This window comes from Lepus europaeus, chromosome 15, assembly GCF_033115175.1.
Source record: "Lepus europaeus isolate LE1 chromosome 15, mLepTim1.pri, whole genome shotgun sequence".
Lineage (NCBI taxonomy): Eukaryota > Metazoa > Chordata > Mammalia > Lagomorpha > Leporidae > Lepus > Lepus europaeus.
The window spans coordinates 35242726-35314196 of NC_084841.1; the positions used below are offsets into that span (position 1 = coordinate 35242726).

At 43.7% G+C, this 71471-nt stretch overlaps 2 protein-coding genes across 9 annotated transcripts; both read left to right on the forward strand.

The window, feature by feature from the left end:
* Positions 1–17781: 17781 nt before the first annotated feature.
* Positions 17782–18018, forward strand: LOC133774269 (26S proteasome complex subunit SEM1-like). Its single transcript, XM_062211929.1, has one exon. The coding sequence runs from the start codon at positions 17782–17784 to the stop codon at positions 18016–18018; it is 237 nt and encodes a 78-aa protein (XP_062067913.1).
* A 3230-nt stretch (positions 18019–21248) lies between these two features.
* On the forward strand, positions 21249–57357 carry ZNF131 (zinc finger protein 131). 8 transcript variants are annotated; one of them, XM_062211751.1, is made up of 7 exons: positions 21249–21333; positions 22282–22420; positions 23406–23507; positions 32856–33000; positions 47204–47886; positions 54265–54395; positions 55504–57357. In XM_062211751.1, the coding sequence occupies exons 2-7, from the start codon at positions 22297–22299 to the stop codon at positions 56179–56181; spliced, it is 1863 nt and encodes a 620-aa protein (XP_062067735.1). In that variant the 5' UTR covers positions 21249–21333; positions 22282–22296; the 3' UTR covers positions 56182–57357. The 8 variants fall into 8 exon arrangements, with proteins under 8 accessions (XP_062067735.1, XP_062067734.1, XP_062067736.1 ...); XM_062211750.1 differs by lacking the exon at positions 21249–21333 and adding an exon at positions 21676–21779; XM_062211752.1 differs by lacking the exon at positions 21249–21333 and adding an exon at positions 21931–22040.
* The last annotated feature ends 14114 nt before the right edge of the window (positions 57358–71471 follow it).

A 71471-nucleotide genomic window follows, 5' to 3' on the forward strand; every position in this document is an offset into this window, starting at 1 on the left:
ATGAGGAGTGGGTTTGTGCACATGGATAGATGAATAATTGATAGGTAAGAATATTCAATGAGGGCTGACATGAAAGCTCTAACCACAAGGAAACCAAGTGTGTGCTTCCCTTCTCTTTAATCTCCCTCTACTGGGATTTCCTGGGAATTCGCATTTGTGTGGCCTGGTAATATAAGTCTGCAGTGGGCTTAATGTAAAGTAAGAAGTAGCCCAAATTAGATTCACAGCAGATTTTCTCCATTTTTTCCCTTTGTGTGTAATTTTCAAAAGAATCTGTGTCTTCAGGGGATACCAAAGCAAAAGTGTGGTGTAGCTGTAAGCCTATGGATTATCCCGACACCACCCAAATTTCCAATAATTATTAGCAATATTTTCAAGAAACACAAGATTATAACAATAAAAATAAAAACATGACAAAATAGTTAGATCATCCCCAAATTCCCAATTTTGCTTTGGATGAAAGATTTACAGGAATTATTTCATATTTATGATATGTAATATATATAAATATATTTATATAAAATAATAATATATGTGTATTAACAAATATAGTCATGTATGTATAGGCCATGATCCGACCCATGAGGAGAACATGCCATAAACCAAAGATTTTGATGACTCTATAATCCAGTTTCATGAAATTTAATAAAATAAGCAAAACCAATTTAGCTACCAAGAAAGTCTCTGTGTACTTTTCTCACATTGGTCCCTCTGAGGATGTGGGAGGCTGGGCCATCAACAACAGCACACTGGGAAGACGGCAATGTGGTCATTCAGAGCAAGCCGCTGGAGTCAGAAAACAGAACCGGCTTCCAATCCTTCTGCGCCATTTGCTTCTCCTTTCTCTCTCTCTCTTTTTTTTTTTTTTTTTCAAGATTTTATCTATTTATTTATTTGAGAGGGAGAGACAGAGAGAGAAAGGTCTTCCATCTGCTGGTTCACTCCCCAAAAGGCTGCAATGGCTGGAGCTGGGCCTATCTGAAACCAGGAGGCAGGAGCCTCCTCAGGGTCTCCCACGCAGCTGCAGGGGTCCACACACTTGGGCCATCTTCCACTGCTTTCCCAGGCCATAAGCAGAGAGCTGGATCAGAAGAGGAGCAGCCAGGACATGAACCAGAGCCCATCTGGGATGCCAGTACCGCAGGCTGAGGCTTAGCTGCTACACCCCAGCACTGGCCCTTTCTTATTCTTAATATCGCTTTATCAAACCTTAGTTTGCACCAAAATTTACTGAACCCATTCTTTCACAAGAAAAGCTGGAGGCAAAATCAGAATCTGAGGAAAGGACTGAAATACTTGAATTTATAAAATTTTAAATATTTCATTCCCCACACGTCAAACACCCACAAACCATGTTGAATAGGAAAAGGAGGTGGAAATATTTTTAAATTTTGAGCAATCTCTCCTTACCATAAATAGAAAGAGCTCATTCAAAGTGTCCTCCTACCCAAAGACCATAGAAACCCATCCACAGCCGATCAAGCTGGGTCTGTTCCTCAATAGACAAGGAAGATAGCACGCAGGAGGAGCTCTCTGGCCTGGGCGGGGGGTGGGGGGTGGGGGGGTGTTAGGAAGGATGTCTCCGCTGGCACCGTGGCTCACTAGGCTAATCCTCTGCCTGCAGCGCCGGGGCAGGGTTCTAGTCCTGGTTGGGGCGCCAGATTCTGTCCCAGTTGCTCCTCTTCCAGGCCAGCTCTCATTGTGGCCAATGAAGGCAGTGGAGGATGGCCCAAGTCCTTGGGCCCTGCACCCGCATGGGAGACCAGGAGAAGCACCTGGCTCCTGGCTTTGGATCGGTGCAGTGCCGGCTGTAGGCCATCTGGGGGGTGAACCAATGGAAGGAAGACCTTTCTCTCTGTCTCTCTCTCTCTCTCACTGTCTAACTCTGCCTGTAAAAAAAAAAAAAAAAAAAGGAAGGCCATCTTGACATCTTACAGGATTTAGATTGGTTTCTCAGGAGATTTCAAGGAAGTGGGCCTTTGATCTGGGCTGGATGCCTTCAGAAAGTGGCTACCGTGTAAAGATTGGGTATCTTTATATGAATGATCTGATAGAGGCAAGACTGGATAAAGGCTTAAACACTGATGGACATAGAAGCAACTGTCATTCCTATTAGGGAATGGGGCTGTTTTGTCATCACTGTGGCTTGGACAATTTATGTTTTTCCAGATTCTGATATGGTAATGAAGCTGTCCTGGTGTTGTCTTTCTTCCAGATATGGGGAGGCCACCAGTTTCAGGGGAAAGTCAGCGAATTCTATGGCTTGCTTCAGGGGAAAAGGACAGGAGGACGGCAGGAAGATCTTCCTGCTTCTGCTACTTTCTCAAATGCCAAGTTGCCAAACACTGGGGTAGTGTGACCTGAACCTCATCACTAGTAACCACAGAGGGTGAGGTTTTGAAGCCATGTGGTGTGAAAAACCCATCTGTATACAGGGAGGTGGCCAGCACCAGGTGTCAGAGTCCAGGGATATAGGAGGGAGCAGGAGTGGCACCAGCATATAACACTGGTTACATGCAGAGAAATTCTAATATTTTCCTCTTTACATTTCTCTTGTTTATAATTGGAATATGTCTTACAAGTGGTGCTGTTTACATCCTAGGAGATACCAAATCTTCCATATTGTGCAGAGTTGCTTTTTGTTCCATTGTTTGGTTGGTTGATCCTTGACAAGGCATGTACACCACCAAACCTGTCCTTGTCCATGACTATGGACTCAAGTGTTACCTGAAGAAGCAGAGAGCCCTGGAGAAGCAGAATGACTAAGAATCGGGGCTCTTTTTGAATACCAGCTACTTTTATGCCGCGCTCCTTAAAGGCTTTGTGAGCCTTGGTTTCAGGCTGGGAAAAGTGGCAATGACACACAGGCTTGAAACTATCAGAGCAGGTGAAACAGGGAGAAGAATGAGAGAAAAAAGTGAGAGGGGAAAGAATCCTTGGTAGGGAAGCAAAACTAAACAAAAACTGGAGAACTGAAAGGCAAACTCAACTACTATGGACATGTCACCTTTTGTCCACCAGAGAAGTAACCGCTGCCACCACTGAAGGCCTTCTAGATTCATTTGCAAAAGCCAAAAAAGACAGTTTGGCTGGAGGTCCCTGGAGGGAGATCCACTCGGTCCTCTGTGCATGACGCCTTCATTTTGCGTCCCTAGAAGCAGGAAAATGGCACTAAAGAAGACGCCTATCGCTCAGATCCTGCACCTCCGCACAGAGACCACGATCTCAGCTCACCCTTCTGCTGCTGGGCCGGAGAATACCTCCTGCCTGACTTGGGTGCCTAAAGACTTGGCTGGTTTCCAAGGCTCCGCTGGTTTCCGTGGTCAATAACCTCTGGACATTTTGCTGCCTCCTGGTGTTGGGAGAAAAGAGCTTGATGCCTCACTGGCCACCAGAGGGCAGCAGTAAGCAGGGCGCCAGAGTAACAGGGTCGTTCCCTGACGACCAAAACAAACTGGGTCCTGTGAAAATTTATCATCATTGTCGTCAATTCAGCTACGAGGAGGTGCTCTTGCTTTCCAAAAGCAAAACAAAAGCAAAAATTATTTTTCCATTTGATATGCAATATCTGCTGGGGAAGATTAGAGGGCAATTCTTTTTCTTTCAAGTTTTTTTTTTTTTTTTTGAAAGGATGAAAGAGAGAGAGAGAGAGAGAGAGAGAGAGAGAGAGAATCTTCCATACGCTGGTTCACTTCACTCCTCCGATGGCCCCAACTGCCTGGGATAGGGCCAGGCTGAAGCAAGGAGCCTGGAACTGCATTCAGGTCTCCAACGAGTGTGTAGGGGCCCAAGTACATTCCCAGGCGCATTGAGAGGGAGCTGGATCACGAGTAGCCAGGACTCAAACTGAAGCTCCAACATGGGATGCCAGCCCAAGGGCAAATCTTTCTAAGGTGAAGCAGAAAAAACCTCAAGAGCCAAGGATGACTTGAGTAGCTATGGCCACCACAAGTGGTACAAGTGAAGATTCCATTAAAGTGAGATACAATCCTGGAAAAGGAAGAAATGTAATGTTGATTCACTTATTTCTTTTAATATTATTTTTACATTATAAACATTCATTCACTAAGCAAATATCTACTGAGCACCAACCGAGCACTGTTCCAGATACTTTGAATAGATAAATAAATAAAACAAAAAAAAATCTTCATGGACCTTACATTTAATGAAAGCAGGTGCTTGGTGTGGAACATTTAGAAAATACAGAATTTTGTTACAAAGTAAAGCAGCCTATCGTTCTACCTTCTAAAGACAATGGTTGTCAACATTTTTGTCAAAAATTTTGATTCACTTTTTCCTATGCCTGTATTTACACATCTCTATAGTTTACAAATTTGGGAAATTGAGGCAGGTGTTTAACACATCAGTTAACACACAGCTTGCATTGCCTGCATCCCATATCAAAGCGCCAGGATTTGAGTTCTGGTTCCGCTTCCTATTCCAGCTTCCTGGGAGGTAGTGGTGATGGTTCAAGTACTTGGGTCCCCATCACCCATGTGGGAGACTTGGATTGAATTGCAGACTCCTGGCTGCAGCCTGGACTAGCCCTGGCTGTTTTGGGCATTTGGAGAGCGAACTAGCAGATAGAAGATATCTGTTGCTCAGTCTCTGTCTCTGTCTCTGTCTCTGTCTGTCTTCTACCTTTCAAATAAATTAAAAAAAAATTAGGGACTGATGTTGTGGTGTTGCGGTAAAGCCACCACCTGCAATGCCAGCATCCCATACGGATGCAGGTTCATGTCCTGCCTGCTCCACTTCCAATCCAGCTCCCTACTGATGGCCTGGGAGGGGAGCAGAAGATGCCCAAGTCCTTGGGCCCCTGCACTCACGTGGGAAACCTGGAAGGAGTTCTTGGCTCCTGCCTTCCGCCTGGCCCAGCCTTCACTGCTGGGGCCAATCTGGGGAGTGAAATCAGTAGATGAAAAATCTCTCTCTTTCTCTCCCCCTCTCTCTCTGTAACTCTGACTTTCAAATCAATTAATAAATCTTTTTTTAAGAATGAAAACTCATTTTAACTTGGTATTTATTTGTACCCTGCTTGTACATGTTGTAAAATTGTAAGGATTTAAAATTGTAAGGATTGTAAAATTGCTAAGTCTTCTTCATAAAAATTGTAAAGTGATTCTCCAGAAAGATTGTTAATCAATGGCTTGAAAGTTATTAAGGATTTAATATCAACAAGACTTTGTAATAAGTTGATTCAATGTATGTGTTTGAGAGACTGTAAAGAAAAAGAACATCTCCAGGCCGGTGCTGTAGCTCAGCGGGTTAAAGCCCCAGTCTACAGTGTTGACATTCCATGTGGGTGCCAGTTCGAGACCCGGCTGCTCTTCTTCCGATCCAGCTCTCTGCTGTGGCCTGGGAAAGCAGTGGAGGATGGCCTATGTCCTTGGGCCCCTCCACCCATGTGGGAGACCAGGAAGAAGCTCCTGGCTCCTGGCATCAGATCGGCTCAGCTCTGGATGTTGCAGTCCAGCAGAATGGAAGACCTCTCTCTCTCTCTCTCTCTCTCTCTCTGGCTTGACCTCTCTCTGTAACTCTATCTTTCAAATAAATAAAATAAATCTTTAAAAAAAAAAAAGAACAAGAATGTCTCTCCTATTTATAACTTGTTTTAATAATGGGTGTACGTCAACATCAGTAACTAAGAATGTGATTGACATAAGAAGAGTACACTTGATATACAGAATATGTGGTTTTGAGGTACCCAAGAAAACCAACAGCTTGGTGCTGAACACCGAAATCTGACCTAGAAATATAGGTCTGGGTTATATAGTAATCAGACCAAGGGTGAGACCCTGCAGTTAGTGTAAGCAGGATAAGAAGAAGACAGAGGCTGAGTTCCAGGAAATGCCATCTCAAAGACTTGACCTTGGACTTCCCGACTAGGGCAGCCTGGGCTAAGAAAGTTCTAGAATGTCCTATAATTTTTATTTACTCTAGCATATACTTGAGATGAATAGTAGTCTTTCAGTGTCAGTCCTTGGATTTCTTCCTAATAAAACAGATTATTGGCATCAGCAGTTAAGGTACAGATTTTCTGAGTTTACTTCCAACCCCAATACACACACACACACACACACTCTCTCTCTCTCTCTCTCTCTCTCTCTCTGCCCTCTATACACACATATATCTCTTGCATTTAGCTTAGGTTTTTCCATATAAGAAAGTTGGATCATGCTAGGAAAACAGGAAAGAAAACCATGCACAGGAAATAGTAACAACACTATGAAGTCTTAAAGTTTCAGTAGTGGTGGGTGTTTAGCTCAGCAGTTAGCATGCCACTTCTCAGATCGCATATCAGAGTGCTTGGTTCTAGTCCTGCTTCCAGCGCAGCTTCTGCTAATATGCACCTAGCAGGTAGCAGACAATGGCTCAAAAACTTGTCCCTGCCATCATATGGGAGGCCTGGATTGCGTCTCAGGCTTCTGGCTTTGCCCTGTTGCAACCCAAGCTGCTGAGGGCATTTGTGAGACCTCTCTTTGTCTTCTGCCTGTCTCTGTGTCTCTCTTTCAAAGATGAATAAATAAATAAATAAAGTATAGGATCTATCTTCAAGAAACCTAATAACTGAGTAGCAAACTCATTTTCTGATATCTTGACTTTCAAATGTCAAATGAATCATTCAAAAAAGCGTTTAGCTTGAAAATAAATGGCAACGAAAATTCAGAGCTGATTAAAACCAGTGCCAACACAAGAATTAGGGATGCGAGAGACGTGAGGAACATTTGACTCAAGATTTCTTGTAAATAATGGACTTCAAATACAGAGCCACAATGACAGGATTGGAAGATGGTAAGTCTTACTTTCAACATTTGTCTCTGTAGGGTGTTAAGAATTATTACATTCCTCCCTAAAATCCTGAAACAGCTTTTGAAAGGTGTAATTATAGTGTATCATATTTTGATTTTTGACAAAGTCAAAATTTGTTAAATGAAAATATTTAAAATAGGCCACATATTTTGACGATTGTTTTTGGAATTTCTTGATTTATAAGCATGCTAGGAACCTCCAAAAATGAAAGTAGTTTTGTTGACTTCCACAGACCACAGACAAGACACAGCCTTCAAGAAAGTTCCAATCTAAGGGACAGAGACACAGTGACAGGTCGCTTCAGTACTGTGCGCACCTGAAGCTTTTTAAGCCCTCTATGAGAAACTTTCAAGGCAAATCACTAATAACAATAACAATGAGTTAGCCAAAAACAGATTTTAAACTGCAGTGCTTAGAACTGACCAAAAAAATGATCGTGATTTATCACTCAGTTTACTCCTAGTTCTCAATTAACTCCATGTTCCATTCTGTTATTCCTGTCAATTTTCTCAACAAAAGTTCAAAATCTATTGAAACAGTTACCTTGCCTCATTTTTATATAATGAAGTTCATTTTTACTAAGTGAGATTATGAGTCATCTGCATTTAAGGGAAAGAGAAATTTAGTTGGAAATACATTCAAATTGGAGATATGCACTAAGACTACCTTGGGTCTCTTCTTGACCAGATACTACTCATAAAACACAGTTCTCAGTGTCTCTGTCTACACCACTATGCTACATTTTTTGGGCTGACATCAAATGCAGGACCCTGTTTTCCTAGCCCACAGAAAAACTTAAAAGATTTAGAACCCAGGGAATAGATAAGAAAGTGCTACCTTCATCAGTAAGAATAAAGCTCTGACTATGGAGTTTACACAAAAGGAGTGGTGAGAGAGGGAGCCACAGACTAAATTTATGTCCCTTAAAAAAATTTTATTTATTTTACTTGAAAGTCAGAGTTACACAGAGAGAGAAGGAGAAGCAGAGAGAGAGAGAAGTTTTCCATCCATTAGTTCACTCCCCAATTGGCCACAACGGCCGGAGCTGCGCCAATCCAAAGCCAAGAGCCAGAAGCTTCCTCCAGGTCTCCCACGCGGGTGCAGGGACCCAAACACTTAGGTCATCTTCCACTGCTTTCCCAGGCCATAGCAGAGAGCTGGATCAGAAGAGGAGCAGCCAGGACTCAAACCGACACCCACACAGGATGCCGGCACTGCAGGCAGTGGCTTTACCCACTATGCCACAGTGCCAGCCCCTCATGCGCTTTTTCTCTCTCTCCTTGGTTTTCACTCAGCCTTGAGAAAATCTGATTTTCAATATCAATCTCACTCAGGCATGAGCAGTGCTTCCTCTTTAACTCTGTCTTTCCAAAATGAGAACAAAATATTGATTATCAGCTTAGACAGTGAAAACATTGGTGATATCATCCCAGGGAGGAGCAGTAAGAATAGGTTGCGTCTTAACTAAGAGGAGGCCTTGGATATGGATTAAGAACCTAAACTGTTGAGGCCAGTGCTGTGGCATAGGGCATATGGGGGCCAGTTCAAGTCCCAGCTGCTCCAATTCCAACCTAGCCCTCTACTATGGCCTGGGAAGGCAGTGGAGGATGGCTCAAGTCCTTGGCCCCTGCACCTGCATGGGAGACCCAGAGGAATTCCTGGTTGGCCGTTGCAGCCATTTCGGGACTGAACCAGTGGGTGGAAGACCTCTCTCTCTCTCTGTCTCTTTGCCTCTGCCTCTCTGTAACTCTGCCTTTCAAATAAATTAATTAGGGAAAAAAAAAAAAAAAAAGAACCTAAGCTGTCACATCCTAAGAGTAAAGGAGAACTGAAAGTAGACGGAGGAAAGATGTCAGTCTTTGACTCACCTTTATTTTGGAAATTAGATGGCAAATGCTCCTAGTTGCCAGTCCAACGTAAAAATAAATCCTCTATAGAGGAAGATAAAAATCGTTCCAGGCTTCAAATTATTTCTACATATTTGTACACCTGTCTTGTCAAGAGGAACCGTCACAGGGTGGTCAATGTCAAGGACCACAAGGTTTGGTTCAAAGAGCCTAAGGGCCAGGGCATCAGCCTGAGGTTGTTGGTCAAGCCCTGCAGATTTCTGGCCAGATGAACCAACTCCACCCTCAACCAAGCTGGGTTGATAAGGTTGCTCATGCATCGTACCAGTCAGCCACTTCCGGCCCTGCTTCAGGTGACCCAGAAGATGAAGCTTCCTGACTGGAAACAACAAAGTAACTGCTTTTAGGGACCGTGACAGATGCTATGCAGATTCAGAGGGTGCCCAAACTGAATATGCATGTGCTGCATGTGAGCAGCCAGCCTGCAGCCACTTCCTCAAGGCCAGGCACCAAATCCTCGCCTTTGTCCAGTTGGGCCTGAACGCCTACAAAGGCTATGACACCATCTCTTTGGCTCTTGCAAGGGCCAATAGATACATTAACGCTTCTGCAAACCTCACACAGACACACCAAATCCCATGTCCACATAAATTGCCCAAAGTCCAAGTGCATCAGAGGCTGAAGGGATGTCGTGGATACAGAAACTAGCCCCGGATTCCCTAGGGAACAGCAATCATGGCTCAAGTAATTGAGTTATCACCTCCCACAAGGGAGACATGGATTTCATTGCTGGTTCCTGGCTTTGGACACTGCCAAGCCCCACAGATTGTGGACATTTAAAGAATGAATCAGTGAAGGGGAATTCTCTCTCTCTCTCTCTCTCTCTCTGTGTGTGTGTGTGTGTCCCTGTCTCTCAAATTAAAAAATTGTACAAGAAAATGAAAGGTAAGATTGAAAAACTTGGCATAAAAATGTGTGGAGTCGGGGGGTCAGCACTGTGGTGCAGTGGGTTAAGCCACCATCTGCAGGGTCAGCTTCTCATATGGGTTCCAGTTCGAACCCGGCTGCTCTGCTTCCCATTCAGCTCCCTACTAATGTGCCTGGGAATGCAGTGGAGGATGGCCCATGTGCTTGGGCCGCTGTACTCATATGGGAGACCAGGATGAAACTCTTGGCTCCTGACTTTGGCTTGGCCCAGCCCCGGCCATCATGGCCATTTGGGAAGTGAACTAGTTGTTGGAACATCTTTCTTTCTGTGTATCTCTCCTCTCTCTCTCTCTGTAATTTGAAGTTTCAAATAAAATAAGTAAATCCTTAAAAAATGTTTGGGTGTTATATTATTTGGTATATAGATAGTTATAAATACTGAATTCACTGAATTATGCTCTCTACCTAATAATATACCATTTTTCCTCACTTTACAACCCTTATCACAAATCTTACATTATGTGGCCGGTGCTGTGGCTCACTAGGCTAATCCTCCGCCTTGCGGCGCCGGCACACCGGGTTCTAGTCCCGGTCGGGGTGCCGGATTCTGTCCCGGTTGCCCCTCTTCCAGGCCAGCTCTCTGCTGTGGCCAGGGAGTGCAGTGGAGGATGGCCCAAGTGCTTGGGCCCTGCACCCCATGGGAGACCAGGAGAAGCACCTGGCTCCTGCCATCGGATCAGCGCGGTGCGCCGGCCACAGCGCACCAGCCGCGGCGGCCATTGGAGGGTGAACCAATGGCAAAAGGAAGACCTTTCTCTCTGTCTCTCTCTCTCACTGTCCACTCTGCCTGTCAAAAAGAATAAAATAAAAAATAATAATAATAATAAAACAAATCTTACATTATGTAATATTAATATCCCTGTGTCCAAGAAAGCTAGTATGTTTGTATATGTATATAATAGTCTACATATCAAGTACATATGGAAAAATGTTAAAAATTGCTGAATCATTAAAAATTTAGTATTCAAAAAAAATTTTAATGCTGATAGTGCATTTGAAGGCCTAAAAGAAAATCTTAGTGGAGAATTAAAAATGATAAGAAAGAATCAAAAAGAACTACAATATAGGAGCCAACTTAAAAATTCAGTGGATTAAAAAGATTAGATATAGTTGGAGAGGGAATTAGTGGACAAGAAAAAATATCAAAAGAAAATGTCTGCTAGAAAGGTAGAAGAAAAGTCCAAGAGATGGAAAATACAGGAGATATGGAGAATTCAGTAAGAAAGTCTAATAGGTCTAAAAAGAAGTCTTAACAGGAGATAGAAAATGGAGTAGAAGGAATATGAAAAATTTTGTGCAACTTTCTTATGACCTCCATGGTTTATTCTTTTCTTTTAAAGATTTAGCTATTTATTTGAAAGGCAGAATTACAGAGATAGAGGAGAAACATAGAAATCTTCAATCCACTGGTTTCCTCCCCAAATGACTACATCAGCTAGGCCTGGGCCAAGCTGAAGCCAAGAGCTTGGAACTCTATTTGGGTCTCTCATATGAATGCAGGGATCTAAGGACTTGGGTCACCTGCTGCTTTCCCAGGCACATTACCAGGAAAAGATCCAGCTTGATCAGAAGTGGAGCAGCCAAGACTTGAACAGGCACCCATATGAGATGATGCCACAGGGCCTTCCCCTCCATGGTTTCTGATTTTAAAAAAAGCCATTTGAATTGTTTTTTCTTTACAGTAACTTTTTATTTTTTTTAACTGCATTCAAAAATTTTTGTCTTAATTTTTCAGAAATTTAATTATGATTGATCTTAGCACTGATTTATTTTCATTTATCCTGTAGGTTTTCTCAGCATTTTGAATTACAGACTTATGACTTACCCAATTTGGTTTTCAACCATTATTTTTTTCTTTTTCTTTTTCTTTTTTTTTTTTTATTTGTTATTTGAAAGTCAGAGTTACACAGAGACCGGAGAGGGGGGGAGCGAGAGAGAGAGAGAGAGAGAGAGAGAGAGAGGTCTTCCATCCGATGATTCACTCCCCATTTGGCCACAACAGCCAGAGCTTCGCCGATCCGAAGCCAGGAACCAGGAGCTTCTTCCAGGTCTCCCATGCCGGTGCAGGAGCCCAAGGACTTGGACCATTTTCTACTGCTTTCCCAGGCTGTAGCAGAGAGCTGGATTGGAAGTGGAGCAGCCAGGTCTCGAACCAGTGCCCATATGTGATGCCAGCACTTCAGGCCAGAGCGTTAACCCGCTGCGCCACAGTGCCGGCCCGTCCACTGTCCTCAACCATCATTTCTACAAGTACTTTTCAGCTTTACTCTGTTTCTCCTCTACTTCAGACTCTCTGAGCACAAAAATATAAATCTTTTACCATAGTTCTACAGACCCGAGGGCTGAGTTCACTGTTTAGTTTGTTTTCTTTCTGTAAGGGTTTCAATAGTTTGGTGGTCCCCCAAAGGCACAAAATTTTACTTGAATACTTGACAGATTACTGTTAATGATTAATGGATCAAGGATTGAGACTATCTAATTGTAGTGTCTAGGTGGTAAGCCTAGCAGGAGGTCTCTAGATCATTGAGGCATGCCCTCAGAAAGTAATCCTCTTGAGAAGGTTGACTATAAAGGCTGAGTTTGTCCTGGAGCTTTCTCTCTCTCTCTCTCTCCCTCCCTTCCTCCTTCCACGCCCACTATGTGATCCTCCCTCTACACACATTGCACCACCTTCAACAGTTGTCATATTAATGGAACCATACAATGTTGAATTGTGAATATCCAAAACTGTAATAAATCTTCTTCCTTCATAGCTCTTCTCAGGCATTTCAGCTATAGTATCAAAAAGCTGACTAACATTTTCTATTTTCTCCAAATTAGGTTATTTTTATTCTTCTCTCTTTAAGCTGACTGATTCTTTCTTCTATATCCTCCATTCTTCTCTGAATTTTTTATTTCAGTTTTTAAACTTTTCATTTCTAAAGTTTCCATTTGGTTCTCTACTTTGCTAAGACTTTTTTTTTTAATTGTTTCAAGCATGTTCATAATTGCTCCTTGAAGCATTTTTATCAAGGGAATAATTTTTTTTGACAGGCAGAGTTAGACAGTGAGAGAGAGAGACAGAGAGAAAGGTCTTCCTTTTTTTTCCGTTGACTCACCTCCCAAATGGCCGCCACGGCCGGCGCACCGCACCAATCCGAAGCCAGGAGCCAGGTGCTTCTCCTGGTCTCCCATGGGGTGCAGGGCCCAAGGACTTGGGCCATCCTCCACTGCCTTCCCAGGCCACAGCAGAGAGCTGGACTGGAAGAGGAGCAACCAGGACAAAATCCTGCTCCCCGACTGGGACTAGAACCCAGAGTGCTGGCACTGCAGGCGGAGGACCAGCCCAGTGAGCCACGGCCCCGGCCAAGGGAATAATTTTTGTTTACTAATTCTGTATCTTTAGTATTACGGTGTTGACAATACTTATTGTCTTTGGCATTGAATTTAAGAGTATCTTGGTTCTTCTTTTGGTAGGATGAATGGTTTTTTAAACTTGAAACCTAGGTATTTTCACAGGTTATTAGACTCTGGGTATTATTTATTTATTTATTTTCTTAAAAAGATTTATTTATTTATTTGAAAGTCAGAGTTACACAGAGAGAGGAGGGGCAGAGAGAGAGAGAGAGAGAGAGAGGTCATCTGATGGTTCACTCCCCAGTTGGCCGCAACGGCTGGAGCTGCGCTGATCTGAAGCTAGGAACCAGGAGCTTCTTCCGAGTCTCCCACTTGGGTGCATGGACCCAAGGACTTGGGCACCTTCTACTGCTTTCCCAGGCCATAGCAGAGAGCTGGATCAGAAATGGAGCAGCCAGGTCTCGAACCAGTGTCCATATGGGATGCTCACTCTTCAGGCCAGGGCATTAACCCACTGCACCACAGCACCGGCCCCATGGGTATTATTTAAACATTTTGTTTTTATTGGCTCTTTTTTATGACACTGTTCCTGCAGAGCAAGGGGTGGGGTGCAACTTTATTACCATTAAATAGAGACACAAGTCCAGGTTTCCCACCTGGTCTCTTTTGACATCAGAAGAGGAAGTTACTTCTTATTATTACAGGGCAGAAGTAGGTGTGTTCTTGCTACTGACAAGATCCACCAACACTGAAGTAGATACAGTCTTACGACTGCTGGATAATGGTGAAAGCCATGCCTCTCTTGTCTGACATCACTCCAGGACGAGAAAGAAGGGAATCTTGTTACTGCTCTGGGCCAGTGAAAGTCTGGGCTCCTACCTGGCCTTCTCTGTCACCACTACATGGGATACGTGGAAGCTAGGGTGCCTCACTATAGCCTGGAGAGGGCTAGAAATTTAGGTCCCTCACGTAGCCTTTGCTGATGTGGAAGGAGATGAGGCCACATATTTTTTCTGCGATGTTGTCAATAATGAATTTTTTGTCTGAAATTTTTCTGTCGTACTAGGTAGTTCCTTTGCTGTTTTTTTTTTGTTGTTGTTGTTGTTGTTTTTTTTTTTTTTTTTTTTTACTAGAGAGAGAGCAAACATTTTTCAGAGTTTTTCTTGTGTGTACTCACTGGCGTTTCTTATTTGTTGTCTTCTTTGGCTCAAAGTTCAGATATGTGAGGCCAAAAGGAAACCCAAGGACCCTACCACTCTGCTGTCCTTCAGGCTTCAAGATCTCTAGTCAGTTTTTTCTCTTCATGTTTTTTGGAATCTTCTTTATATTTGTTTTTTTGAAATATAATGTCCAGGGATTTCGGTTGTTCTTGGTGTGAGAATTAGAGAAGATGCATTTACTATATCTTTCCACAAATGGAAGTCCTGCATTTATTTATTTATTTATTTATTTATTTACTTATCTTAGAGTTTATTTCTTTATTTGAAAGGCAGTGACAGGAAAAGAGAGAGAGAGAGAGAGGTCTTCCATCTACTGGTTCACTTTCCAAATGTCCACACTTTCCAAATGTCCATAACAGCCAGGTCTGGGCCAGGCTGAAGCTAGGAGCCAGGAGCTCCACACAAGTCTCCCATATGGGTTGCAGGAACTCAACTACTTAAGTTACATCCAGCCGGCGCTGTGGCTCAACAGGCTAATCCTCCACCTTGCGGCGCCGGCACACCGGGTTCTAGTCCCAGTTGGGGCGCCAGATTCGATCCCGGTGGCCCCTCTTCCAGGCCAGCTCTCTGCTGTGGCCTGGGAAGGCAGTGGAGGATGGCCCAAGTCCTTGGACCCTGCACCCGCATGGGAGACCAGGAGAAGCACCTGGCTCCTGGCTTCAGATCAGCGAGATGTGCCGGCCGCAGCAGCCATTGGAGGGTGAACCAACAGCAAAAAGGAAGACCTTCCTCTCTGTCTCTCTCTCTCACTATCCACTCTGCCTGTCAAAAAAAAAAAAAAAAAAAAAAGTTATCATCCTCTGCTTCCAAAGCACATTAGTAGAGAGCTGGATTGAAAGTGGAATAAATGCTTTGAACTTTGATTTGAACTGGTAGTTCCCGTATCAAATGTGAGTACCCCAAGTGACATCTTTGCCCACTGTGCCACATGGCTGATCCTATTTTTTTCTTCCAAAAATATTGTATTAAAATGTTATTCTTAATTTCTGAATTGTTGGCACAAGCAGGGAGTGCCTCACTCGTCGCACTCTAGTTCTAGCCTTGTTTGGAAGTCATCTTAGAGGCTGCCTTTCACAGAAGTTTTAAAAAAATGACTTCAGACAAAACTATGAGAATTTGCCACCAACATACGTACCCCAATGAAAACACTTTAAAAATCTTTTGCAAGCAGACGGAAAGTAACATGAGTTTGAAGTTCAAAGATGGAGATTGAGTGAAGAATAACACAAAGGGTAAAATATGAACAATCTGAATGAATGTTAAGTACATGAACAACAAAACAATATCCTGGGGCTGGCACTGTGGCGTAGTGAGTGAAGCCTCCACCTGCAGTGCCAGTATCCCACATGGGCACCAGTTCAAGTTCCGGCTGCTCCACTTCCAATCCAGCTCTCTGCTATGGCCTGGGAAGGCAGTGGAGGATGGCCCAAGTCCTTGGGCCCCTGCAGCCACATGGGAGACCCGGAAGAAGCTCCTGACTCCTGGTTTCGGATCGGCACAGCTCCGGCCCTTGAGGCCATTTGGAGAGTGAACCAGCTCTGCTTCTGATTCCAGCTTCCTGTTAATACGCTCGTTGGGAGGCAGTAGTGATGGCTCAAGTATTTGTGTTCCTGTGACCTACCTGTGCATTGAATTTCTGTTAAGGGTACTTGGGGAGTGAATCAATAGATGGGAGCTCTCTCTGTGACTTTCTGCCACTCACAAAAATAAATACTAAAAAGATGAGATCTTTGTTGCTCAATATATAGCTTATATAAAGGTATTTTTTAAACGTATTTATTTATTTGAAAGTTGGAGTTACACAGAGAGAGAAGGAGAGGCAGAGAGAGAGAGGTTTTCCATCCACTGGTTCACTCCCCAATTGGCTGCAATGGCCAGAGCTGTGCCGATCTGAAGTCAGGAGCCAGGAGCTTCCTCCAGGTCTCCCACATGGATGCAGGGGCCCAAGGATTTGGGCCATCTTCTACTGCTTTCCCAGGCCATAGCAGAGAGCTGGATTGGAAGTGGAGCAGCTGGGACTCTAACCAGCACCCATATGAGATGCCGGCACTGCAGGCAACGGCTTTACCTGCAACGCCACGGCGCTGGCCACTATATTCAGCTTTTTAAAAAGTCTAAAAGGTGGAATACAAAGCTTATACTGGAGCATAGCAGTGATGGCCCATATATTATCCCACTTGCTTTCACAGAATCATTTCAGATTATGAGACTGATGCGCTGCCTACTGTGCTATGGAGGCAGGCCTTCCACAGAATCATTTCAAAGCTGAGAAAATGGAAGCCTAATGAAGTTAAACCACTTGCCTAAAGCACCCAGCCATTAAGTTGAACCAAAATTTCAACTTAGACGCTTTCAAAACCATGTTGTTAATCATCATACTGTCCCATTAGTTTCCCTAAACACATCAAAGGATACCACTAAGGTATCCAGAAATATCAGTCAATTCCCATTGAGTTTGAAGAATCTATTTTAATGCCATAGAAAATCTATAAGCCTGCTTGTCATACTGACACATTCATACCAGAGAACTGTGTTTGAACACTAGCTTCATTTTGTGTCATCTGTCTTTTCAGGTAACTGACCACTGAATTCTTCTGGAAGAAGCTACAATGTTTGGTAGACTACTGTTATAGAAATTCCACGTCATCAATTGCTACCAGATACTGGTGATGCCACTGCATTTCCTGTTTGGGGGTTTGGGGATTTTTTTGTTGTTGTAGCTGTTCTTTCTTTAAAATGATTTATCGTATATTTGAAAGGCAGAATTATAGAGAGAGAGGGAGAGAGAGAAAGATAGAGAGGTCTTCCATCTGCTGGTTCACTCCCCAAATGGCCGCAATGGCTGGAGCTGGTCCAGACTGATGCCAGAAGCCAGGAGATTCTTCCAGGTCTCCCACACGGGTGCATGGGCCAAAGGATTTGAGCTATCCTCTGCTGCTTTCCCAGGCACATTAGCAGGGAGCTGGATCAGAAGCTGAACAGCCAGGAACTCAAAACAGAACTGTTGCCCATGTGGGATGCCTGCACCACAAGCGGTGGCTTAAATTTCTACAGCACAGCACCAGCCCCCAGAGGGAGATTTTGTCAAGAACTTAAGTCCTTAGTCTAAGAGCCTGGGAACAACTGAACGTTGTGAAGAACCACTTGAATGACCTAGAAAACAGATCCTCCCGCAGCAGAGTGCTGAGATGACAGCACTCCCAGTGGACATCTTGATCGCAGCATTGAGAGATCCTGAAAACCCAGGTAAGTAACACGCAGATTTCTGACTGATGTTAATTGTGAAGTAATAACATTGCCCACTTGAGGGGTAATGTGTTGCACAGCGTTGGACAACTAATCATTAACGTCTCCATCTCCAACACACACTTGGTCTTCCTCTCTGAAATCTAGCTTTTAGTAGACGACCTCGTCATCCATTTCACAGAGAAACTAGAGGTCTTCAGTTAGGAATTCCCTCAACTTCTTGAAAGTAACTCCCTTTTGGCCGCTGGTGCAGCTGTGTGGACTCCACTGGGGAAGAGCGAGGCCTCTGTGTTTCCTACTCATCTGGGAGCTGTTCAGTGGGGAAGGTAGCAATGTCCAAGAAAAAGCACCTGGTAAACTTGGGTCTCCTACAGGAGGACGATGACGAGTTCAAGGTGTTCCCTGCAATAGACCAGGCTGGTTTAGATGAAGATGAAGATGCACATGTCTGGGAGGATAACTGGGATGGTGATAACATGGAGCACGACTTCTCCAATCAGTTACGAGCTGAACTGGAGAAGCATGGTTATGAGAGAGACTCGGAACCTTCAGAAGAAATGCTGAAGTAACCTAAACTTGAATTGTTGACTAAATTCTAGCATGGAGAACTCAGGATGGAATACAAATGTGTTTATTTCATTATTTGCCTGGATTTTTTTTTTTGTTTTCATAGCACAAGAAAAATAAATAGTTTGCTCTTAAAAAAAAAAAAAAAGTAAATCCCTCTCTTGCATACTTAGCTGATTTTCTCCCCGTATTTATTTCCAAGTTTTTATTTATTTATTTGAGAGACAGAATTATAGACACAGGTAGAGAAAAGAGAAGTGGTAGGAGAAAGAGCACATCTTGTATCTTGCCTGAACACCTCTATGCATGGGGGGGGGGGGGGGGAATTGAGGCTACTTGGGAAGACTCCATGGGTATCAGGCTAGCTTGTTTATTTAAAGCAGTGTAAGTGGGCAACAGAAGTCCAAGTACAAAATGCATTTGAAAGCAGGAAGTTCATACTTACTGGCTTGTCATTTGGTACGACAGAAGCACACAGCCAGAAAACTATACTGCAGATGGAGAGAAGTCTTTCATCCACTGGTTCATTCCCCAAATGGTCACGATGGCCAGAACTGGGCTGATCTGAAGCCAGGAGCCAGGAGCTCCCACAGGCCAGCGCTAGAAGTGGATGCTTAACCTACTACCCCACAGCTCCAGCCCCTCTTCCTGTATTTTTTTTTAATCATCTTCTTCTGCTGGATCTTTCCTTGTCAACATTTAAATTTCCCAAGTGTCTCCTATCCAAAACAAACCAACAAAAAAACCCTTAAAATTGGCTTGACCCATCCCCATCTACAGGCATACCTTTCTCTTCCACCTTTTATTTATTTTAATAGCACTGTTCAGTGTTATCAGTCATTCAGGCACAGTAGTATAAGGGAAGATGAGGGCAAAATTGGGGTTGAAAAGTGAACCAATAATTGGAATCCGAAAGTTTGAAAGAAGCCACCACATACTTTTTTTGCAAACATGTTTTTACTGAGCCAATAAAGTACCAGTCATTTACCTACTACACCAAATGTACTGAAGTAGAAAAATGCAACAAGAGAAATAGTTACATCGTAAAGATCAGCACTTTACAAAAAAAGAGTTAAAACGCTTTCAGTGGAACAGCCTTGTGCTGCAGAAGATTAAGTTGCCACCTGTGATGCCAGCATCCCATATCAGAGTGTAGATTTGAGTCCTGGCTGCTCTGCTTGGCCCAAGTACTTGGGTTCCTGCCACCCACATGGGAGACCTGAATGGAGCTCCTAGTTGCTTGCTTCCATTAGGGGAGTGACCTAGCAGGTGGAAGATCTCTTTCTCTTTTCTCTCTCTGTCACTGTTTCAAATAAATCTTTAAATACACACACACACACACACAAATTTTTGGTTTCTACACATTAGCCCCTAAAACAGCATCTTGCAGTCTGTACCTAACTAGATTGTCTACATCAATTCCTACAATATTTATGGGGGCAAGAGAATAAGATGACACCAGACAGTACAGACCTCAGATATCCCAGGGAGGGGACAGGAAGAAAGTCAGTTCTTGGGACAAAGCAGTCAGCTTCATTCCCACAAGCAGGATCTTTGCAGTCATTGTGCTTCTGCACGTCTTCAACTTGGTTTCCCTCTATTGGATGTTGCATTGAGTAACCTCTCAGTTGGGTTCTACTTATAATTTGTTGTATTCAATCCAATCTTCTTATTGTACTAAATTTATCTCTCTAAAATGCACCTGAGAGGGGCCTGTATTGCGGTTGAGGGGGTTAAGCCACCACCTGCAGCACTAGCAACCCACACAGTGTAGGTTTTTCTGTCCTGGCTGCTCCACTTCCGATCCAGCTCCCTGCTAATGGGCCTGGGAAAGCTACAGAGGATGGCTCAAGTGCTTGGGCCCCTGCCACCCACGTGGGAGACCAGGAAGAAGCTACTAGCTCCTGGCTTCAGCCTGGCCCAGCCCTAGCGATTGTGGTCATTTGAGGAGTGAACCAGCAGATGGAAAAGCTCTCTCTCTCTCTCTACAAAATAAATAAATCTAAAAATAAATACATACATAAAACAAATAAATAGATAAGTGCACCTGGGAAAGCAGTGGAATATGGCCAGAGTCTTTGGTTCCCTGAGCCCTCAAAGGAGACCAGGATCGAGTTCCAGGCTGCTGGCTTCGGCCTGGCCTGGCCCTGGTCATTACAGCTATGTTGGCGAGTGAACAAGCAGATAGACGATCTCTGTCTCTCCTTCTATCTGTAACTCTGCCTTTCATATAAATAAATCTTTTTAAAGTTAATCGTGGGGCCAGCGCTATGGCACAACGGGTTAACACTATTAACAGCTATTTCCATGTCTCCCACGTGGGTGCAGGAGCCCAAGGACTTGGGCTGTCTTCTGCTGCTTTCCCAGGCACTTTAGCAGGGTGCTGGGTCCGAAGTGGAGTAGCCAGGGCTCCAACTAACCACTCAAATAGGATGCCAGCGCAGCAGGCAGACGCTTGACCTTTTATGCCACAGTGCCAGCCTGATGCTTAACACTCTTTGCAAGGCCCTTGTGGGTCTGTCCTAGCCACAGGCTTTGGGTTCCTGGAACGCCGCCATCCTGGTGCCTTGCTGTACCCTTGGCTAAGAACACTCAGGCTGCCTACAGGTAGCTCTCAAGGAGCCCCAGGTTATGTTCCTTCGCATAACAGTCAGCAGTCCGCAGAAGCAGCTTCTGCTCAACATGTCCATCTACCAGATGAACAACGTGGCAGTCACAGGCACCTGGTCCATCGCTAATTTCCCGGTCCCTTAACGAGTGCCTGCCTCAGTGTTGACCCTTAGTATGCGTGTGTTGAAGTAATGAGCACCTTCACTCTTGCACGTAGCTATTTCAGCTTTCTCCACTCCCTGTTTTGAGACTTTTAAGAGAAAAGACCTCCACTACCGCATTATTCTCAAAAAGCCTTTCTCCGGGTGAATGAATGAGCCAGCCACGCGCCGTCATTACGGGTCTCTTTAAGGCCGGAGGGGGCGGGGGTGCTGTATAGTACGGGGTTCAGGTTGTCAGTAACTCGGAGCAGTTCCAGGGACCGAGCCCAGCGAACACGTGCCGCAGGCCCCGCGCGACGAGGGCGGGCACTGGGGAGGAAGGTCCCCGGCGGCCCGAACGTGCTCGCGCCCGTGGCCGCCGCCGCCGCCGGCGCGTCCGAGCGAGCGCACGCACACCGGCTGCACCCGAGCTGCGGGAGCGCCCCGGCTCATGCGGGGACCATGGGGCGCGAGTCGCAGCTGCGGCGCGGGGCAAGGCGCGGGGCGAGCCATGCCTCGGCGGGGGCGAGCGCGGAAAGAGAGGAGAGAGGGCGGACCACGAGCTAGGTGAGGCGGGCCGACCGCGGGCTGGGAGGAAAGTGGGCGGGGTGGGGCGTGGCCGAGCGGCTCGGATTATAAACGCCCGGGCCGCGGCTGGCGAGTTTATCCTGAGCTCGCGGGCTGAGGCGTCGGCACCTGGAGTAAAGTGAGGGGCGGTGGGAGGCGGAAGGTGCAGGGCGGCGGGTTAAGCTCCCCGCTCCCCCGACAGCTGGGCCCTGCCGGCGCCCAACCCCAGTGCAACCCGATTTCCTTTGGGAACGCGCGGCCTGGCCCTCGGCGAGCGCCAAATCCCGCGTTGGCTCCGCCCCTCCACGGAGGGGCGCTCTGGGGGCGTGGCGCCTCCCTGCCTCGGCCCGCTCTCGGAAGGCGTCCGCGTCAGCCGGAGCCCGACGCGGTGACGCAGGACGTCGACGTCAGTGACGCGCAGGCCCGGGGCGCTCCTCCTTCCCTGTGTGAGTGCCGGCCCGGTTGGGGCGGGGGAGAAGAGGGAGGGCGGGGGAGGGAGAGGCGACCCGGGAGTCGTTGTGGGCCGCGGGCCGGACCGGGTCCCGGGGGCGGCGGGAACCCGGGCTGGGCGGAAGGGCTCGGCGGGCCGTTAGAGGGCCGCTGCGGCGGCCCGGTCCCCTCCCTTGCCGGACTTGCGCGCCCCGGCGTCCGGAGCCTCCGGCGCTGTGCCCACCCCGCTCCAGCTCGCGTCTCCCGACTCCAATTAGGTCAGGCTCGGAGTCCCGCGGCCGCGGCTCCGGCCCCCAACGCGCGGCGGCCACTCGGGCTCGCCTTTCTTTCTTCCCTCGCCTTCCTCTTCTCTTCCCTCACCCTCCCCCATCCCTTTCACGTTGCTGGGGTTTTGTGTGTTGTTTTTCATTTTTTTTTTTTTAATAAATTTTATGCTTTAGGGGTTTTGTTTCTCCGCCCGACCTCATGGGTGTACATTATCATGCTCCTCTTTTGTAGAGCATCCCGACGGCCATGGAGGCCGAAGAGACGATGGAATGCCTTCAGGAGTTCCCTGAACATCATAAAATGATCCTGGACCGATTGAATGAACAGCGAGAGCAGGACCGCTTTACTGACATCACCCTGATTGTGGACGGTGGGTAGGGCAGTGGGCACCGGCGCGAATCTGGGGCTTCGGTCTCTTCCCTTCCACCACCCGCCTTTTTTTTTTTAATCCACCGTCTGTGACTCCCTCCCAAAGTGTGGAGGGTGTGCGCTGGGACTGTAGGGCACTTGTCAGCGACAGCTCACGTAGGTCATGCTGCAGGAGGCCAGTCCTGCTTTCGCCACATTGTGGGGTTCATCGCATTTTAGCTACTCCTCGAGCCGGTGGAAGTGTTTTCTCCTCGCACACTTGAGTGTAAAATGATGGCGTTGGGGATTGGGAGGATGTCACAGCATGTCTGGCTAATATAGCTCCTGTGGGTGAGCCGCCTTGAGGAGTCCCCCCACTGGAGTCCCTTGGGAGAATGTGAGAGAGTCCTTTGCAGCACTCACATCGGCTTTGGGAGCCCCCAAAATAAAGTGGGTTCTTGCCAGAATTAGGAGTTGTCATTATAATGAGGGTAAGTCCTGCATGGTACCTTTTCTGTTTAGGGAAGGTAAGCTTTGTGAGGCAAGGTCTTGTTTATTACAGGTCTGTCACAAGTTAAACTAACAAATACTAGGCACATTAAAATATTTCCTACCACAGATACATCCAGCTTTGGCTTATTGTATGGTTTTTTCCTTCTTTCCAAATGATGTATGACGTTTTATGGTTTTTTTATTTTTGTATATAGCAGTATGGTATACTTCTTATTAGTTAATTGAAGATAGCGGAAAGTGTTAGACTGCTTACCTAAACTGGCCTTTGGAAGACTGACTTTATAAAGCTTTTGAAGTAAAGATTTGGTTTTGCATCTAATTAAGATTAAAATCTGCCAAGATACCTGCCAAGAATATTTTTACTTTAGTTCAATAATTTATGTAGGTACTATGAAGAAAGATCTATTTTGCTTGATGTAATCTTCTGGGTTATAGTTTTACATTTGATTTTTGAGTATATGTTTGATTTTCTTTTTTTTTTTTTTTTAATGTAGGACACCATTTTAAGGCTCACAAGGCTGTTTTGGCTGCTTGCAGTAAGTTCTTCTACAAATTCTTTCAGGAGTTTACTCAGGAACCTTTGGTGGAGATAGAAGGTAAATGCAATACTTAGTACACATAGCTGGCTCTTTAAGTTTTAAGGCAGTTAATTTGTGAGCATACAGTGGGAGACAGGCATCAGTAGTTCCTAGTAGGTGACTAGATAAATTATTCTTTTGCTACCTGAAAGAGTTCTTAGTTGTAGTAAAGTGCTTGGTAGGATGATCTGCTAGGAAAAAGTCTTAGATGGTAGATGTTGGTGTCTAAAAGGAATTCTTGTCATTGCTGAAACCAGTGGTCACTCTTTCTTGAAAACATGCACTAAAAGTGAGTTATAGTCTTTGTTTGGTGGGCTTGTGGTTCAGATTGGTGGGTGTGCTGCAGGTTACAGGAGAGGCCTCTGATGGCGCAGTAAGGCAGTGTGACTTGGACTGCTATAATATGGAAGAGGCAAAGGGAGATGAGCCTAAGTTGCATTCAGAGGAAATTCTAGTCAGGTTGCAGAATGAGGTGGAAGGGATCATCCACTAGGTATTACCTTGAAATGAAAGGTGATTTTTGTACTTGGCTCTTTTAACAATAGCTAGCCAAATGCAAGGCTTTGTGCTCTGTAGTTTATGTCTGTCATCTGAGGCTCATAGCAATCTTTTGGGAAGTTAAGTGGTGGTATTTTCCAATTTACACATCAAGGAACAGATTCCAAAAGGATACTTTGCCCAAGGTTGCTCAGCTAGTGAGGAATTCAGTTTGTGCTCTTCATTACCATGCCTTTGTGCTTTGCTACTAAATGCTTCTCCCACCACCACCATCAAATTCAAAGAGTAGGAAATAATTCTATTTGCCTGCATGAGTACAGAATTTTAGCTTCTTCCAGAGTTACTCAATTTTGGTTTGTATCTCTTTTCACTGTGTACATATTCTTTGTTATGAACACGTTGCCTAGAAACACTATTCCCTTGGAAAAATTTGGTGCCTAGGGAAGTAAAGAAAACAAAGAGTTAAGAATATCTTTATTTTGTTATATTTCATTGTAGCCTTCCAGCTGATATATCTGCAACTAGATTATCTCTTGGTGATCTGATGGACAAAGCACAGGCATAATAGAAATAAACAAAGCTTATTAAAGTGAGAGTCTAACTGCATAGATGGTATTGGTTTTTACTATAAGGCAAGACTCCATCAATTCATTCACCTGTGGCTTACTAGAATATCCCTTACCAGGTTACTTTACCTCAGTTGCATATTTATCTCCTCATCTTAAGAGTTAATAGGCTGATAATCATTAATTGGAATAACATTTAGAATGCCTCATTAATGGGAGCTTATCTCATTGAATACCTGCTATATGTTATGTGTTATGCCAGACTCCAGAAATGAATTGGTGAGGTACCTTTTAGAACCTATTTAATAGTGGGTTAAGAAAAGACTGCAGAAAGTGTCGTAGAGACGTCCTAAGGAATAGTATTACTGAGAAAGGAGAAGGAAAGGTTTAGTCTGCCTTGAAGAGAGAAAACATTTTGAAGAGAAATTTGCTTCTGAGTAGAATAAAAGTTAAGGGGAAAAAAAAAAGCTCATATTGGGATTTTCTCTTATGTCTCAATACTTCTGACCTGCTATGTCATAGTAAAGCACATACAAGCCCAAGGAAGTTAAATGGTAAAACACTTTTTGTCATTTGGCCACATTCAGGTTTAAAGAATTCATTTGATTCAGTGTCTTATGCCCTTCACTTTGGGATAACTGTCTAGAGAGATCCCTGGCTTCAGAGAAAGCTCTGGGTGTATAATTTAAAAACTTTAGTTCTAGTCCTGCATTACTGTTTGTTGGTTTTGTGACTTTGGACATCTTAGCATCTTCTTACTTTTTTTTTTGTCTGTAAAATATGTTGAGTTTTTGATTATATCATAGATGTTTTGAATATCGTGGGAGTGAGGGCTGTTAAAATCTTCTGGAGAATGATTTTTTAAAAAAATTTTTGATTTTGTGTGTTTTAGCAGACAATCAACCTCGTTAGGTTCAACTTGCCCAATGTGGGCTATGGGTCAGATTCTGATTTAGTATTCAGAATCTTTGTAATGCTGTTCAGGTCCCATGTGTACCACCTTAGGACATGGGAGTCATAGCAATTCTCAAAGCCTGTGTTACACTGTCATTGGTCAGTTCTGCCAGTATAGCTCTATGGTGAGCTCGAGATTACATACACAAATTTCCACAATTTCCTCTATATTCAGGCTCCCAGGACCTTCTCAGGGTTCTCTGCCTAGAAACCTGAGGTTTTAGTCTGTGATGTTGTACCTTTCTGCAGATGGACAAAGTAATGAGAGACAAAAAGTAGAAGGAAAAAAAAAAAACATGAATTCCCTTCATACTTTTCAGATCACAGTCTCCTAGTTCCCTTGTCAGATGGAAGTTTTAGGTGTTGGCCACCATCCACAGGCAGCCTCAGAAGTGAGGCTTGTCTTGAGGCAGAGCTAAAAGAAGAAAATTTAGTTATCTCCCTGCCACTCTGGGCCATTCCCCTACACTCACCATCTTCTTTCCTGGTTCTGTAGCCAAAAAGAGTTCCTCCTGGAGCTTTTTTCTGTCTCCACCCACTGCTCAGTTTTGGGATTTGGGCTCTGCTGAAGTCTAAACTGGGACATGTGGAAGAAAAAAAAAAAATAAAAACCAGGAAACTCACTGTTTGAGTTTTGATTTTTCTCTCCCTAGTCTGCTTTGTTTACTTTTCAGAATCCTTGTGTATTTGCTTTGTATATTCTCCCCAGGATTTTTAGCTCTAATTAGCAGACAAGATGGATGGAGTCTGTGGTTTTTTGTTTCATTTTGTTTTGTTTTTAAAGATTTTATTTATTTGAAGGTCAGAGTTACCGAGAAAGGGAGACACAGAGAGAAAAGGAGAAAGATCTTCCATCCACTGGTTCACTCCCCAGTGGCTGTAATGGCTGGGGCCTGGGCCAGCCTGAAGCCAGGAGCTCCATCCTGGTCTCCTATGTGGGTGCAAGAATTTTAAGCACATGGACTATCTTCCACTGCTTTCCTAGGTACATTAGCAGGGAGCTGGATCGGAAATAGAGCAGCTGGGTCTTGAACCAGTGCCCAAATGGGATACTGGCATCATAGACAATGACCTAACCCTCTGTGCCACAACACCAGCCTGAGGATGGAGCCTGCTTTCTCTAGCCTAGCCAGAACTGAAACCCCTGTTTGTAAAATATGAATAGTGACTTATAGATGTACAGTAAATTTGAGCAGTACTGCCCTAAGACAGTTACAGTGTGCAGTTAATGTTGAGGCAATAGGTGGAGCTGGGCCAGTCTGAAGCCAGGAGCCAGGAGCTTTCTTTGGTTCTCCTACTTGGGTGCAAAGGCCTAAGCACTTGGACCATCCTCCGCTGCTTTCTCAGGCCATAAGCAGAGAGCTGGATTGGAAGGCAACTGTCCAGTACACAAACTGGCACCCATATGGGATGCTGGCACTGTAGGCAGAAGCTTAGCCTGCTGTGCCACAGTGCTGGCCCCTTGTGTTATTTCTTAATATTCAGATTGCTTTGAAACATTTTAAAGATGAGCACTGAGCCTCAGAGGTTCTGACTTGCCCAAAAATCACACACTTGATTCAAGAGGTAAGATTAAAACTCTAAATTTCTGTCTCCTTGAATGGTATCCTTTGTACAAATATAGGGTGCTGATTTGAGTATTACATGGATACTCAATAATCCTATGTTGTTGCTCAGAAGCCTCACTTAGGTGTTTAAAGTGGATGATTTGTAGTTGTACATGTTGTATACAATTTGGACTTAGGCGTTGCTTGATCTAAAATGTATATAAAAATAATTTTGTCTTCCTGTTAATAGTTTTTTATTGCCTTGCATCAGTAGATTGAAAGGATAATGCATAGCATTAAGGTGCGCAAAGAAATAGAGTATCACTTTGGAATTTTTTTTTTTAAAGATTTATTTACTTATTTGAAAGAGTTAAAGAGAGATGAGGGATCTGCTGGTTCACTCCCCTAATGGCCACAATGGCAAGGGTTGCACCAGATCAACACCAGGTCGCAGGAGCTTCTGGGTCTCCCATGTGGGTGCAGGGGCCATCTTCCATTGCTTTCCCAGGCCCTTAGCAGAGAGCTGGATTGGAAGTGGAGCAGCCAGGACTCGAACTGGTACCTGTTATGGTGTTAAAGACAGCAGCTTTACCTGCTATGTCACAGTGCTGGCCCTGCAATTGAATTTTAAATAAGATTTACAGAAAAGTTAGAACCATAGAATCTTAATTTTGAAAGTAACTTAAGCATTCATTTCTTTCTGCTTTGTGTGCCTGCATTGTAGGAGACACTGTTAGGTACTGTGAAGTGAGTGTACAGTTCAAAATTTCCTTCAAGTAGCTTACAGCGAGAGATGTCTGAATTATAATTATCAACACAGGTATAGAGTTGAGCCCAGGGAAGTGTTAAAGAGAGTTTCATTTTTAAACCATGAAGAAGCAGAATCTGAACAGACTTGTAACTACTGTGGAGTTGAAGCAGTTCATGAAGGCCTTGCAAAGAAAAGCCCAGGATCAGATGCCATCACTCACTAGTGAATTCAGCTAAACATTTAAATAATTAACACCAATTTTTTTTTTTTTAATTTTGTTTGTTTATTTGAAAGAGTTACAAAGAGAGAGTCTCCTATCCACTGGTTCACTTCCCAAATGGCCGTTAACTGCTGGAGTCGGGCTGGTCTGAAGCTAGGAGCCAGGAGCTTCTTCCAGGTCTCCCATGCGGGTGCAGGGGCCCAAGGACTTGGGTCATCTTTTACTGCTTTCCAAGCCATAGCACAGAGCTGGGTCGAAAGTGGAGCAGCTGGGACTAGAATTAGTGCTCATCTGGAATGCCAGCACTGCAGGCAGCAACTTACCTGCTATGCACAACACTGGCCCCTAACACCAATTCTTGTCACATTCTTCTCAAAAAGTAGAAGAGAGAGGAACATTTCCAAATTGATTTGAGCCCAGCATTACCCTGACACTGAAGTAAGACATTAAAGATCTCCCCTCCCCTCCGCTCCCCTCCCCTCCCCTCTCCCTTTTCTCCTCTCCTCTCCTCTCCTCTCCTCTCCTCTCCTCTCTTCTCCTCTCCTCTCCTCTCCTCTCCCTCTCTCCCTCTCTCTCTCTCTCTCTCTCTCTCTCACACACACACACACATGCACAACTATAGGCCAGTATTCCTGAGAAATATAGATGCAAAAATCCTCAAGAAGGGGTGGGTATTTGGCGCAGTAGTTTTTTGTTTGTTTGTTTTTTAAGATTTACTTATTTATTTGAAAGAGTTACACAGAGAGAGAAGGAGAGGCACAGAGAGAGAGGTCGTCCATCCGCTGGTTCACTCCCCAGTTGGCTTCAGTGTCCAGAGCTGTGCTGATCAGAAGCCAGGAGCTTCCTCCGGGTCTTCTCATGCAAGTGTAGGGGTCCAAGCACTTGGTCCATCTTCTGCTTTCCCAGGCTATAGCAGAGAGCTGGATTGGAAGTGGAGCAGTGCCCATATGGGATGCTGGCACTGCAGGTGGCGGCTTTACCTGCTGTGCCACATTGCTGGCCCCGGCACAGTAGTTAAGATACCACTTGGGATGCTTCATTTTGTATTAGGATGCCTGTGTTCAGGTCCAGTTCAAGTTCTGATCCAGCTTCCTGCTAGTGGGAGGCAGCAGATGATGTCTCAAGTACTTGGTTCCCCGCCACTCACCTGGTAGACACAGATTGAGTTCTGGGCTCCTGGGTTTAGTCTAGCCCAGCCCTGGCTGTTGTGGGCATTTGGAGAATGAACCAGTAAATGGAAGATCTCTCTTCGTCTGTGTCTCTCTGCCTGTTAAATAAAATGAAAAAAAAAAAATTCCTCAACAAAATACTGTCAAATGGAATTCAACAGCATGTTTAAAAGATCGCACACGATCAAATGAGATTTATTTTTGGGATGCAAGAATAGTTGAACATATAAAAATCAATGTGATACACTACATTGGCAGAATAAAGGGTAAATATCACATGATCATCTTAACACATAAAGTAAAAAACCTTGGACAAAATGTATTATTTCATAGATATGACATCAGAAGTTCAGACAGCTAAAAAATAGACAAATGGTAATGTTATATCAAGGTAGAAAGCTTTTGCACAGCGAAGGAAAAAATTTACAATGAAAAGGCAACATACAGAGTAGGAGAAAATATCCATAGCAAATAATTAAGGAGTTAATCCTCAAAAAATGACTATAACTCATAGTCAAACAAAAAGAACCTAATTACACCATTGAAAAATAAGCTAAGAACTTGAGTAGACATTTCTCCATTCTACAAATGGCCAACAGGTATATGAAAAACTGCTAAACATAACTAGGCATGGGAAGTGCAAATCAGAACCACAATTAAATGGCACTTCACACCTGTCAGGATGACTATTACTGAGAAAATAGAAGACAAATATAGGTGAGAATGTAGAGAAATTGAAACCCTTGCACAGACTCTTGGTGTGAGTGCATGAGGCTATTACAGAAAGAGTATGGACAGTCCTTAAAATTTTGTAAGTAGAAATACCCTATGATCTAGCAGACATATTTCTGGGCATTTATCCCAAAGAACTGAAATCAGGTTCTCAAAGAAGTATTAGTCCTCCTGTGTGTGTTGCAGCTCAGTAGCCAAGATGTGGAAACAACCTAAATGTCCATCAACAGATGAAGGGAGAAGGAAAACATGATATATGAAGGGTCCTCAAAGTTCCTGGAGCACAATATGTTATGAAACAGCTATATATAGATCTCAGAATTAATTTCAAGTCTCCCATGTGGGTGCAGGGGCCCAACCACTTGGGCCATTTTCTGCTTTCCCAGGCCATAGCAGAGAGCTGGATTGGAAGAGGGTCATCCAGGACTCAAACTTGGGCCCACCTGGGATGCTGGCTCCACAGGCAGAGGCTTAGCCTGCTATGCCACAGCATTCAGAATTAATTCTTCTTTCCATACACTTTTTTGAGGTGTTCATTGTATGCAGGTCATGGAAAAATTGAAGTGAATGTTTTGGTACAAAAAAAATTTTTTTTGAGATTTATGTATATTTTTTTCCATAATCATTTTCATGAGCCTTTTTAAGATCTTGTATGCATCAATTTCAGAAGTTTTGAAAAAGATTTATTTTATTTATTTGAAAGGCAACATTACTGAGTGAGAGAGAGATCTACTTGTTTACTCTCTAAATGGCTGTGATAGTCAGGGCTAGGCCAGGCTGAAGCCAGGAGTTCCATCAGTATCTCATGTGGGTAGCAAGGATCCTAGTACTTGGACCACCTTCTGCTGCCTCTCCAGGCACATTAGCAGGGAGGTAGATTGGAAATGGAACAGTCTGGACATGAACCAACATTCCAGTGTGGGATCTGGTGGCACAGGCAGTGGCCTAACCCACTGTGCCACCTGGCTGGCCTTCAAAAAATGTTCTGCACCAAAATAAACTTATCTTTTAATTCCAATTTACACAAAACTTTTCTAAATACCCTTTTAGGATACTTCAGCCTTTAAAAGGTGGATAATTTTGCCATATGTGACAAATTGAAACTTGAGGGGCCTGGCATTGTGGCACAGCAGGTTAAAGCCACAACTTGCTGTGCTGACATCACATATACATGCCAGTTCTGGGCTCAGCTCTCCACTTCCAATCTGGCTCTCTGCTAATGCGCCTGGGAGGGCAGCAGAGGATGGCCCAAGTCTTTGGGCCCCATTCCCACATGGAAGACCTGGAAAAAGCTGCTGGCTTCTGGCTTTGGCCTGGCCAAGCCCCCGGTCATAGTGGCCATTTGGGGAGTGAACCAGTAGATGGGAGATCTCTTTATCTTTTTTTTTTTAAAGATTTATTTATGCCGGTGCCGCGGCTCAATAGGCTAATCCTCCGCCTGCGGTGCCAGCACCCTGAGTTCTAGTCCCGGTCAGGGCGCTGGATTCTGGTTGCCCCTCTTCCAGGCCAGCTCTCTGCTATGGCCCGGGAGTGCAGTGGAGGATGACCGAAGTCCTTGGGCCCTGCACCCGCATGGGAGAGCAGGAGAAGCACCTGGCTCCTGCCTTCGAATCAGCGCGATGCGCTGGCCGCAGCACAGCGGCCATTGGAGGGTGAACCAACGGCAAAAGGAAGACCTTTCTCTCTGTCTCTCTCTCACTGTCCACTCTGCCTGTCAAGAAAAAAGATTTATTTTACTTGAAAGTCACAGTTACACGTAGAGAGAGAGAAAGGTCTTTTATCCACTGGTTTAGTCCCCAGATGGCCACAATGGCCAGAGCTGTGCTGGTCCAGAGCCAGGAGCTTCTTCAAAGTCTCCCACGTGGGTGCAGGGGCCCAAGGACTTGGGCCATCTTATTGCTTTCCCAGGCCATAGCAGAGAGCTGAATCCGAAGTGGAGCAGCCAGATCTCAAACCAGCGCCGATATGGGATGCTGGCACTGCAGGCAGCGGCTTCGCCCACTACACCACAGCATCGGCCCCACTCTGCCTTTCAAATAAATAAATCCATTAACAAAAAAAAGGAAGAGGAACCTTGAGTACATTACACTAAGTGAAATAAGCCAGAAAGACCAATACTATATATTTCTACTTAGATATTTAAAAATTGATAGAATCATGGAGTGGAATAAAGATTAGCAGTGGCTAGGGGTAGGAAAAATGGGCAGTTAACAATTGATAGGCCCAATGTTTCAGTCAAGCAAGATGCGCACTCTAGCAATTTGTACACCAGTGTACCCAAAGTCAGCAGTAATATACTCCTAAAAATTTATTAAAAAGAATAGAGCTCAATTATTTTTTTTTTTACTACAATAAAATACATGTTTCATTGGAGATGTGGCATCAGAGTTGGGCCTTCAAAGATTGTAGTTGCTCAGCATTCAGGAAGGAGGGTAAGTACTATTAAAGCATGGAATTTGTTAGAGAATACAGAGTTTAAGGAATAATGTGTAGTTTGGAATTCATCTGGTTTAAAATTTAAAATGTTAAGTAGAAAAATAATATGAAGGACCTTGAAATAAAGACAAAGAGGCAGCACACTTTATTTACTAAGCTATGGAAAGCCTTGAAGATTTTAGAGCTGAGTTGACACAGCTGTAATCTCTCTGGCAAGAAATGTAGCATGTCCAACATGTACTATGAATAATAGATATTACAGTTCTTTAAGATTAGTTTCAGAAATTTTTGGGAAAGATCTTATAAAGTAGTATGCTAGGTGGTGTTGAAATTTGGTTACAATGTTATTATACAATTAATGAATTTTTCTGGGAAATAATTTGCGAAAATGACATGCACTAATCAAGTTCCTAGCATCGGACTTTTTTTCCTTGCTGAATGTTTTAGGCTTTGAATTAATGTGAATACATGCTAAAGTACATCTTCTTTACAGGTGTTAGTAAAATGGCCTTTCGTCATTTAATTGAGTTCACTTATACAGCAAAATTAATGATACAAGGAGAAGAGGAAGCCAATGATGTGTGGAAAGCAGCAGAGTTTCTACAAATGCTGGAAGCTATCAAAGCCCTTGAAGTCAGGTAATTATTTCTTTTAAGATTTATTCATTTGAAAGGCAGAGTGACAGAAGAGAAATGGAAGATCTTCCATCTGCTGGTTCACTTTCCAAATGCCCACAACAGCCAGGGCTGGGACCAGACCAAAGCCAGGGCTTGGAATTCCATCCAGTTCTTCCACATGTGTGACAGGGACCCAGGTACTTTGAGACATCTGCTGCCTTCTCAGACACATTAAAAAGAAATTGAAGTAGTAGCAGAGTTGCCAGGACATAAACCAGCACTCTGATATGGGATATGAGCATCACAGTTGGTGACTTTTAATAATGCTATGCCACAACATGCACCCCTATTCATTCCTTCCTCCCTCCCTCCTTCCCTTCATTTTTAAAGGTAGGCAGAGATTGTGTGTCATGCCATGAAGATCTGACATTTTGAAATTAAGACTAAGGATCTGTAAAATTTTTCTGGGTACTTGCTGTTATTTCACTTGCATTTGATTTCTTGTTCTTGTTTAAAAATGGCGAAGATTAAAGCAAGAAGCATTTTTGTTATCTAATATTCTTTAAGGTGATTACCTTGGTATCTCTGTAAACTGTTTTTGTTGAATTCAAGTTGCTAATTATTTGTACCAAACCTCGTTAGCCAAACCTTTTGTAGAATAAAGATTGACATGACATTGTTTAAAAATAAGTAAGGAAATTGGTGAAATGAAATAGATAGGTCGGGTGAGAGATAATCAGTCAACTTAGAAATATAAGTAAGATGCTAGGTGTGCTGTATCTAGCTTAGTTCTGAAGCACTTCTGCAGAAGAAACAAAAATTACTCTATTACAACATTTGTTGTGAGAACTGATCAATTGCTAAGGAGCCATTCTTGGTATTAAAAAATTTCTCCTAGGCCGGCGCCGTAGCTCAACAGGCTAATCCTCCGCCTAGCGGCGCCGGCACACCAGGTTCTAGTCCCGGTCTGGGCGCCGGATTCTGTCCCGGTTGCCCCTCTTCCAGGCCAGCTCTCTGCTATGGCCCAGGAGTGCAGTAGAGGATGGCCCAAGTGCTTGGGCCCTGCACCCGCATGGGAGAGCAGGAGAAGCACCTGGCTCCTGCCTTCAGATCAGCACGGTGCGCCGGCCACTGGAGGGTGAACCAACGGCAAAGGAAGACCTTTCTCTCTGTCTCTCTCTCTTTCACTATCCACTCTGCCTGTCAAAAATAAAAAAAAATAAAAAAAAAAATTTCTCCTAGGAAGTGTTTGGAAAACATTAAAGGATATAATGAACAAAGAGCTAAAAGTCCTCACATAGTGAATAGTGGCAGTTTAGTATAGTGACTAAGGACAATTTCTGCAAGCATTCTCTCTGGGTTTACATCTTAACTCTTTGCTGTATGCTCTTAATGAAGTTATTTAATCTCTTACCATTTCGGTGTCCTTATTTGTGAAGTGGGGATAATAGTGATACTTTGTAAATAGGATTATTTGTGAAGGATTAATAAATTAATGCATGGACAGTGCATAGCCTGGTGTATAACACATAGTACTCTGAACTATTGGCTTTTATCGACTCATACTGTTTTTTTGATGGTGACCCTCAATAGAGGTCGTTGGCATGACACTAAATTAGAGTTCGGTAAAATGACAAAATGAGCTAATGCAATTCATTGGCATGGTTTCATTGGAAGAGAAAAATGACAGTAAGAAATTGAACTGTAATCTATAAATACCATGTCTTTTAACTAATTTGATGACAGTTCAAGGTTAAACTTTTCTGACAAAGAGCTTGGTCATTCTCTTGAGGTATATGTTCTGTGACACATAGCAGGTGCTCAGTGAACATTTGTGAAGGGGTAGATGTATGTGTGCCAGCCAGAACCAGATCAGTGTTCCTGCAGGGTATGTTGAACACAGGGAGCGACTTAGAGGTGCATGTTGAGCATATACACCTGGGTAGGCCTTCTATTGTCAGAATGGAGGTAGACTAAAAGGGGGATACTTGTAAATGGGGTTAAATCTTGGTTGAGAATCTGCTGGAAAAGTTTTGTTTGGCTCTTGCTGCTCATGATAGTGAGTTGTATCTCACTATGGAGAAAATTCTTGGCCACAAAACTGTGGAACATACTCCATCACAGTGGCCTTGGTGGGATCTAGGAGGCATTTTAATTGAGTTCACATGTATAGTTATTTGGGTGATGGGAAGTAAGAACAACTAGGTATGGTTGGTTTTTTTGGCCTGTTTATAACCTTTTAGAATATGGATTGTTCTACTTAATTTGAGTGGCAAAGAAAGACAGAGCTCCTGTCTTCTAATTTCACTCCCCATATGCATATAATGGCTGAGGTCCAGCCAGAACCAAATCCAGGATCCAGAGAACTCAATCCAGGTCATCTATGTGGACAGCAAGAACCCATTACTTGAGCTGTCACCATGGCCCCCAGGGTGACATTAGCAGGAAGCTGGAGTTAGGAGCCAGAGCTGAGACTTGAACACTGGCACTCTGATGTGGGACGTGGGTATCTAACTACTAAGCAAAATGCCTACTCCCATTAGAGGTTTTTTGTTTTTTGTTTTTTTAATTGTTAAGAGTAGGATCCCTATGGTAATTAGAACCTTCACTGCTTTTCAGTATAAGTACAAGTAAATATAAGTACAGTAACATGTTGAATTGTTTTTTGAACCACGAAGGCATGCAGTATGCTCTAAAGGGTTTCTTTGAAAACAGAAAAGCAGCAGTATTACGTATTGGCTGTTTATAGTAATGCAATGCCTGGGCTTCTACAGGGAAAGGTTTATATTGACTTCTTTATACTGGTTTATGAGCTATTCTGCTTCATTGTGTGTCTTGTAATTTTGTTCAAAATTGAAATCATGTGTCAGAACTCCTGTTTAGAGACACCTCTTCTCACACTCCCGTTTGTTATTTGTTTAGCAACTTTCCTAGACTAATTCTGTAAAGTTTATATTCTTAATGTGTGGCCATTAAAGTCTCCGTTCTGTTACGTTACTGATGAGCTGATGATGTGACAGATATTTCATTAAATGTCTTGAGTCAATAAGTCTCCACACCCTTGTTGGGGAGGTCTCTGTGTTGAGGCACACGATTAGTGTTCCATCAAGCAGCTCTGACTTATCCTTTACGTTCTGCATGCATGGAGCCTCAAGGTCAGATAGAGGTGAGACCTTTGGACCTTCAAAGGAATTTCCTAGGCAGGCATACAACCTTGGGTAGGTGTATATCTTCCAGATTTTCTGGAATATGTCATTTTTCAAAGTCCCTCATGAACATTCCAGTTTTTTCCTTTAACCTTATTTGGTCAGTTTCTTAGTAGCCTAAACTGGTAATACCACTTTAGTAGCTACAATGATGAACTCTTGACTTTTTTTTTTTTTTTTTTTTTTTTTTAACAAAGCCTTGTGTTTGGGGCTATTTGAAGAATGAACTTTAAGGGCACATCTCCAAATATTTTTGTCTTGTTTTAGATGTATCTTTTAATGAGTATGTGTAAAACAGTGCCTGCCACATGATGATGTTAAAGTACATATACTCTAATCTTTACTTGAAATGACTTCTCCCTCCCTGATTGGATGTACATTGGCATAATATTACTCATCTTCTGGTCTTGGTTGAGAGCCAGCCACCCACTCTCTGAAGCCTTACATGACTGTTCCGAGCAGATTTTCTTCATTAAAGATACATTATTATTATTATTATTATTCTCACAATTTACTAATAGACTTCAGCCTCTCTGAGCCAGGAATTATCTGTTTTTCATCTTCAGGAGGCATTTGAGTGGGTTTGAAACTTGAACTTGGGTCTCTTGGGCTACCCAGTTGCTAAGTTTCTCTCCTTTCCTTCCCTTATAAGCCTCTAAAATCTCTTGCCTTGCCATTCAGTTCTGAAGACAAGCTGGTTTATTCCACTGTACAAATTATAAAAACTCATTCCTTTAGAAGGATTAGATTGGTTAAGAAATAGTTTACAATTTACCTTAACACTTGTATTTTAAAATAACAGAAAAAGAACCATACTTACTATAGGAAGCAGTTTTTCTCACTTTCATATCTTGCAAATTAAGTATGGCTCTTTAAATGAGTAGCCAAGCAGTAATCATAATTTAGGTTCAATTAAGTTGTTGTAGATAAGGTTATTTGTATTACTGGTACCGGAGAGGTTTAGCATGTCATTTAGATTGTCCTCTGGATGATTACAAGGTGAATTGATATTAAAGTGAAATGTTATGGAATGGAAATTGGAGCATTCCAAAGTGAGGCATTAATTTCTTATTAATTGAGCAAATATTTATCATCACAGGAGTAACTGCAAAAGCAGTAACTGAGGGCTTTATAGGACCATGGGAAAACATGATTTAACAGCGTAAACAATTTAGAAATAAAAATTAACTTTGTTGTCATTAAATTGATTGCTTAAAGCAGCTCTGTTGAGATTATTGTATAAATCTTGCAGGTACAGAAAGTATGTGAAGTGTTCTCACATTTGCAGTAGAAATTATTTTTGGAATATAGAGTAAATATAGAGTAAAACTAGCACCTTACTTTGCTTTGCTGGAATTGTACCATTGTTAATTTAAAACTGTATGAAAAGGTTCCTGTTACTTGTTAGGAAGCAACAGTAGCCATACAAATTTTGCCTCCCTAGCCTGTTGATGTATAATTTATATAAACTACCATTCATCCCTTTAAGGTGTAGCATTTGAATTTTGATCATAGATACAGTGTTGTAACGACCACTCCAGTCAACCTAAAGGAACATTCCTACCACTCTTGGAGTGGATCCTAATTGTCAGTCCCGTGCAACCACAGATCGAATATCCCTGTAGTTTCATCTTATTTGGAATATCATATACATGACTCCTACAGTATATAGTCTTTCATGTTTGCCCTTTTTTGCTTAGACTTTGTTTTACAGATGGTGGTGGTGTTGGTTCATTTATTTTCATTGCTGGATAGTAGTACACTGTGTGGATATCCCCACAGTTTGTTTTTCCATCTAATGGACTTAGGTTTTCCAATTTTTGACTACTGAATTAGTGCTGCTTTTGTTATAATGCTGATGTAAGGTGTGGCTGTGTTTTTAAGTTTGTATAGACTGAACTTAGATGTGTTAGGTATTCTAATGGCTATATAGTGGTATGTCATTGTGAGTTTATTTGCTTTTATTTGAAAGAGAGATCTTCCATTCGCTCTTTACTCCCAAATGCAATAGCTGGGGTGAGCCAGGCAGAAAGGAGGAACAGAAACTCAGTCCTGGTCTCCCACTTGGCTAGCATGCACCTGACTGCTACCTGCTGTCTGCCGGGGTACATATTAGCAGGAGCTAGACTGAAGAGCAGATCAGGGACTGGAACAGAGGCACACTATTATGGAGTGTAGATGTCCCAACTTGTGTCTTAATCTTTGCACCAAATCTGCCCTGTTATTGTGGTCCTAATAAGGTAGGACTGATGTGCACTAAGTTACTGATATTTATTTGAAGTATACAGCTTGAGGAACTCATGTTGTAGTGTAGCAGGTTAAGCCACTGCCTGCAATGCCAGCATCCCTTATGGGTGCCACTTTGAGTCCTGGCTGTTCCACATCCAATCTAGCTCCGCTGAAGTGCCTGCAAAAGCAGTTTAGGATGGCCCAAGTACTTGGGCCCTTGTACTTGGGAGACGGGGATGAAGCTCTTGGCTTTAGCCCCAGCAGATACTGCCGTGTGGGGAATGAACCAGTAGATGGAAGATCTCTCTGTAACTCTGCCTTTCAGATAAATAAATATCTTTATACACATACACACACACATACTTTGAGGTGTTTTAGAGAATTATTTTATTTATTTAAAAGAGTTACAGAGAGGTCTTCTATTCCGCTGGTTCACTCCCCAAATGACCACAATGGCCAGAACTGAGCTGATCCAAAGCCAGGAGCCAGAAGCTTCTTCCAGGTCTCCCACATGGGTGCAGGGGCCCAAGGACTTGGGCCATCTTCCACTGCCTTCCCAGGCTGTAGCAGAGAGCTGGATCAGAAGAGGAGCAGCCAGGCCTTGAACTGGTGCCCATATGGAATGCCGGTGCTGCAGTCTGGGGCTTTAACTCACTGTGCCACAGCACTGGCCCCGAGGTGTGTTTTTTTAAGAGTATTTATTTATTTGAGAGACAGTTACAGACAGAGGAGAGGGAGAGACAGAGGAAAAGATCTCCTATCCTCTGGTTCACTCCCCAGATGGCTGCAGTGGCCAATCTGAAGCCAAGGAAGCAGGAGCCCAAGCACTTGGACCATTTTCCACTGTTTTCCTATGCAAAAAGCAGAGAGCTGGATCAGTAGAGGAGCAGCCAAGACACCAACTGGTGCCCATCTGGGATGCCAGTACTGCAGGCTGAGGCTTAGCCCACTACATGACAGCACTGGCCGCACAGTTTAACATATATATTCATACACACAAACACCTGCGGTTCATTATCACTATCAAGATAATGAGCACATTCATCACCCCCAAAGTTTGTTCATGCTGTTTTGTAATCTGTTCCCCCTCTGTTTTTATCCTCATAGCCATACTGATCTGCTGTCACTATAGATTACTTTGCCTTTTCTATAATTTTATATACATGTGATCATATAGTATGTATTTGTCTTAGTTCCTATCACCAATTATCTTGAAATTCATCTATATTTTTGAGAGTAAATGCCTTTCTTTTATATATATTTTTTGAAAACTTATTTAATAAATATAAATTTTGAAAGTACAACTTTTGGATTATAGTGATTTTACGCCCCATAACCACCCTCCCACCCGCAAACCATCTCGTCTTCTCCCTTTCCCATCCCATTCTTCATTAAGATTCATTTTTAATTATCTTTATATACAGAAGATCAACTTAGTTATATACTAAGTAAATATTTCAACAGATTGCACCTACGCAGACACATCAAGTATGAGGTACTGTTTGAAGACTAGTTTTACTGTTAATTCACATAGTACAACAGATTAAGGACAGAGGTCCTACATGGGGAGTAAGTGCACAGTGACTCCTGTTGTTGATTTAACAATTGGCACTCTTATTTAGGACGTCAGTAGTCACCCGAGGCTCTTGTCAGGAGCTGCCAAGGCTATGGAAGCCTCTTGAGTTCACAAACTCCAGCCTTATTTAGACAAGGCCTTAGTCAAAGTGGAAGTTCTCGGCCGGCGCTGTGGCTCAACAGGCTAATCCTCTGCCTAGTGGCGCCAGCACACCGGGTTCTAGTCCTGGTCGGGGTGCCGGGTTCTGTCTCGGTTGCCCCTCTTCCAGGCCAGCTATCTGCTGTGGCCAGGGAGTGCAGTGGAGGATGGCCCAAGTGCTTGGTTGGGTCCTGCACCCCATGGGAGACCAGGAGAAACACCTGGCTCCTGCCATCGGATCAGTGCAGTGCGCCGGCCACAGCGCGCCGGCCGCAGCGGCCATTGGAGGGTGAACCAACACCAAAGGAAGACCTTTCTCTCTCTCTCTCTCTCTCTCTCACTGTCCACTCTGCCTGTCAAAAAAAAAAAAAAAAAAAAGTTCCTGCCAGCATTTGATTTCAGAGCACCAATTCGAGTCAGGCTGCTCTGCTTCTGTCTGATCCAGCTCTCTAATGATCTAGGGAAAAAAAAAAAAGTGGAATTTCTCTCCTCCCTTCAGAGAAAGGTACCTCCTTCTTTGATGGCCCATTCTTTCCACTGGGGTCTCACTCACAGAGATCTTTGATTTAGGTCATTTTTTGCCACAATGACTTGGCTTTCCATGCAAATGCCTTTCTATTGCTGAATTGTGTTCCACTAAATAGATGCACTACTATTTGCTTATCTGCTCATTTATTAATGCAGATTTATGTTGTTTCCAGTTTAGGGATAAATACCTAGGAGTGGAATAGCTAGCTAGGTGTATGTTCATGCCAGACTGGCATGGGCGTTGTAATGTGGTTAAGTTGCTTTCTTGGGACACCTGTATGCCATATTTGAGTGTCTGTTTCAAAGTCTGGTTTACTTTTCTTCCATTGTAGTTTCTTACTAATGCATTGGTAGGCAGCAGATGATAGCTTAAGTACTTGAGTCTCTGCTACCCATGTGGCAGGCCTAGATGGAGTTTGTGGCCCTTGGCTTTGGCCTGAACTGGCCTAAGCTATTTTGGGCATTTGCAGGATGAACCAGCAGGTGGAAGATCTCTTTCTCTGTTACTCTGCCTTTTGAATAAATAAGTAAATCTTTTAAAAAAGAAAATGCCAAACTGTTCTCTTAAGTGTTTATATCACTTTACAGTTCAACCTGCAATGTATGAATGTTACAGTTCTTCCGTCTTGCTGGTACTGGTATGTTTGGGCCTTTTCATTTAAAGTCATGCTGGTGGGTGTGTAGTGGCTTTAATTTATACTTCTCTAATGACTAATAGTGTCGAGCATCTTTTCACATGCTTTTTTGTCATCTATTTATATTCTTTGGCAAGGTGTTTGTTCAAACCTTTTGCCATTTTAAAATGTGGGTTGTTGTCAAGAATGTGAAGAATATTACGACATTTTTTCGTATTGTGAGCTAATAGGTTAGCCAGCCAGTTTCATGGATGCTAGCAGAAGACACAGACTCCCGAGTCAGAAAGGACTCGATTGTTTACAGCAGGGATGGGGAACATCCAGGTGGTAAAAGGCCTGTGAAATCGTGGTCTGGTCCTGTAAAGGCAACTGCAGGCAAGAACTCACCTTTAATGAATTTTTAACAGGCTGATTTTTAAGTTAGTAATTTTGTATGGCCTGCGAATGATGTTATAAAGAGCCAAATCATCTTGGCAGAAGAAAGATTTTCAGCCACTGACTTAAAGCAAAGGAAACAGCGTGAGCTCCATTTTCTTCCTCCACCTTGCCCAGTCCTATAGGTGTGACACAGTGACCTAGCTGTGTGCTGTGCTTACAGTGGTTTGTGTCATAGTCAAGGAACCCTGAGCTTTAGAAAAGCCAGATCTTTTACGATGCACTCCAAGCAAACCTGCTTGATCTTTATCCTACTGGACAGTATGAGGGGAGTTCAGAAAGTTCATGGAGAAATGGAGTAAAAAGTAAGTTTATTTTGGTACAAGAAGTTTTTGAAATCCATGCACAGCTTTTTCATAATACACGTTTTCCATGAACTTTTTGGATACCCCTTATAAGTGGTATTCCCTTTGCTTTGGAAGAAGATAAGCTCTGTTTTCCAAAGCTCTTTGCTATAGAAACAACATTGAGAAAATGGTCTAGAATCAAGGGCTAACACTGCCTGTATTTATAAGACATATAAAAACATGTGAGGGATCCATGTTTGTTTCCATGTTATCTTGGCTTCTGGTTGTCTGATGACTACAACTTCATTAGTCTCTTTGGTTAATCTACCAATAGGGACTGGGACCTAATCATTATCAAACAGTACTTAAAGCAGTAGGATATGGCTGCCCTGTAATGCTGACCTTCATCATTGCATCCACCCCACCAAGGTCCACCTGGACTCAACCAACTGAACAAGTCCCTAGAAAGAAAAGATGGCTTTCTCCTTTAGTTTCTGTATTAACTTTTCAACTTTAAAGTGCCCTAGGCATTAATCCAAGCATAGCAGGGTGTTTTAGCAATTACACAGACTCTGTTTTGGCCTGCAGGGAAGAAGTTTAGGGCGAGTCTATCGTGCATAGTAACTCTTCACCAGTCATTTGAGGCTGACATGATTACCTTCCAGCGCCTAGGTGGGGCCATTGATCATATCAGTCTAAATTAGGCTCAATTTTTATGCCACCTTTTTTAATTGGATAACTCTGAGCAGAAAAACTGCCTACAGGGCATGCATAAATAAGTCAGTTATTCCTCCAGGAAGCTCTCCTTTGAGAGTTTCTAACCAAGAGTAGCCTGGTTTCAGAGAGATCAAGAGTCCTGAGGGCTACATGATCTTCCTTTTAACATTTGATGGTCTCTTCTATCCACCTGAGGTGTGAGTCATTGTATTTGTAGGGGATAGAAGTTAGAACCTGGCTTCCACACAAGAAGTACAGTCCCAGGAGCAGAGCACATAGGAGCCCTGGAAAGAAATACTGTTTACAATTATTTGTGTTCTCAAAGAGGGATCTATGTCAGCCGGGCACATACTAACATTGCCCTCAATGTGACCTCCTTTCGTAGTTCAGTTAGAGTGATTGAGTCTGATTCAGGTGGTAGGACTATGTGAGGTATCAGTTCAGTCTGTCCTGCTCTTTACAAGCACCTGAATGCCACCTCAGTGGCTGTTGTCCACCTCATGATCGTAGCTCTGAGAGTGATAGGCAAATACCTACTATTTTGCATGTGAGTGCAGAATTTGGCCATCCCCAGATATTTTCAAGACTTCTTGGTAAAGTTAAGGGAATTGGTGACCAGGTCATATCAGTTTAAAGATGCACACAAGCACTTGGAGCTACGTTGGCATTTTCCTTCTAGAGATGGTTCTGGAAGACCGTAATAACTAAAATTCTGCTTCTTCCTTATACCGCCACAGAATCAGTGTATCCTGTTATGATAGCTATAACTTTACCTAGTTCTAATCGTCCTCTCTTCTTTTTTAAAAGATTTATTTATTTGTTTGAAAGGCAGAGGGAGAGAGGGGTCTTCCATCCACTTGTTCACTCCCCAGGTGGCCACAGTGGCTGGAGCTGCGCCCATCAGAAGCCTGGCGCTTCCTCTAGGTCTCCCACACTGGTTCAGGGGCCTGAGGATTTGGGCCATCTTCTACTGCTTTTCCAGGCCACAGCAGAGAGCTGGATCAAAAGTGAAGGAGTGAAGGAGCCAGGACTCAAACCAGCGCCCATGTGGGATGCTAACACTGCAGGCGGTGGCCCCTGTCTGCTCCTCTTACCTTTCGTCTGAAATGGTCAAAGGCGTTTTTATAAAACTTAGAGACCCATTAATGGCTCCTGTGGGCCATTGTAAGTATACTTGGCATTTCAGTCAAGTGGTTGATATTCTTAGGAGATGGTGTCAGTCCAACAAGAAAATCCAGGTAACTGAACAAGAATTAAGTTTGATTCTCTTAAGCCCGTTTGTAATCAGGTTATCACATAAGAGAGATACCAAGCAAATTGTCCCAAGGCTTCTTTTGGAGAAAGAGAATCATGTATTTCCAAGAATGTTCAGGACCAGAATCCTAAATTTCCAATTAGGTTTGTATAACCCTTTTTTCTTCATCATTACTCACAAAGCCAAGGAGACAAAAAGTTCATGGGGATAATGGAATTTGATGACCAAACTTCTGTACTCAGATATTTGGATGAGGAGGGGGTGAGGGAGTAGAGTTGTAATATTCCACAGTACCAGTATCTGTGGTTAGTAGAAGGCATGTGAAAGGTCTTTTAATGCCTTAACTATTATTCAGTTATTGTAGGTTTTTTTTTTTTTTTTAAGATTTATTTATTTATTTAAGAGACAGAGTTACAGACAAATAGGAAGAGACAGAGAGATCTTGCATCTACTGGTTCACTCCCCAGATGGCTGCAATGGCTAGAGCTGGGCCAAGCAGGAGCTTCTTCTGGGTCTCCCATATGGGTGCAGAGGCTCAAGCACTTGGGCCATCTTGCACTGCTTTCCCAGCGTTCAGCAGGGAGCTGAATTGGAAGTGGAACAGCAGGGACTCGAACTGGCATTCATTTGGGATGGCTCCTGTTATGTAGTTTTACAATAAAAAGTGTGCCATTATCAGACTACGGATGGTCCAGAAACCTGAACATATGACTTAGAAAGGAGATTTTACAGTGACCACGGCACTGTACCAGTACCTGTCCATGAACATGTCCAGTACTCATTCTAAAACTGCATTCTCAGTTTTTCTTTGTTACTAGGTAATTTTATTTTTTAAGACTGCCATTCAGTACAAAGTACCACAAACCGGGTGCCCCTTAACAGAAGTGCGTTCCTATTGTCTCTCAGTTCTGGAGGCTAGAATTCTGAAGTCAAGGTGTTCATAGAGGGCCTTGATCCCTTCAGAGACTAGATGAGAATCCTTCTTGCCTCTTCTAGTTTCTGGAAGCCCCAGGCGTTCCTTGGCTGTAGCAACATCACTCCTCTATCTCTGGCTCCATCTCTACATTGCCATCTCCCTCTGTGTCTTCATTTGGCTTTGTTTTCTCTGCTTGTACATCTACAATGATTTAGTGTGAGTTAAGGCACCCTAATGACATCTTAACTCAGTTCTGTCTTAATACCTTGAAGATTAAATTCCAGATATGTTCACATTCATAGGTATCAGGGACCATGATGTCATCCTTTTTTTTCCCCTCACAGTTTTTTGTTGTTTTAAGATTTATTTATTTGAAACAGTTACATAAAGAGATGTCCCTCCCATTGTTCCTCTCGGATGGCTGCAACAGCCTGGGCTAGGCTGGGCCAGACTGAAGCCAGGAGCCTCCTGCAGGCCTCCCACATGGCTAGCAGGGGCCCAGCACTTGGGCATCTTCTGCTGCCATCCCAGGCCATCAGGAGGGACACAAATTGGCACCCACATGGGATGCCAGCACTGCAGGCAACAGCTTAACCCCTACACCACAGTGCCAGCCCCTTGTAATCATCTTTTGGAGGAGGAAGACACAGTTCACAGTGATAGCAATAAAGTGGAGGATTCTTTATTGTCCAGTGTGACTATACAATTTGGTCAATGTGTTTACCGCCAAATTCCATGAACCTTCCTCATAGTCCGTTAATTGCTATGTGATGTTTCATCCTTCCTCTTTTTTTTCTTTTTCTACAGATTTATTTATTTGTTTGAAAGGCAGAACATCAGAGAGAGAGAGAAGGAGAAAAGGAGGAGGAGGAGGAGAGAGAAATATATTCCCATCTACTGGTTCACTCCCCCAAATAGCTGCAATAGCCAGGGCTGGACCAGACCAAAGCCAGGACTGCATCCTGATATCACACATGGATGCAGTGGCCCAAGTCCTTAGATCATCTTCTGCTGCCTTCCCACGTGCAGAAACAGTACTTGAACTAGCACTCAGCATCACAGGCTACTGTTTACCCTGCTGCGCTGCAAGGCCAGCCCCTCATCCTTTCAGAAAACCTTACCTTGTTTCGATATCCTGTCCTCAGTGCCAGAAACTGACAAGAATCATGAGGGATCTGAGGTTTTGCTCACAAGCTAGCAAGTTATTCCACCACTGGGTGATGGATGCTGGTAGATCAGAAGACTTAGGGGCCCAAAGGACAGGATTTTATCACCATCCATGATCATAGCAAGTAGCAGAGTTTTGAGTTCACACTAGTTTCCCCTTCCCCTTAACTCGTCCCACAGGGGTGGCATAGGATGGTCCAAGTAAATGCTATATGTGTGAGTGGTTTATATCATAGCTAAGGAATATTTAGCTTAGAAAACCCAAGTCTTTTATGATGAGCTACAAGCAAACCTGCCTGGCCTTTATCCTAGAGGGAGGGGACTATTATCCTTATTACATGGGACAGTAAAAAACCTTTCCTGTCTTCTGTACTGTGTGCATGTATCTGTGAAGAGTCCAGAACGTTTGTAAGATTTTCAGACACTCAGGAAACTCTTAGAGAATGGTCTTTCAACAGGTGTCATCTTTTATTGAGCTTGTTGTAAGATAGCTTATCCCTTTCTGGATATAATACTTTTGACAGATGGATGTTTATAAATATTTTCCATAAATTGCCTCTTTATTAACTGTAATTCTAAAAGGTAGACATTTTTAATTTTGATGAAATTAATTTTACCAGATTTTGCTGTTAGGGAATCTCTGCTTTTTTTTTTTTTTTTTTTTTGTATGCTACCTAAGAATTTTTTCACTAGATTTCCCGCAGATTTTCTTGAAATTTAATAGTTTTAGTTCTTACATTTAAATCTGAGGTCTACTTTTTTGTGTATGATGTGAGATAAGGGTTATTTTTCCCATACACATACCAGTTCTGGTACCATTGTTAAAAAAATTAGCTTTCTCCATTGTATTGCCTAGGAACATTTTTTTTTTCTTTTGGAAATAAATTTAATGTACAAGTGTGGATCTGTTTCTGCAGTTTATTTTGTTGTGTTATCTTCATGTTTATACTTTACCAAATGTCATTGTCATAATTATTGTAGCTTTTTAGTAAGTCTTGGGGTCATAAAGTATAAGCTGTCCAACCTTGTTTTCTGTTCTTCTGTATCAATTTCTTTAGCTTATCAGTTTCTTCAGAAAAGCCTTTTAAGATTTTAATCTTACAGATTTTTAAAATCTACACATTCTGTATTTCAGAAACAAGGAAAATTCAGCTCCATTAGAGGAGAATACCACAGGAAAAAGTGAGGCCAAAAAAAGGAAGATTGCAGAAACTTCAAATGTTATCACTGAGTCATTGCCATCTGCAGAATCAGAACCTGTTGAAATCGAGGTGGAGATTGCCGAGGGCACGATCGAGGTGGAAGATGAAGGCATCGAAACGTTAGAGGAAGTGGCTTCTGCTAAGCAGTCCATAAAGTACATACAGAGCACAGCTTCCTCTGATGATTCCGCTCTAGCACTGTTGGCAGACATTACCAGCAAGTACCGTCAAGGTGATAGGAAAGGACAGATTAAAGAAGACGGCTGTGCATCTGACCCCATAAGCAAACAGGTAGAAGGTATTGAAATTGTGGAACTTCAGCTGTCACATGTGAAGGACTTATTCCATTGTGAGAAATGTAACCGTTCATTTAAATTGTTTTACCATTTTAAGGAACACATGAAATCACACTCCACTGAGAGTTTCAAGTGTGAAATATGCAATAAAAGGTATCTTCGGGAGAGCGCATGGAAACAGCACCTAAATTGTTACCACCTTGAAGAAGGTGGAGTCAGTAAGAAGCAAAGAACTGGGAAAAAAATTCACATTTGTCAGTACTGTGAGAAACAGTTTGACCACTTTGGACATTTTAAAGAGCATCTTCGAAAACATACAGGTAATGAGCAAGTACTTTTAAAAGTTTGTCTTTTCCACATTCTCTTCAAGTCCAGATCCTTTCCTTGAAAAAACAGTGCTACAGAAACCCACTTTCTGTATTTTTTAATCTGAAGGCTAAGTACACTGTCTTTTTTACTAATATCTTGTTGAAATAATGATTCAAGTGCAAAACAACATCAGCCTCAAGAGTAATTATCAGTTAACGCCTTGCCAGTTTTTACATTTTTCAAAGAAATATATAAAATATAGTTTGTGATATATTTAGGAAAGGATCATAAATTATTAAATCCTGATTGTAATTGAGTCTTTACTGTTACTAACTTTGTATTTCTCAAGTTAACATGTTACGTAAGTAAGCAATATAAACAATCTCTGACATGTTTATTTTTTTTACATGCATTTAGTTAACTCTTTTGATCCACCAGCTAGATTGGCAAAATACATGACCATGTCCCTTCATCTCTTCAGTGACAAATATGTCAGGATTGGTAGGCAGGAGGAGGGTAAGGTCATTGTACTGCTCCTTTAGCTGGAGCCACTCCATACAGGAGACGAATGTTCTAGGAAGACTGCCCCAGTGACCCCTGCCCCTCAGAGTTCTGCATCTCCTGCTTGCTTACCTTTTCCCTGCCCAATTCCATGTCATTTCTGCCACCCCCATAGCATCCTTCCCTAGGTCTCTGTCAGACATAGTAGCTCCCACCAATGACTTGACCATTGGCTAGTCCCGACCCATTACGACAGGGTGTAGAGTTACCACAGGGCTGTCAGACTTTGGAACTTGAGGCTCAGTGCAGTTAAAGGGCTTCAAGGTAACAATTAGGCATTCAGGAAATCTTTTGGGAAAATACCTTCTGGTATCAGAAATATGTGTTTTATATTTGGGAACCACATAGAGTATGGGGGTGGTGGTCCTATAAAGCTTATGTCTTTTTTAATAGTCTATTGGTGAGTATTTTTACAGCTACCATGGATTAATTTTGCAAAAGAATCAATGAACCAGCAGCACAATAAATATACATTAGTTAGGTAACTAGCAGACTGTGACAAGGGTTTCCAGTTTTTCCAGTACTCAGTTGCTTGGATATGATTTCCTAGGAATGTCAGTTCCCTTTGAAATTATGTTTGATAAGTAGCAGTTAAATTGTTATAAATAACTGAACTATTTGGCCATTAAAGGAACAGTTTAGCACATACAGCAAACTGACCTTTTATTTTTAACTTCAGTTACTGTACTGATAATTAGTGACAAGATAGTTGGAATTGTGATTAGTGACTTACTGAATTCAGGAAGAACAAAGTAAGTTAATAAGACTTGGATCATTTTTCCCGTAGAATGAAAGATGAAGATAAGAGACAATCTTGTTCCTATTTACTGCTCTCAAAACACTTAATACATGCCACTCAGTTAGTTACATGTTTTACATCTTTTTGTTAGTGTAGTGGTTTGGTTTCCTATGTGTTACTTTGGTTGGTTGGTTTTTTATTTAAGAGGCAGAGTTACAGACAGAAGGAGAAACAGAGAGAAAGGTCTTCCATCCACTGATTCACTCCCCAAATGGCCGCAACAGCTGGAGCTGGGCCAATCCACAGCCAAGAGCCAGGAGCTTCTTCTGGGTCTCCCATGCAGGTGCAGGGACCCAAGGGCTTGGGCCGTCTTCTACTGCCTTCCTAGGCCATGGAGAGCTGGATAGGAAGTGGAGCAGCTGGGACTGCAACTGGCGCCCATATGGAATGCCAGTGCCAAAGATGGAGACTTAGCATACTGTGCCACAGCATCGGCCCCACGTGTTCTTTAAAAAAAAAAAATTTTTTTTTATTTGAAATTCAGAGTTATAAAGAGGGAAATCAAAGTCTTCCATCCACTGGTTAACTCCCCAAGTGGCTACAATGGCCAGGACTGAACCAGGCAGAAGCCAAGAGCTAGAAACTTAATTGGGGTCTTCCACATGGGTGGCAGGAGTCCAAGCACTTGAGCCATCTCCCACTGCTTTTCCCAGCTGTTAGCAGGGAGCTGAATTGGAAGTGGAGCAGTTGGGATGCTTACCCACGTCCGTATGGGATGCCAGTTTCACAGGTGGTAGCTTTACCTGCTTTGCCGCAACACCAGCCCCTCATGTGTGTTTTAAAGTATGAACTATAATACTGTGTCTTGATTGGCAAAAGTTAGCTGTTACCTGTCCTCTGAATTTAATGTGGCTGAAGAGGCTGAAAGGACTGACCATGTGGCATGCATCTAGGCACATGGAGTATCTAGAAGTGATGTAAGAGGGAACATTAGGAGAGATGAGGCTGCGATCACGTAGTTGTTTTTATGAATGCTGTAAATGAGTTGAGTTCTTATCTTGAACAACTTTGGGTCATTTTAAAAGAGTTTAAGTTGAGAAGAGCTCTGATCAGATTTAAATTCTAAAGGGATGACTGGTAAGATAGAGTTGGATGAAACCTGCTAGCTTATGTCATGAGGAATCTGTTGGAGTACTCTAAACCAGAGTGGGAGTTTAGGGAAAACATTGTGGGAAAGGGGGAGATATTTTAGTAATGGTAAGTAGGCAAAATCAGTAGGATTTGATATTGTGTAAGGTATGAAGCTCAAAGAGAGGGTGACTCCCACTTTCCTGATTTGAGTGACTTCATGATTGGAGGTTATTAACCTAGAAAAATACAGAGGGGTAAGCACTTTGGGGGTGGGGGAGAGGGAATACCAGATACATTTGCAGATAATCTTGTGGAACTCTTCATGTGAGAAAGAACCTAAGGGTGACTTTTAGTTGCTTCCTACTTTCCATAGAGCACGGGTCTGGAAATCAGAATTCAGTTCTGGTTCCAATTCTGACGTTTGCCAGCAGGATGAACTTGACTGGTCACTTTGCCACTGGGCTTCTTTCCTTGTCTGTGTGAATAAGGATAATTATACCTACTTTATAGGATTGTGACACATAAGAAAAATGGTCACTGTGAAAACATTCATTTACATATCTTAAATAGTCAGTTTTTTGCTATTTCTAGATTTTACTGAGCTTATGAAGCTAATTTTTAGATAGAAACAGCTCAAGTGGCATACAATGAAAAGTGAGTCTCTATCCTACTTCACTCTTGAGAAGCAAGAGTCATTTTCTTATTTAACCTTCCAAATCTATTCCTTGCATTTTCAAGTGGACATGGACATGCATACTCACACATACAGGAAAAATAAACAGGAACAATCACAGTGCTAGGCCACTTAATTTATCTTGAAGTCTTTTTAAAATATATATGAAGCATTTGTGAATATAGTTTTTGTTTGGTTGTTTTTTTGCTGTAGCTGCCCAGTATTTCAGTGCTTGCTTATGCCATAATTACTCCTTTTGATAGACTTTTAGGAATACAAACTGTACTTTTATAAGTATATATACATTCAGTTGTAAGAGCAGAATTACCAAGTTAAAGAATACATACATTTTAAATCTTGCCAGTGTTATCAGATTTCCCTTTAAAGAGGCTGTGCCAATTGATGTCTGTAGATTTCATTGATAATGAAAAAATATACACTAAAGCCATAAATCGTAGCCATTTTATTTAACAGTTAATTTAACAGTTAAATTCTCAACATTTTAGAGTTGAAAAGTTTCTTTATCAACACTGATTCCAGGTAACTAAGTCTTCCCTTTTTTTTCCTTTGAAATCTTAGTTCTATTATATACAAGCCCTGAAGTCCCTCATTCTCCTCATTTTGTACTATACCTCACTTAACCTTCCTGTCATTCCATGTCCCCTTCCACCTAAATATAACATGGTTTTTTTGTTTTGTTTTTAAGATTTATTTATTTGAAAGAGTTATATAGAAAAGGAGAGGCGGGGAAGCGGGGGAGGTCTTCCATCTGCTCGTTCACTCCCCAGTTGCCGCAATGGCCGGAGCCATGCTGATCAGAAGCCAGGAACTTTTTCTGGGTTTCCCACACAGGTGCAGGGTCCCAAGGACTTGGGTCATCTTCTACTGCTTTCTCAGGCCATAGCATAGAGCTAAGTGGAGCAGCTGGGACTCGAACCAGTGCCCATATGGGATGTCAGCACTGCAGGCAACAGCTTTACCCATTACACCACAGTGCCAGCCCCCGGTTATTACATGTTTTTTGACTTCTCTATCTTAACTGACCTCATTGTATGCAGCCTGAGTCATCTTTTCTTGTACTGCAAGAATATTTCCTTGTTTAGAGGAACCATACTTGATCTAAAAAGACCTCCATCCTAGAATCAGTGCATTTATTCCTACCCCCTTGTTGCTCATTACAGCTGGAGAACAGTTTGTCTCTGACCTTAGGTTAGGCCTTTTGCTGTCTGACTTTTCCTAGTTGCTGTTCAAGCAAGATCTTCACTACCCATCCAACACCTCCAGCAGATGACATACCTGTCTTCCCACCCCCAATGTACCTGTAGCATCAAACCTCTCTGTTTTCTCTTCTATTCCAGAAGAAGAGATTTCCCTTTTCTTCAAAGCCCATCCTGAATCCCACACCTTGATGGTCTCCTGAGACTGTATCTTCCTCCACTGTCATTCCCACTGCTTCTCTCCCTCTCTACTGCCTGCTTCCTCAACAGATCAATTATGATATCTTTCCTGGCACAAAGAGCTCTGTTTTCGATTTGTTCCCCTCTAGTCACCTCTCTTCCCCTCTCCAGATGCCTGCAACAAGCAGGACTAGGCCAGGCCAAAATCAGGAGCCAGGAGTTCCGTTTGAGTCTCCCACTTGGATGGCAGGAGCCCAAGTACTTGAGCCATCACCTGCTGCTTCCCCAGGTGTACATTAGCAAACAGCTGGAATCAGAAGTAGAGCCAAGACTTGAACCCAGGCACTCTGATTTGGGATACAGGTGTCCCAAGTGGTATTTTAACCACTGTGCCAAATGCCTGTCTCACTAAAATAATTTCTGTACGGGGTGTTACCATTCATATGCCTCTTATTCACTTCGCCTTATCCCACGGTGGAATGTGACATCCGATGACAACATATCACTGACTACTGTAATTTCCCTCCATTTTTTTTTTTCCTTAGCTATCCCATTTCTATTTCTTTTGCTATCTCACCTACCTGCTGTTTTAACTCAGTTGCTGTTTTAACTCAATGTTTTCACTAGGTTCTGACCTTGATTCTTGAATCTTTTTTTTTTTTTTTTTTTTTTTTGTAAAGATTGATTTACTTTTTTGAAAGTCAGAGTTAGGCAGAGAGAGAGAGAGAAGTCTGCCATCCGATGGTTCACTCCCCAATTGAGCACAACGGCCAGAGTTGCGCCGATCCAAAGCCAGGAGTCAGGAGCTTCTTCAGGTCTCCCATGCGGATGCAGGGGCCCAAGGACTTGGGCCATCTTCTTTCCCAGGCCATAGCAGAGAGCTGGATCGGAAATGGAGCAGCCGGGTCTTGAACTGGCACCCATATGGGATGCTGGCGCTTCAGGCCAGGGTATTAAGCTGCTGTGCCATAGCACCAGCCCCGATTCTTGATTCTTTTATCACACAACATCCTCTGAGTAATTTTACCCATTCCAGAAGTTTTTATTACCATTAAAAATAACCCCTGCCCCTCATTCCGTACAACAGTGTACCCTCTGACTCCAGAACTGTTTCTACAACTGTCTGCCAGACATCTCCACTCTGCCCTGAGCATCATAAACCCAGCAGACACAAAACTGAACATACACTCTTTTCCCACTACACCCCACTCCAGACCTACTTCGACTTACATGTCTGCGTTTTTTATGCAGGCTGGTATTCTAAGCCAGAGATTGGGGCATCCCCATGCTATTTTACACCTGTGTGCCCTGCATAGGACACACTTCCTCTCTTTCTCATTCCATCCCAGGCGACATGCCCTTTCCTCTGTGCTGCTACAGTGCATGTTCCACATCTCTCCTGTTAACAGGCTTTCTGCAGTGTTTGTTTATTTTCACATATTGCACTTCCGAGTCTGACCTTTGAGATGAAGTTTTTGAAAAGGACAGTTTATTATGTATCTTTTTACATTCAGCCCCTAGCACATGGTCTTGTAACATGGTAAGTGCATTTTCAAAGCTGGTGGGAAGGATAGTGATATACTTCCCCAAAGTAGAGAATGATCATCATTTTCATCTAATGGAAAAGACAGTTATGAAATGCAAAAACATGGAACAAAACTCACATCCAAGTTTTATTTCTTCATCAAAACAGATTATTATAATCACTAAATCTTGTTACTACCATAGAAAAGCTTTTTTAGATGTGAAGAGAACATTTCAGTTATAAATTGTGATTTCTCTCTCTCAAGAATGTACAATGAAAATTAACAAATGATAAAAACCAACTTAAAAATTATTTGTTCTTGCTGTTTTTCTTAATTTGTCATTTTCCCCCCTCTTCTAATAGGGGAAAAACCTTTTGAATGTCCAAATTGTCATGAACGATTTGCTAGAAATAGCACCCTCAAATGTCACCTCACTGCCTGCCAAACTGGAGTGGGGGCAAAAAAGGGAAGAAAGAAGCTTTATGAATGCCAGGTATGTGTGTTCTTGTTTGTAGTCCCTAAGAAAACAACAAAACCAAAGTGTAACAGACTGTCCTCAAGTCAAGATGGTACAGTTTAGAATTTTTTGACCTTACAATGTTAGAAAAGGTATGCCTGTTCATTAGAAACAGTATTTCTAATTTTGGTTTCCTCCAGACTAGCAGTGTTCAGTAGTTTATTCTTAAAATACCAGGCAGAGAATGAGTTGCAGCTCCCAGTTAGCCATATGATTTCAGGAGTAAAAAGTTGATACTCCACTCTGTTCTGATGCTGCCAAGGTGTGATGCTCAGAGTTTAAGTGTATTAAATGCAAAAATGGGAAAAAAGAATATTTTCTTTTTAAAGATTTATTTATTTGAAAGGCAGAATAATAGGCAGAGAGAGGTCTACCATCTAGTGGTTCACTCCACAATGGCTGCAATGGCCAGAGCTACGCCATTCCAAAGAAATGCTTCTCCCACGCAGGTGCAGGGACCCACGGGCTTAGGCCATCTTCTGCTGCCTTCCAAGGCCACAGTAGAGAGCTGGATCAGAAGTGGAGTCGTTGGGACTCAAAACGGCATCCATGTGGGATGCTGGCACTGCAGGTGACAGCTTTACCCACTACGCCACTGCGCCGTTCCCTTCTTGATTTTTGTAAGGGGTTTTAGGATAGTTTTTTCACCTAACTCTAGATGACACCAGTTTCAAAAAAAAAATTGTGTCCTAAGTAACAGATAGTCTGAAACTACAGTTATTAACTGTAGAACAACCATGATTAGTGTATTTTTATCCCAAGTAATGTAGAGTTCCAAAAGCTGGTGTTATTGGGAGAAAGTACAGGGTTGTCACTTTATATTCCCAAAACTTACATGATACTTTAACAAGGCAGTGTTGTTGAAGTGTTTCCCAAAATGTATTTGTTCACTTTATCAGCTCAAAAGACTGAGCCAAAAAATTATGAAACTAGCTTAGACTGGATTATATTGCAGATACTGTATTCATAACATTTTCAGAATAAACCTACAATTTATTATGAATGTATTCTGCAGAGAATAAATGTATCAGTACCCTCAATTTAAATATAAGTAGTGTCAATGTCATATGTCTGGTTATTTCAGGTTTGTAACAGTGTATTTAACAGCTGGGACCAGTTCAAAGATCATTTGGTAATACACACTGGAGATAAACCCAACCATTGTACTTTATGTGACTTGTGGTTCATGCAAGGAAATGAGTTAAGGAGGCATCTCAGTGATGCTCACAATATTTCAGAGCGTCTAATAACTGAAGAAGTCCTTTCTGTGGAAACACGCGTGCAAACTGAACCTGTGACATCAATGACTATTATAGAGCAAGTTGGGAAGGTGCATGTGCTACCACTACTTCAGGTCCAGGTGGATTCAGCACAAGTGACTGTGGAACAAGTCCATCCAGATTTGCTCCAGGATGGCCAAGTACACGATTCACATATCAGTGAGCTTCCGGAGCAGGTCCAAGTGAGTTATCTAGAAGTAGGCCGGATTCAGACTGAAGAAGGTACTGAAGTACATGTGGAGGAGCTGCATGTTGAACGGGTAAATCAGATGCCAGTGGAAGTACAAACTGAGCTTCTGGAAGCAGACTTGGATCACGTGGCCCCTGAAATCATGAACCAAGAGAGCGAGCCTAGCCACCCAGATACTGCTGAGGCTGCCAGGGATCACGAAGATGCTGAGAGTTTAGAGACCAAAACAGTGGATTCCCAAGCCGAAAACACAGGGAATGAGGACAGAACAGCTATGCCAATTTTAGAATGAAATAGCAAATGAATATATTTTTAAATTTACATGTTGGGCTTTTGAACTGATACATGGGCAGTGTGACTGTCCTTAAGCTAACAGACAAGTGGACCAAAGTTAATCTATTTCCTGTTGTGCTGAGCTGTTTCTATCAAAACAGACTGATTCTGATTCTTTTTCTCCCACTTAATGCCACAAAGGAGAGATCTTCCCCATAAATGAAGAGGAGCTTTGAGAAGTATATTTCTGGAAACTTAAATGGGTTATATTCTTATTATATAGTTGGGTACGAATGTATCTATTTTCATTGTGGTAAGGGTTCTCCGTTTTCTCCAGGTCATGTCCTTCTTCAAGTTTCTTCCATATTGTAAAATCATTAGAATACAAGTCAATGTATTCTAATGCATGTTAGAAAACAATGTATAGGAAGCAAGGCTGCATGAAGAAAAGTGCATTGTTACTGTGCAGTTAAATTTTGGCTCTGGCTTTCTTTACTTTGAACAACATTCTTGTCTACCCCACTAGCCACAGATGCCATCTGCAACAGAAACAGAATGGTGGTGGCAAAACTTCTGGAATGTAAAAAAAAAATCCACACCCATGTGCCTTTCAAAACCAACTAAACTTCTATAAAGCATCTCTGGTTCTTTCAAAGTTTGTGTTGTAAGGAGCAGTGTAGGTGTTGCTGTAGCACTTCATATTTTTGCTTACAATGACAACCACCAATTCTTTCTCATTTAAGTTAGGTTCAGAAATTGCATTTATTGGCAGCTGAAGGGCCATTTCAATTGGAAAATTTGTTTACATCTGTGGTAAACTTTATTTTGATGAAAAGTTGCACTAGTATTTTACCACCAGATGAAAAACAGATGGATATCCTTTAAAAATTAATGTATTTAAAATAAAGTACAGAGAAAAACATGTATATAATATATCAGGCTTTGTTTTGAATGGAATCTTTTTTTTTTTTTCCCGATCCTTAATGTAAAGATCTTGTGCTATAACTTTTGAAGCCATACAAATAAGAGTGCTAAACTGTGGACTTAAAAGTAGGTGTGTAAATATTTTTAATCAGTATTACTTGGAAAATAAAATATAACAACCATATAAAAATAAACCAATATGCTATTTTCTTTACCTGTTAAATACTGGGAGATATTTACCTTTTTAAAGTAAACTTTAAAATTATGTGTTCATGACTCTTTTTTTTTTAAGTTACCCAGTGTAGAAATTGGTTTATGGTCAGGTATTTTCTGATGTGTATTTATCTGTCTTGTTTGCCTTCAGGTATCTATGTTCCTGATAAATTTTTAGTTTTGTTTTGTGTCTTTTTTTTTAACAAAGCCCTATCAGTGATCTTAAATCTATAAATTGCTGGCATGTAGTGGATTTTGAATGCTGAAAATAGTTCATAGTAGTGTCTTTAAACCTTTTTTTTTTTTTTTTTTTCTTTTTGACAGAGTTAGAGAGACAGAGAGAAAGGTCTTCCTTCCATTGGTTCACCTCCCAAATGGCTGCTACAGCCAGCGCGCTGCGCTGATCAGGAGCCAGGTGCTTCCTCCCGGTCTCCCATGCGGGTGCAGGGCCCAAGCACTTGGGCTATCCTCCACTGCCCTCCCGGGCCACAGCAGAGAGCTGGACTGGAAGAGGAGCAGCCAGGACTAGAACCCGGGGTACCAGTGCCGCAGGCAGAGGATTATTAGCCTAGTGAGCCGCGGCGCTGGCCGCCTTTAAACCTTTTAAACAATGGTAGAAGAGCTTTGACCACAAGGTAGCGATCAGAGACAGGGGCACATCAAAGCATTAAAACTCATTATAGTTTTCATATTTATCAAGGCCTTTCAAGATAGATTGAAGGGGCAGGTATAGTTCATTTTCCTTTCAAAAAGTATAAAAGCTATCAGTACACTCAGAATACCAGTAAATTTGATTACAAAAGGGAGGAAAACTCATTGGTGGTAAATTTTTGTTAACACTTTGTAGTTGGCAAAGCACTTTAAATATAACAAAACAGTTATTCAAAACTGATGTGTATTTTCTGGATATTAGTTACTAATTGTTCTCTACTAATACTCCTCGAGGTTTTAAGCTATGTTTACCTTAACGATAATTGAGCAGTAGAATATGCACCATTGATCCTTACAAACAGAATTCCTAAGTGCACTAGAGATTGTGTTCCATTGTTCCAACATTGACTTTGTGACAGCAGTTGAGTGTCCGGCAGTTCAGTTCTCACACTGCCCAGATGCACAACAGACATGTACACCAAGTGCTCAGCTCTACGAGATTGCCCCCACTTCAGACACCAGCCGCAAATGGGGTTTGCTGAGCTTACCCACACTTGGAAGCCACCTAAAAAGTAATGGTTCTTAAATCCTTCTATCCCCAAGTGTCATTGCTAGAACAACTCCCAGAACTCAGGAATGCACTATCCTTAGTTTTACTGTAGGGGATACAACTCAGATACAGCCAAATGGAAGGGCTGTATTGGGTAAAGTGAGGGTTGTAGAGGAAGAAAACATTTCCAAACCTTCCCCTCCCCTGGCGTGCCACTCAGCAGGTTGTGTTCACCAACTTAGAAACATCCTTAGTGACTTTTCATAATCTAGGCTGATGAAGTCATCAGCGTCTGGGGATGAACCTTCAGCCTCTCTCCAAGTCTCCAATTGTCCTTTACTCACGATTGGGTCCTCTGGTACCCCCCCCCCCCAACTTGAAGCTATCTAGGGGCCGCCTGCCTTGAATGAGCCAGGTTCACATTTACTGTTATTTTACTATACCACATACTTCATATTGCTGATTGTCATAACAATACCTAGATTAAGATCAGACAAGCTAGAAGATACCTGAGAGCAAAGCATCATTCAGCTAGTAACAACCGGAAGTCAAAAGTGCAATTTTATGACTCAAAAACCTGCATTTGTAGCCACTGTCAGAATAGATTGCATACCTCCTGCTTTAGAATGTGGTGTTTGGGAAGGCATTTGACTTACTGGCAACACAGGGAGCGGGGTTTAGAAAAAAATTTTTTTAACTTTTACTTTGAGAGGATGGCTTCCATCTACGGGTTTAACTCCCCCAAATGTCCACAACAGCCAGGAGCCCAGAACTCAGTCTTTCTCCCATGTTAGTGGCAGGGACCCAAGTACTGGAGCCATCACTCACCTCCTCTCAGGGAGCAGCGTGAGACCCAGCCCTAGACGCTCATAATGAGGGTGTCCAAGCAGCATCTTAACCACTATGCAAAGCACTCACTCTGAAAGTTGAATTTTTATACGCTTTCTAATAACTTTGAAACCTACACTCTATAGGTTTTACAACTTCATAAATTCTTTAGGAAAATATTTCCCTGACATAAAAGCATTTTTCTGACATTTGCTCATTGTATTAAAGTACTGGAAGGTTAATTTAAATCACTAAACAGGTAATGAAAAGCATTTCTAATATTCACTAAAGCAAGTAGATTTCTAGCATCAGGCTCTGGGGGCTTAATGTGGGGGCAGGGAGCCTGTGTCAGGTTGGCAGTTTGAGTCTGTTGGTTTCTAGGCAATTTCTCTATGCAATTTTAACCTATATATTATCATGTTACAGAATTTGAGCAGTCTTATACCTTTTAAAGATACATAAAGTTTTACCCTACAGTTTATTGTTTTAGAAAATATACTGGTAGTATGTATTATTTATGAGTACTTTTTTTCTTAAGTGTTTTTTAAAGAATTTTCTTGCCTTTCTGAGAGCCTCACCCCATCCCCCGCCTTTAAAGATAAACCCTATCCTCCACAAACGGGTGACTGCTCTCAAAAACCAAGAAGGCAATGTAGTTCCAGGTTCTACTTTCTTGCCCATGTCAATGGACAGAGCATGGAGCTGTCCAAGGTTTTACTTCTTGCCCTTTGTCTTCCTGACCCCTTTAATCATCACACAGAAGACAGCAGAGTAGAAAGAAAGCGCATAGACTAGGCAGAGTGGCTGGGTTTGAGTCCAGCACCAGCATTCTTACAGCCGTAGGACTTCAGCCTCATCTGCCAATCCGAGGATGATAATTCCTAACTCCTAGATGATTTGTGAGGATTTGACTCGTTACTCTTCTCGAAAGTATTCATCACAGTGCCCGACAAACAACATTAGAAAGGAATCTGAGTTTCCTGATTTCTGCTATAAAAGGATTTGACAGGCTGTTTTTCTTCTGAGCACTCTTGCCTGGGCAATTGTGAATACAGGATGCGGAACATAAGCAGGTGTAAAGATCGGACGCAGAACCAAGCCTTAGGGCGCTCAGTCCCGGCTGTGGGACCCCTGCTACGTGATCAGACCTCTCTGAACTCTGTAAAACGAAGAGCTTACCCTCCAGTAAACAACCCCCATGCTTTAGTATTCCGTGAGTCACGTTCGCTGCTCTGCACTCAACCCACTGACTTGGCTTCCTTGTTTGTAAACTGGAAGAATACTATCTGGCATCTACCATCAGCCAGAGAGGATGGATCATAGCCGGGGGTGGGCAGCGGAACGGGGCCACTGTCTAAGCGGCACCAGCGGAGCCAGGCCTGATGGATGCTCAGAACCCCGCTAGGGGTGACACTAGCGCTTCGTTCTGCAGAGCCTAAACCCCTGCGGGACTCGCCCAGACGAGCTGTCACTGTGTGTTGCCGGAGCCCTCCGTTCTGTTGCGAGGACACAGAAACCCTCGCTCAAGGGCTTGCAGCTGCTAAGTGGCTGGGAGCCGGGTCGCCTAGGGGGGACCCTCTCCGCTGCAGGCCGGGACCCCCTCCCGCGCGTCTGCAGTGGGTGTCCCGGCACTGCGCGCCCCTCCCGCCCGGCTGCCCTAGAAACCGGCTCCGCGGTCCGGGCCCGCGTCCCCTCGCCTCCCTCTTTCCCCTCCCCCGGGCCAGCCCCCAGCTCCCGATTGGTCCTTCGGGAAACGCTGCGGGGCGCCTGGGTCCCCTCCGCCGGCACCAGGCAGAGGCCGGCGGGCGGGGTTTGCAGGGCCGCGGGCGGTCGCGTTGACCGCCCCTGACAGCTCCGGCGCCGGAGACACCCGGCGCACCCGGACCACCACGCACCGCCCGCGCCTGCCGCCGGGAGCGCCTGGCCGGGCACCGCGCGGCGCAGCCCGTGAGCCAGCGGCGCCACCAAGGTAAGCGCGGGGTCGTGGGGCGGCAGCTAGCACTGCCACCCGCCCGCCCTTGCTGGGCCAAGCTGCGGACCTGAGCGGCCGGGAGGAGGGCGTCTCCATCCCGCGGCCCGAGGGAGGGGAAGAGGAGACCCAGACTGCGGCGTGGTGGGCTCAGGAGCAGGTGAAGGGCGCCTTGATTTGCCCGCAGGGCCGGGGCGAGGGCGCGCTCGCGCGTGGGTGCCCAGGCCATGTGCGGCGCCTGTGTCCATGGGCGCGTGTGTGCCCCGTGTCCCCGTGTGCCCTGTGTGTGCGCGCCCACCCGTGAGCCTGGGAGAGCGGCTTAGCGCCGGACCGAGGCACCGGCACGGTCTGCAGGTTTGTGACAAGGGCTGAGACCTGGGCGACCCTCACGGGCGCTGGCAGCGGCCGCACCGGTAAGGAAGCGGGCGTCTGGCCGCTGCGGCCAGGGGAGCGACACCGCCCGGCACACCCCGCAGCTCGACGCTCGCCGGGGCCGGGGGCTGCCGTGGGGAGTCCCTGCGAAGTGAGGAAGAGCCTCGTCTCTTCCTCCCAGAGGTCCCTCTAGGGATAGGAAGACCCCCAGCGGGAAAGGACCGCAACTGGGACTCCGAAATGCCGGTGCTGATGGGCTCCCCGGGGCCTGGTGCGTCCGAGCAGACGGCGAGGCCCAGGCACTAGACGAAGGCGCTCCTGACTCTGCGGAGGACGGAGAGCACGCAGCCATCGGCACTTCGCCCCTTGGCTCCCCGGCTGGTTACTCCTGAGTTCGGCAGACAAGAGGGCTCTGTGTTCGAACCGCCCTCCCCCACCCCGCCCCTCCTCCCGCTGCAGAATCAGAGCGACTGAATCACATGCTGAGCTCTCACCCGTGTAATTCAGACAACTTCGGAAATTAAACAAATTGCGTTTGCCCTGGAGGCCACGGGAATCCGAAAGGGAAACAAACAAAACCACGAAAAAAATATCTATTCCAAGTGGAAGTTTAAAACAAGTTTTGTTTATGGCAATGTTTTTTTTTTAAAAAAAAAAAAGTTCGAGAAATATGTATCGCACAAGCTTGCATCATCAGTATTCGATGTGATTCACAGAAGCGCTTCAAGAGATGGTCTCTGTGAGTGTTGCAAAACGCTCCTAATTTCAGTTGCCATGGTAACTGAAGAAGTCGCCCTGTGCTGTTGAGAGGCTGCCTGGCTGGAGCCAGGAGCTGTTCTGGAGGGCACTCCTGTGTCCCCTCATGTCACCATGGCAATCACCGAGCTTATAAAAAGATGCTTGTTCCTTTCCCCCTAAAGGACTCTTTTGAAGTCCCTAAGGCTGGTTGTTGTTTTTAAATTTTATCTTTTCAGAGTTTTCCATCTGGGCCACAAATCTTCCCTCTCAGACAGACGAGAGTAAACACTATCCCCAGCTTTCTTTCCAGAGCTGTCTGTGCTGTGGTGGACGTTCAAGGAGTCCTGGCCTTGGACCAGAGCTCCCTCTCCATTTAGCATTTACGTTTGGAACCCTAGCTCGCTTTCTAATTAGTAGATGGGGAAGTGTGGGTGGGGGTCTTGGGCCAGACGGTTGAAGGAAAAGCTGAGCCCAGCCCTCCGTGGCCTGGAGTTTGGTGTGCTGCTGAATTTGTCTGGTAAAGCTGTCATGGGTTTATTTTGGGCTTGACCGCTGTTAAGTGGTCAGCCTGGAAAAATCTTCCAAGAGGCCTCCTTCTGTGTGAGAAAAAAAATGCAGGGTGGATATTTAGTTTGAGGGGTGTGTGTGTGTGTGTGTGTTGATAATTAAACTGCATTTAAAATAAAGGCAGGATTATATGAAAATAGAAATGCCCCAGTAGTAACTACATGTAGACCATAGGGCCCTTTCTATTCCTGGTTGGCCCTAGGTTTTTCATTAAGAAAGCTCAACTTGAAGCAAGCTGTGGTACCATTTCAAATATTTTCAATAGTAAAAGTTGATGTCTTTACAGCACCATAATTTTTTATGCCTCCATAATTCCTCAGTTTTGAATCCTGTAAATGAGTTTTACATGTTGATAGCTGTGGTTTTAAAATCTGAAAGCTCCCAGATTTTACATTTTTAAGAGAAGAAAAGCAAAGATTTTTGTCTTGACAATTTAGCATTTTCTCAGTAGATTAGTGTTTCCATTTTCAGAAACTTAAAAATTGAAATGCAATTTTAAATCCAACTTTATTCTTTAAATCTGGTCACTGTGCTTCTCCAGGGATTATTAAAGAGCCTACTTGATGGGCTGATTTTATTTTAGTTGTTAATAAATAGGTTGCTTATAAAATTGGTTCTGTTCTATATCCTGTCATTTCCTGCTGTCATCCTCTAGAAAAAGTTCTTCAATTGAAGTTAGAAATTTTAGAAGACAATGTTCCGATTACTTCTGAAGTAATTCAGAAGCACAACTTGAATTAAGCACATCACATATTCTTAAAGGGCTTACTCTCAAAAGTTTCAGGCTTATCTCAGCCATCACACAGCACACTGAGGAATAATAGCCACTTCGGCGGGCAAGGTGTGTGCCAAGGGTGAGTGATCGCAGCTCATCACCCAGCAAAGCAAGGGACAAAACTCTAAATCACCCAGCAGGTCTATAAATAGAAGGATCAGCCAAGCCTTAGAGAAAGCCAGAGACGAGACACAGGGAGAGGATGGCAGGAAGCATTTAAGATCATACAGAAAAATCAAACCCGAAGAAAAAGAATCTCGACCGATTAAGGGAAAGGGAGTAAGAGAGAAGACCAGTTGCAGAAGAGGAAACTGAACAGAACTTCACTTTTCCTCTTGCACGGATTTTCCAGTGAGCCCTAGGGTCTCTATGGAGCAGAAACCTTTGACTTCCTCAGGGAACCCTTGGAAGGCCTGAGCTACGGATGGAAGTGTCCCTGGTTCATGCTCCAGGGGCTCAAAAATCCATCGTGACTCATTTCTATTTCAAGATCCTAAAAGCACTGATGTTCTCCTAAGTTACTACCCTTCGCTTCACTTTATTTTTATTTACTTATTTATTAGATGTATTTATTTATTTATTTGAGAGGCAGAGTTACAGAGAGGCAGAGGCAGAGAGAGAGAGAGAGAGAGAGAGAGAGAGAGGTCTTTCATCCACTGGTTCACTCCCCAGATGGCTGCAACGGCCAGAGCTATGCCGCACCAAAGCCAGGAGCCAGGAGCTTCTTCCGATTTTCCCACATGGGTGCAGGGGCCCAAGGACTTGGACCAGCTTCTGCTGCTTTCCCAGGCCATAGCAGAGAGCTGGATTGGAAGTGGAGCAGCCAGGATTCGAACAGGCGGCCATATGGGATGCCGGCACTGCAGGCGGTGGCTTTACCTGCCATGCCACAGTGCAGGCCCCCTTTGGCTTCATTTTAATACTAAAATCTCCACCCTAGAAGGAGCTTAAGTCTTAGTACCATAACATGCAACCTGTGTTAGAACGTGTTTCTGAACTGTGTCTGTGTGAACTTATACCCACCCCGACATGCAATGGAAACAACTTCCCCTCTTTCATATTTATTTCCCCACACACTTCCCCGGCCCATGGAGTCATGGCTTTGGAAATTATTCCCCACGGACTCCTGATTTGCTGCAAATAAATTACTTCCTGTGACAACTCCTTCAGGTGCATTTCTTGTAATTCACCAGGAAGCAGGCCCACAATGTTGGCTGGGTAACAGATCTACTTGTAGCTGCCTGCTCCCCACCCGGTGGTGTGGGCTGAAGCCACTTTCCACCTCCAGATCAGCTGCCCTGGCTGCTCAGCAAACCTCTTCTTCCCAGTACTTAAAGCCCTGCAACGCTTTCAACATTTTTGTTTGTTGGGATCATTTAGTTGAGGTGATTTGTAGACACACCAGATTGTATAATTGGAACTTATCTTTTTACTTTAAAATTTTGTTTAAATTGTTGTCAAAATAATACATCCATCTATGTTTTTAATTAGAGCAGATCAATTGATTATAACAAAAACAGAAGTCCCACTCCCCAGATACAGCCGCCTTCAGCTCTTAACTGTCTCACCAATTACTCCTCTACTTCCAAATACTTGTTTGCTGATTCTTGATTTTTCCACTTGAGACAGAATCTATTGACATTATACGTGAATATATAACTCTCTTACTCTACCCTTCCATCTTTTCTCCATTTCTGCAATAAATCTGTGAAAGGGAATCAGCCAGAAAACTGTTAGCAAAAACTCCTTCTTTGTCAACGCCAAGCCAGAGGACAAGATATTTCAGATGAAACTGTAGACAGAGCAGCCAAGTTCAGCTCATGGATGGTTCTTAGGAGAGAGGAATTGTTCTTGCTGGTGAGCAGATGTTGTTTGACTAAGTCAGATTTTATACAGCACTTACACAGAGCAATTGGGGAGGAAGAGTTGTGCGCTACACATGGAGAAGGAATAGCTTCAGGGGACAGGGACTCGCATAGACCACAGTGGAAAATTCTCAGTCCTCCAGCGGCTCTCATAAATCACATCACAACTGTAATTAAATCAATGCTGAGTTTACATTGTTATGAAAGTTATTATTCACTGCAGATCCAAGTTGTAAACTGTGCTTTATTTCATCTTTGTCTTTCTTTGTACAATTTCTTGAGAGAAAAATAATTTCTTTTTTTCATTTCCTCAATTTTTTGGAACCTATTGCTATACCTTTCCTAAATATTCCAGTGGCTCTGTGAAACACCTGTCCTTGGTGTTTTCCTCACAATGGACCCTACTGGACGATCATTAGTGCCTTCCAAACCCCTCCCCAGCACTCCACAGCGGAGTCCTGCATCCTCCAATCAGAATCAGTTGTTTTCTAGCCCTGATGCAGGTTGACATTCTGAGATTGTCCTTCTGTGAGAATTTCCTATTATGATTTTCTGTTTGTTGTTGTTCACTCCTTCATTTTATACAGTACCTGCACTGACAGTTTCTTTTAAAAAAAAAAAAAGATTTTTATTTATTTGAAAGGCAGAGTTACAGAAAGAGAGATCTTTCATCAGCTGGTTCACTTTTCAGATGGTCGCAATGGCCAAGGCTGGGCCAAACTGAAGCCAAGAGCCAAGAACTTCTTCTTGGTCTCCCACATGTAGGGAGATCAAGAACTTGTGTAGGGGATCAAGAACTTGGGCCATCCACTGCTGCTTTCCCAGGCAGCAGGAAGCTGGATCGGAAGTGGAGCAGCTTTACCCACTATGGCCCTGTGCCACAACACTGGCCCCTCTGATAGCATCTTTTTTTTTGTTTGTTTCTTGTTTTTTGTTTTTTGGTTTTTTTTTTTTTAACAGGCAGAGTGGATAGTGAGAGAGACAGAGAGGAAGGTCTTCCTTTTTGCCGTTGGTTCACCCTCCAATGGCTGCTGCGGCCGGCGCATCGCGCTGATCCGAAGGCAGGAGCCAGGTGCTTCTCCTGGTCTCCCATGCGGGTGCAGGGCCCAAGCACTTGGGTCATCCTCCACTGCCTTCCCGGGCCATAGCAGAGAGCTGGCCTGGAAGAGGGGCAACCGGGATAGAATCCGGCGCCCCAACCGGGACTAGAACCCGGTGTGCCGGTGCTGCAAGGCGGAGGATTAGCCTGTTAAGCCACGGCGCCGGCCAGCATCTATTTTTTTTTTTTTTAAGATTTATTTTATTTATTTGAAATACAGAGTTACAGAGAGAGGTAGAGCCAGAGAGAGAGAGAGAGAGAGAGAGAGAGAGAGAGAGAGAGAGAGAGGTCTTCCATCCACTGGTTCACTCCCCCAAATGGCTGCAATGGCCAGACCTGAGCTGATCTGAAACCAGGAGCCAGGAGCTTCATCCAGGTCTCCCACGTGGGTGCAGGGACCCAAGCACTTGGGCCATCTCCTACTGCTCTCCCAGGCCAGGGCAGAGAGCTGGATGGGAAGTGGAGCAGCTGGGACTTGAACCTGTGCCCATATGGGATGCCAGCACTGCAGGCGGCTACTTCAACCTGCCGCGTCGGCCCCTGATAGCTTCTTAAGAAAGCATGATGGCAGGCAGGTGCTTGGACGGCAGTTGAGATGCATCCTCCAGTTCTGAAACATCTTTCTGCTGGTGGTCACCCTCCGGGCATCAGATGAAGGCTCAAGTACTAGGGTCCCTGCCGTCCATGTGGGAGACCCAGACTGAGTTCCAGGCTCCTTGCTGCAGGAATCTGGAGTGTGAACCAGCAGATGGAAGATCTCTGTCAGTCTCTCTGTCTCTCCATCTTTCAAATAAAATGAAAATAAATAAAAAGTCTTTAAAAAGGGTATGGAAAGTAAATTTTTGAGACCTTGTGTACCTAAAAATGTCCTTATCGTAGTCACACTCTCCCACTTAATTGATACTTTGCCTGGGTGTAGAATTCTAGGTTGGAAATTAATTCCTACAAACTTTTGAAGACATTGATTCATTGTTTTCTAGCTTCCAGTGTTGCTGAAAAGTTCAATCCCATTCTGATTCTTTACTCTTTGTATAAAATCTATTTTTTGTCTCTAGACCTTGTAAGCATTTCTCATTGTTTTATGAAAGTTCACTGAAGTAGGGATTCACTTTGTACAGATTATGTTCATCTACCTAGTGGGCCCTTCAGCCTGAAAACTCATGTCCTTTACTTCTGGAGAATTATGAATGGGCATATTTAGAAAGTCACTTTTCCATGTCATGTATTTTTGTTTTAAGGATTTATTTATTTATTTGAAAGAGAGGCAGAGGCAGAGAGAGAGAGAGAGGTCTTCCATCTGCTGGTTCACTCCCCAGATAGCTGTAATGGCCGGAGCTGCGCCAATCTGAAGCCAGGAGCCAGGAGCTTCTTCTGGGTCTCCCACGTAGGTGGAGGGGCCCAAGGACTTGGGCCATCTTCTACTGCTTTCCCAGACCATAGCAGAGAGCTGGATGAGAAGCGGAGCAGCCAGGGCTCAAACCAGTGTCCATATGGGATGGCAACACTGCAGGTGGTGGTTTACCCACTGCACCAGAGCGCCAGCCCGCTTTGTCACATATTGATTGCTGTTGATTGCATCAGTTGAAGACTTTGAAGTCTGAACATCTCAGTTAATGCCCTTTGAAATCATGCCAGCTGCCAGGCCATTGTGCATTCCATTTTGATTTTTCTCACCACTTTTTTTAACCTGTATTCTCATTCATATAGGAATCATACCTTTGGCCTTCCTAAGAGTTTTAATACTTAGTGCATTTGCGTTATGGTGCATGTTAGCTTTGAAATATAAAATGCAAAGACAACGACTTTGCTTTATATGAATCTATAATCTGATAGTCAAACCTAAAATGATGACACACTTTTCATGCCAGCAATTGGTGTTCAGTAGAGTAAATCTTTCTCTGGAAGAGAGGTTTGCTCACCTCCTACTCTACAGTTGAGATAAGAAATCCAAAGACGTCAAGTGCAGGTCACACTGCTTCTCAGAAGGAACGCCATCCTCACTCGTTTCGAAGCTTTTACATTTCTCCTCTCCCCTCTCTCTTTGACTACCATCTGTCACATTTCTTCTCTTTTTAAAAGTCCTTTTTTAAGGCCAGCACCGTGGCTCAATAGGCTAATCCTCCGCCTTGCGGCGCCAGCACACCGGGTTCTAGTCCCGGTCGGGGTGCCGGATTCTGTCCCGGTTCCCCTCTTCCAGGCCAGCTCTCTGCTATGGCCCGGGAGGGCAGTGGAGGATGGCCCAAGTGCTTGGGCCCTGCACCCCATGGGAGACCAGGAGATGCACCTGGCTCCTGGCTTCGGATCAGCACAGTGCGCCGGCCTCAGCGTGTCGGCCGCGGCGGCCATTGGAGGGTGAACCAACGGCAAAGGAAGACCTTTCTCTCTCTCTCTCTCTCTCACTGTCCACTCTGCCTGTCAAAAAAAAAATCCTTTTTTATTTATTAGAAGAATGTCTTTAGGTGCTAGCATTGTGGTGTAGTGGGTTAAGCTGCCACCTGCGATGTCAGTATCCCATATTGGTGCAAATTCATGTCCTGGCTGCTTCCCTTCTGATCCAGCTCTCTGCTAATGTGCCTGGGAAAGCAGTGGAGGATTGCCCAACTGCTCAGGCCCTGCACCTACATGGGAGATCTGGAAGAAGATTCCAGCTCCAGGCTTTGCCTGGCTCAGCCCTGGCTAATGCTGCCATTTAGGGAGTGAACCAGCAGATGGAAGATTTCACTCTCTGTCTGTCTCTCCCTCTATCTCTGTAACTCTGTCTTTCAATTAAATCAATAGATATTTTTAAAAAAGAATGTCTTTACTATCAAACATTATATGTATATTATACACAATACAAGACATATTCCAGGGGCCAGCGCTGTGGCGTAGTGGGTAAAGTTGCCACCTGCAGTGCCAGCATCCTACCTAGGTGCTGGTTTGAGACCCGGCTGCTCGACTTCTGATCCAGCTCTCTGCAAAGGCCCAGGAAAGCAGTAGAAGATGGCCCAAATCTTTGGGCCCCCCAAACCCATGTGGGAGACCCAGAAGTTCCTGACTCCTGGCTTTGGGTCCATGCAGCTCCAGCCATTACGGCAATCTTGGGAGTGAACCAGCGGATGGAAGACCCTCTCTCTCTGTGCCTCTGCCTCTCTGTAACTCTGCCTTTCAAATAAATCTTAAAAAAAAAAAAAAGAGAGAGAGAGAGAGAGAGATTCCAGAGGCAGCAAGCAGCAGTGGTCAAACCTTAATTATGGAACCAGCTTTTTAGTTTGTTTGTCAACTTCTCATTGCTTTAAAATACATGAGAGGAGCTTCTTGGGAGAGAAAAGATTTATTTTGGCTTAGACTTTGGGGTTCGCAGTTCAGGATCAGGCAGACCCATTACAGTGGTGTCTGCTGGGGGCTGGCAATGGCAGAGCAGGTGCCCGGGAAGCAGAGAGAAGACAGACAGAACTTGGCCTAAATAACCAGCACTCTTGCAGCAACCACCTTGGGGCAGCAAGCCCCAAACAACCTAAAGCTCTCCCAGTGTGGCCACCTCCCGCTCCCGTAGTTAGATCGAGTCTCCTTCTAAATGCACCGACCATTAGCATTAAGACTGTGGGATTTAAATGTCTGCATGCATTTATGGAGCATAACACTAGGTCAAGCCCTGGCTGTGTGGCACAACCACTATGTGTGATCTTGGCAGGTGATTTGACTTCTTTGTGCCTCAACTTTCTTGGGCATAATAATAGAATCTACCTTAGAGACTGTTGTAAGAATTAAATTTTTATTTCTGTAGAGCTCTTAAAATCCAATAAATGTCATTCTTCCTCATATTATTGTCAAAAATAGAGAAACATAATAAAATGAAAAAAATGGTCATCTAATCTCCTTTATAATCCTAGTCCAAGAGTTTACATGGTTAACATTGCAAAACATTATTTGTTTGGTAAAAAACAAAGTGAAAATTTTGGAATAATGTACTTACAGCCTTATTATTGCTTTTCCCATGTAGCTCTGTATTTTCAGGTTTATCTTTCATGATATTGAACAGTCAGTGTTCTTCTGTAGGGTATATTTGTTTTCTGGATTAATCCCAACTGAGAACTCACACACCAGGTTCTGCATATGTACCCCTTGACTGGGAAGCCAGTTCTTCCTTCCATTCCCCCTGGGCGTGGGATGGATGTAAAGAGAGGTCCTCCCATCATGTATGGGAAAAGCTCCTCCCTAGAGGAAGACAGGTCCAGCTTTCTCTTTACGTTAAAAGCATCTGGAATGGTGTCCAATTGGCGTGGGCCACAACAGAATGAGGGAATACTTGTGTGGACAGATGATGGAAGAGTGCAGGCAGGTATGAGCAAGAATGAGAGAGAATGGAAGAAGTGGGACGTGACTCAGTGGGTCCACCAGGCCTGGGATGGGAGTCGCCACCACCCCCCCACCCCCCCGGGAAGAGGCTTCTCCGTGGAACCTCAGAGACTGGGGAAGCTGGGAAGCCAGTGAGAAGGCTTCTGGGGGCAAGCCCCTCCGGGGAGCTACGGCTGCTTTGGTCTGCCCAGGCTCCTCTGGCGAGAGCTGACCCAGTTTTAATCTCCCACAGTGCATGGCAGTCACCACCCTGCTTCACTCACACAGGACATATGTGGCCAGAAATAGCCACTTAGCAGCATGGTCAGGGTTTTAAAATTAAGCCTTGAACAGCCCTAGTGAAGACGTATGCCACTCGAAGGCACAGCATGGAGCATGGGACAAATCCGTGGCAGTGGGCTCATGTTCGGCCACGTTGCA

Coding starts and splice junctions, on each gene's coding strand:
- LOC133774269 (XM_062211929.1), top strand. CDS start 17,782: ATGTCCAAGAAAAAGCACCTGGTAAACTTGGGTCTCCTACAGGAGGAC.
- ZNF131 (XM_062211751.1), top strand. CDS start 22,297: ATGGAGGCCGAAGAGACGATGGAATGCCTTCAGGAGTTCCCTGAACAT. Junction 22,421..23,405: donor CATCACCCTGATTGTGGACG/GTGGGTAGGGCA, acceptor TTTTTAATGTAG/GACACCATTTTAAGGCTCAC. Junction 47,887..54,264: donor GCATCTTCGAAAACATACAG/GTAATGAGCAAG, acceptor CTCTTCTAATAG/GGGAAAAACCTTTTGAATGT.